Raw genomic sequence first — 60,813 nt, 5'->3', positions numbered from 1 at the left:
GCCTTCGGTTCGGTTCTCAATAAATAATAAGTGGTAAATACGTGAGTGGGAAATGGACTTTTTCAATTTTGAAACGGGTGTTTTATATACTGTAGTCTGTAAGTTTTGTGCTAGCAGCTTCAATTACTTTCCGGAACTACTTCCTGCACATTACTGCCAAGTTTCATCAAAATCCATTCAGTAGATTTTGGAGTCAAAGATGAACAAACATCCATACATACATGCACACTTTCAAATTGTGTATGTCTTTCGCACGAACCACTCTCCCTTCATAGAACGACGTTAAAATCGTTTTGATATTTTTTCAGCTTTTTAAGGTTTTTTGAACGTACATATTATAAAAATGTACTTGGAGTTCAGTATTGATTCGTTTTCAAACATTATCGTATCTAAATGGGTTCCGTGTTAACGTTATCATTACGTTGTTGATATGATTTCGAAAGCTATCTATCTCAAGTGGAAATAAAGCAAAGTTGACTGATAAATCGTACTACGACTCAATAAAAAGCTTAATATTATGTTTGTTATACCTACCTAGATTTCTATGACATATTTTTTTAATCTTAAGTATATAGGAACTTATCGCACGCCACGATAGTGGCGGTAAGTCCCCTCTTTAAGGAGTGGCTCAGGAGGAGTCACGGCACCCTCGCCTACCGCATGACGCCGGTCCTCACCGGACATGGTTGATTTGGGAGGTACCTGCATCGAATCGGTCGTGAGGTTACGCCTGGGTGTCAACACTACTGCCCACCACACCGTGCCCTGCGTGGGAAGGTCACATCCGTGTCCTCTAGGCAACAAGCAGAGGCATCCTCTCGCTTCCGGCGTTGGTTCAAGCCATGGTCCGGGGCAAGAGGGAATGGAATACCGTCGCCTACTTCAGCGAATCAGTCATGCTCGAGAACGAGACGACGGAACGACTGAGAGTTCCACCTCTCATCCACGGGTGCCGGGTATCGCGAGACGACTCCCGGCCACCGTAGGCGTGGGTGTGTGGGCTGTGAGTTAGGGGAGCTCACAGTCCTTTCGTCTGCTTTCTAGACAACAGATCCGTGTCGGCGGCGTGCGTTGTTCCATGCGCTCCTCAAGGAGACGTCAGCAAATCCTAGCAGGGCCCAGTAGGGCCAAGGGCTAATGGGGCTGCGGGGTTCTTCGAAAAAGTTACCGCGGCCCTGGTACATAAAAGGCCTACGAAGTAACAGCTTTTTTGTAAGTAAAAGTCTGACACTCCTTCACCGCTGGTAACCCACAGCAGGATTTCATTATTTACACCATCGTTAAAAAAAAGTATATAGGAACTTTGTTGAAGAAAGGCTTCCTCGTAACGCATAATTAGCCATAGCTCGCAGTTTCACCTCGTCCCGGAAGAAACATTTTCCACAACCAGATAAAAGTAGTACCTTCATTTAAATCGATTTGGTAGTAATGGCGTGAAAGCTGGACAGACAGGAAGAGTGAATGTCGCTTATAGTACCTATTGGTAAAATATTCTAATCTATACCCTGCACTTTAGAAGGGAATTGAAGGAACTTACGTATTATATTAAGTTTTGATTTCCGAAACTGGTCATAAGATTTCACAATACTTAAGTATTAATAAATCAAACAGCGAGTCCTTTAAAATTATTCATAGCAAGACGCATTAGACATATTTAGAAAGGTGCTTATAGATCACTTTGAGATAAAGCCTATATCATTCGTTTCCTAGTTTAGTTCCATGAACACCGCATCGAAATGTCATGCTGTGCGCTTTATTGGAAAGCTGTGACACGTCATACTTCTTATACTTTTGTGTGAATAGGTCATTGGTACTTAAAAGGTCAGGTTACACATCTATTAGTTATATCTAAGCAGGTTGTTGCTGCGGTTTCGGGACATTTGTAGCGGTTAAAACGTTTAAGTTTCTAAGTTCCAGTGTGTATATTCAAGTGACATTTGGCTTAGATGTTTTGTCATATAATAACCAGGCCTACATATGTAGATGAGAGAAAGTTGGGTTTATTTCCTTAATGGTAGTATATTTGGGTATTATATATTTTTAATTCAACAACACAACATCATTTCAGTGACCATTTTCGTATACTGAAATAAATTAACTGATCCCATGTACAGCCTTGATTGCATAGACAACTTATATTTATCAACACAAAGCACTCTATCTGATACTGATTATTATGAAGTCAACAAACAAATACTTGGCTCTATTCATTCAAATGCAATCATTACCTGAACAAAATATCTAGCTTCTAACTATTAATCAGGGAAAAGTCAGGCCAACTTATAATCACTATGTGCTGAAAGTGTAAGTGTTGATGAAAGTGTAACAAACACTTTCATCAACACTTACACTTTCAGCAACACTACCAATGGACTCATTAATTTATAAGTATTCAATCTTCAAGACCAGCTTCCAAGATTTTTCTTCCATATTACAAAGTTCCTAGAATTTAGGAAGGTACACATTGATTCACAAAGATATTCACCTGAACTGGATTGTTGGATGCGTTCGCACAGACGGCTGGGTCAGACCGCAACAATCGGTTCCCTTTGACTTCACGCCAAATGAATGGATTTGTAGGCATTCTCTCTTGTTCTGTATTTCTGTTAGGTAATATGCAGATACCTACGTGAACGGCCTACTAGTCATGCGAATGAGATTATGGTGTAAAGTAACTTTGCGAGACTTCGGTATCATTGGTGTACTTATTAATTATTACTTTATGAGTACTATCTCTATGTTTATTTTTCTATTTACTGCATAATACGGAGGTGCCTTTCTAATTATATGTTATAGTTATCTAATTATATAATACAAGTACCTGAAAAATTTCTCTTGATTGTGTGATGCCGATGATTTATCTTTTTTAATTTCTCCAAAGAGTCAATTTTATGTACCTACCCTACATAAGATTCTTGGTACGCCTCTTGAGTATTTCTTATTTTTATTTTATTTATTTATTTATTTAAAAACACCTTAAACTATCTTTACAGGATCTCTTATCCTAATACGACAGCTAAGAACTAAAAACTAAGTATTTAAAAACTAAATTATTTACAATCACAGTAATCCACTAAAGTTAAAATTATACAAGCTGTTGATTTGCATTTGTGCCATAGTTCAGGAGGAGGACATACAATACGTATATAATCGATTGGAATTACAGTAGACGGGAAATAACTAATATGCACTGCTTTTTTTGTCATTGTAATATCGTGGTATTTCAGAGGTAATCCAATTTTATGAATGAAATTTATGAGTGATCGTTGCGTATGCTTTGTGTTTGCGTTTGTGTGAGGGCGCAGCACGGTTTTAAGGCCATTAACACACGCGCCAAGTTTAAATAAGGCTAGATGACATTTACGGAATTCCGAAAAAAAATTAAAGAAAAAAAATTACGTACCAATTTTTTTATTGATTTGGGTCGAGAATCATTAGCATAATTACCTCCTTGAATATGGCACGGATGCAAATCAACAGCTTGTATATTAGGTATTGTGTTTATAACATAAAATAAATAATAATTCCTTTGCGTATATAATTCCTTTATCATTGTTTCTCTAAAGGAACGGCTATATATAAGTGAATTAAAACAAAATTAATATTTATTCTGGGTTTTTCCTACACGATATGGAATTTTTCGATCTAATTGTAAAGGTACCTAAGTATCTAAAAAGACAGGATCTTCCGATCAAGTTCATCACCAACATAACCTACGTGACACGACCGAGTTCTGAGAAGGTGGGATTTAACTCAATACCGCAAGCAAATTTGAAACGAACCGATTCGCTTTCAGTATTCTTACCTCCGTACCTATTGACGTAATAATAAGATGGAGAGATAGCAAATCATAATTTATTTTGTCATTCATGAACCGCGACGTCAGTGGTAAGTTTAGAAGAAAAAAAACGTATCGAGTATGACGAGAAAAATATATATGTAAAAATAAAAACAAACGTCATGTCCAATCGCTTGTCGCGTCGCGTCAGCACTATGACGTTGGCTTGAATTTTAATTTTTACTAGCTGTTGCCCGCAACTTCGTCTGCGTGGGCAATATAGAATCGTCAAAATACTACTTATCCCGTAGGTGCATTCTTTCACGTGACAGTATAATTAGGATTAGCACTTGGCAGTCGCATAGATTCATTGATCAAGGTTGTGTTGTGGATGTGACCATTTATCTAAACAAAAGAAGTAAAGTTTGTGACGTTGTGGATATCTCTGGAACTAGTCAGCCAATTTGGAAAATTATTACGTATGGTGCGTAAGTAATTTTCACAGGAAACAGCTATAATCTATGTCTACATGCTTTGAGTCTGACAAAGCTGTCATTTGTACATTTTCTGCAGCTGCTGCGAATAATCAGAAGCCAGAAAGTCTGTCAGTCTTACCATGGATATCGTCTTGTGTAGTTGACTGGATTGAAGATAGGTAGATAGGTAGTCGCTCCAAGCAAAATATTGGTACTCAAACAGATTCCTTGACTGGAAGCCAACACCAACATAATTGGGGAATTGCTGGATGGATGATAAAATGAGTCATCATCATCAGCAGGCGCATAGGGTAGGATAGTTTCACTTACTCACTATGGTAAGGCTGACCCCACATTAGGCGTGCGCGATCCTCGGGCGTGTGAGTAGCGCGGGCGTCGCGAGCGCGCTGCGTGAACGTCGCGTTTTGCTGCCCTGCGGCATGTGTGAAGAGTGCAAGCGACGCGCTCGCGGCGAGCACGCGGCGCTCGAGTTGCGTTCTTACCCCTTCGCCCGCTATCCCCGCCGCCCGCTAAACGCCTTAGCAGTTAAACGTCAAGGAGAGCGGCGCGTGCGCGCCGCGAGCGCGCTGCAAATGCCGCAGGGCAGCAAAACGCGTCGCTCACGCAACGCGCTCGCGACGCACGCGCGGCGCCCGCGCTACTCACACGCCCGAGGATCGCGCACGCCTAATGTGGGGGAGGCCTAAGCCGGGACTCCACCGAAATGTTTGCATTAGTTCATGAATAGGCAAAATGTACGTATCTGTGAGAGTCCACTTCATGTGTTCGTACTTGAAACCTGCAGTTTTGCCAAGATTTTCAGAATGTACGCTCGCAATTTGTCATTTCTTGGTGGAGCCAGCAAATCAAAAGAAACATAAGTGTTGTATACTGTGCGTCACTACCGCACACCGGGAAAATTTCGCTCTTGCGGAGGACGTTTATATACCATATTTTGTGTCACACGTAAACAGGACGATAGTAAGTATCCACCGAAACACTTTCAAAGATCTGATGAACGAACAAATCAGACCTGACTTGATCACCTGGGGCCAATCAGAGCTCTATGAAGCGATAATACGCTTTGGCTCCTACTGTTATTGTGGTTTCTGAAAATTTATTCACCTCATTCAACGATGAATGTAATTCTGATGGTACTATTAAGAACACTTGCTTAGCGCAGAAGCTGACGTTGGCAGGTCAACTCTTTTGACTTCTCGAATAGGATACGATTGGTTTTTGTGCAATGCACACCTGCAATGCATTCTGGATTAGGATAGGTTATAGGTGGATAGGATTTGCAACAGAGAACAATTCTGTCTTTGTGATTAAATGACATCAAACGTAGTTTTATATAAAAGGTGTTTTTTAGGGTTTTTAGACTTGGCTCGGGTTTTACTGAGACTGTTCGTAATCGTGAACAGTGTATTTGCGATCAGAAGTTGAAAGTAAGCATGTCTCTGGTATGCGACGCGTAATTTGTACGTTTTCAGACGTATAAAGCATTTTACGTGTGTATGGTATTAAATAGAGAAAGCTCCCATTTCTTATCTGCACTTTGTAGCTGGGCTTGTTTTTAAAGCTACAGAATCCTACATTACCTACCTCACGCTTAGCAGCGCTTGCGAGAGATAGATCCTCATTTCTTCTAGGATTAAGTTTACATATTTTGCATCAGAAAAAATAATTAAGTTCTACTTAATACTACTCACTCAAAGTAATTTGTTTTAAGGCCACCACATTAGTGGAAGATAAGGCGATTATCACACTGCCCCGCATGATGCAGCGTAGTGCGTGGATGCGTTTTTTTCCGTTGTATGGAAATATCTCCGTTTGTATGGAAAACACGCATAGTCCAACACACTGAAAATGCATCCACGCGCGTTCATGCGGATCACGCACATACATGCGGAGAAACACGCACCCCCGCGCGTAGGTGCGGGGCGAGACGCAAGGTATGGCACACTGAATCCCGCAATGCCGCGCGTGATTTTGAATGGGCGTGACGTGTATATTTGAAAATGGAACTCGCTGTGCGTGAATTTACAAAACGCACCTACGCGCGTGAGTGCGTGAAAAACCCGCACGATGATGCAGATCTGCACTCCCCCGCACACTGCCCCGCATCACAAGATCACCTTAGGTGATCTTCACACTGCCCCGCATCACGCTGCATCTTGCGTGTCGACGCACCTACGCGCGTTCCTGCGGGAGTGCAGATCTGCATCATCGTGCGGGTTTTTCACGCACTCACGCGCGTAGGTGCGTTTTGTAAATTCACGCACAGCGAGTTCCATTTTCAAATATACACGTCACGCCCATTCAAAATCACGCGCGGCAATGCGGGATTCAGTGTGCCATACCTTGCGTCTCGCCCCGCACCTACGCGCGGGGGTGCGTGTTTCTCCGCATGTATGTGCGTGATCCGCATGAACGCGCGTGGATGCATTTTCAGTGTGTTGGACTATGCGTGTTTTCCATACAAACGGAGATATTTACAAGCAACGGAAAAAAAACGCATCCACGCACTACGCTGCATCATGCGGGGCAGTGTGATAATCGCCTAAGCTAAACTATGTTTATGAAAAAATCCTGATATGAACTCCATCTGTAACTTTAAATGATAATTAATTGTTCCACTGAAGTCATCATTTTTGACATAATGTTCAAAAAATAATTTAGATGGCACCGGTACAAGGTAATTTTTTCTTTTCATTATAGTTGGATTTTGATGTGGCACGGCAAACTGACAAACACTATTGAAATGTCTATCGAAAAATTACACTACGTGTTAAAATATGGTGAATTACGGAAAATACACAACTCCATCTGTTGAAATAATAATCCTCTATGAAGAATGTATGGTAATATTGTCATTTACCACCTCGCTCCTTCCTTTGACAAATTTGATGTATTTTATTTACCACAGACAGATGGAGCTTCTTTAACCTTGGCTAAACAAAATTTTCATATTTTTTTTTTCTTCCGAAGTTACTTATAAAGATGTGATTTTCTGTGTAAAGGTTAATAATAGGCCGATCAACTAATATAAGTACAACATTCAAATGTACAGTTTTGACAAATAGATTGCGTGTCGTAATATTTTACATCTTGAATTCACAAAATTAATCATATCTTTTGATAGAGTGAATCGATTTCGATGAAACAAAAACTAAGTAATACCCCAAGTTACGTAGAATTTTTGTATATAAGCATTGTCTGCATTTAATTCGTAGATTTTACGTGAATCGCGAACAAACAAACAGATAAACAGACAAACAGACAAAAATGACAAAAATGATGGAAATGGGTTCTGTTAGTTATCCTTTAAAATGCTGGCTATTTTTTTTGTCAATTTCTTCAATGTACAAAAATTACTTTTCTACAGATTTATTATATGTACAGATTATGTAGATATTATATAGATATTATATAGATCATGTACTATTCAATGTTGATTTTTTGATCTATCTAAATGGTAACTTCACAGTGTCCCATGTTTAGACAAAAGTCTAACTACATAGTTTAAAAAAGTAGGTATATATATTTTTATACATATAACTCTATGAATTATGAAACCTTAACACGTCTGGAGAATAATATTATCTAAAGTTAATTTTATTATGCACGCTGTTGTAAACCAGAAGAATAGTATCTATTATCATCCAAGGTTATATGTATATTTCAAGATAATAAAATAAGAACAGGTAATTCTTGTGCCCTATATCGCGAATATTGTCAACATAAGTTGCCACTGATCTAATCGGAGTCTACCTACAGCCCAATTTGCATGCATAGGTAGTAATTGTCAGCTTTCTTGGCAAAATATGGTAATATATGATAAAAACCGGCCACTTTAAAATACTTTTTTTTTAAGATTAACCCACCCCACAACTATGCCGTATGAGAGACGAGAAAGGAGTATACCGTTCACAGCTATGAAAACCATCACGAAGACCTACACGTATGCACTCTCGTTCCGTAAAAACTTCTGCCAGCCAACTAGATAAAATATAGCCTCGGTCAATCGGGGATAGTGTTGCTTCGTTGGGAAGTTTGAAAGTCCAAAGGCGGGTCTACGCTAGACGAACCGAGGCGTCAAGTGTGGACGTACAACGAACCTACAAAGATCACTGTTCTCGAATGTAGTTTTCCGCAGTGAGTTCGCGGCTTTTAGCGCATATGGACGATATTAATAATATTGCAGTAGCCGCTGCTGTTGCAGCCAACCAAGCCCTTTTTATAAAGAGTTTCACAAGGGCAAAACCGACAACAGGCGGAACGCAGCCGAGCACGAACGAAATGCTCGCAGCGCGCTCGTTAGAGGCTTGTAAGTTGGTCCACACTAGACGAATTGTGTTCGGCTAGCGCTCGACTCTTCTAGTGTAGACGCAGCTAAAGATTTTTTATATCTGTCCAGTAAGTCCAATTTTCTTAGGGGCATACTTTTATTGACGACTCCACAGGAGGAATGTGTATAAAATAAAAACAACGATGCATTTTCGAATACGAAGGAACTTTATTTGACCAATAACAGACAAATATTTTCGTAATCAATCATAATTTGCTTCTCTCAACATGTCCGAACAGGTTTCATTATAAGATGAAAGTGCCTTACGATAATATTTTGCGTGATATGAATTTGATAGTAACAATGTCATTAGTCTCAAATGTGCATTCGATTAAATTTAGAAGATATGACATCAGTAATTTGTGAATATCCGGCGAAGACAGTTATTAAATATGCTATGTTAATATAGAAATATTAGGTAACATCAGAAAAGATTTTTTTATTTGTATATTAAATTCTCATAATACGAATAATAGAAAATATGAATACATTTCTTAGGACTAGTTTAAGGATCACAAATTCAACACTCACACCTAATAGTCAAATATAAAGGACATATGAATAAAATACGTTTGAATAAACATTAGTAATATAGCTGCTCATATTTTTAATAATATTATAAGTTTATATAGGTACAATTGGTATGTGTTAACATGGTCGTTTCGTAGATAATATTGATAAAATTTTTAAACAAAATAATTATACTTCAGATAAAATATTTAAAATAAAGATAAATTTTAAATCTAAAACATTCACGATTATAAAATAACTTAAAATACTTTTATTTACATTGATAGCATAAAATAATTACACCACAATCTGTACAACATTTGGCAATAAAGGCATTACAACGCAAAAAATATAATATTTGTATCAGAGATTGTCATCCAAAACATAATTTTGAAAATATTTATCGACTAACTAGACTAGTTAAAATTTTATACGATAATCTACTAACAAAATATACTTTAAAATTTTGTTAGCAATAAGTGGACAATATTTTATTTTATGACGTCAATGAAAGTCATTATAGATTTTTATTATTAATATTAAATGGAATAAAATTACATCTAAATACTGTGTAATTGGTAAATTCTTATTATTCGGAAATGTTTCGAAGTCAATCGATACAGATTATCGATTAAATGATGAAGCTTTCAAAGGAGAACATATCAGATCGTTATGCGTTTTGTGCGTTATTAAATATTAAATCACCCTGCTTGGAATTCATTTAAAATAATTGTATAAATATATTTTAATATTTCAGCAGCCTCTGAACATGAGCATCCAAAAATAATAATACTGAAATGGAATGTAACTCTGGAATAGCTAGTGAAGACTATGTACAATAAATTCAAGACCCATTACCACGCACAACCTATGTATTGGCCGGGTGGCCCAAACAATGCTTGACCAAAGCCAAAAAGTAGAGGAGTAATTGACTCATTATAATCAGCAATACAAATTGACGATGCTAAAAAATTCTTCGCGAAATTTTGAAGCTGATAAATTTGAGATTGACGATGAGATGGAAATAAGGTAAGCACTTGATTTTATTATTATTTTAATTGATAGGAATGTAGCAGTTGTAAGGATTGGGGAGCTGGTTGGGCTAGGTGAGCGAGTTAGGGTGGAAGCGGGAGGACCGGCGTCATGGCTGCGCGGCCACGCGGTTCCTGCGAGCTGACTCCCGCGATGCAGAGTGAACTTCGGCAGTGCGAAGGGTAATACCGAAGATATCCTCGTGATAACGGTTCTCCTCCTTTGTAAAAGAGAATATGATGATAAAAACCAGTATGCTGGAGTCATTTGAGAACTAGGAGAAGTTTCGAATCCAATGTCGAATCAATGAAGTCTCGAATATTATTAAAAAAAGAAAAAAAAATTACCAACCTTGAGCGTGTACATAAAGTTCTGCACTTGTTCATCAGTCATGTCACCGTGTTTCTTGATGATGCCTTTAAGCTTCTGGTGGACGTCTTCAGCCATCTTACAATCACCACACACGTAGAAGTGAGCGCCTCGGTTTACGAGCAAATCGTGAATCTCTGTTCCTTCTTGTTCTGCTACCTCTTGGACGTACATCTAAAGAAAATTACATACAGGAATAGTAAAATAATGCTGTTTCATTGAGTTTCTAACCTCATCATATAGGCACTAACAAACTTACTTTTGGAATGTTCTTCTCCCTTGACAAAGCAAGGAATACTTTAGTCAAAACGCCATCTTTCACAGCTTGCTGTTTCTCTTCACGGTACAAGTCCATACTATTTGTCCGACATCCAAAGAACAGCCAAACTGGGCCAGATGCAGGACGTTTGCGAGAACTGAGCTGAGCTCGACGGTGATGCCAGAAGCCACGGAATGGAGCAATACCAGTTCCAGGACCTATTAGAATGAGCGGCACTGACAAATCTTGAGGCAGGTGGAAGTTTGGAGCGCTGTAAAAAGAAATGGATGTCACAAACATGCCTATAAATGACAAGAATGCACCAGACCATAAAATTAAACTACATAATACCTTCGGATAAACAGATAAACCTCATCGCCTGGCTGCCGGTCCATAAGATAATTTGAGCAAACACCATAATGGAGAGGTCCTTCGCCATCTGTTCAAATATGACATCATTGTTTTACTACTACAAACCACATCATAAATAGAAAATCATAAATAAAACACTGAATAACCTTTTTGATGTCGCTACTATACCCGACTCATCTATCAGATTGTTTTGAACGGACGTCGTTTAATTTAAATTTAGATCATATTGTAAACTGTATTTCAATGGAATCAGCGATGTCAGTGTATGTGGGAACCGTCATTAATAAACTATGAGGCATACAATGCATTACATTGTTTAGAGGAAAGGTTAAATTTATGTTTTGCGTGTACTGACCTTGGGTGCGGTATGTGACTACGGCTACCGTCAGGTGTATGTGTTTCGGGTGAGCTAATGGTGATGATGAGATCGAGTAGAATCTTGGCTGCAGAGGTGAGAGAAGTGCAGCGAGTAATGATGCGCTTGGTCTAGCTGACGAAAATTGTTCCAATACTTCTGAGACTGTTGGGAAATTGAAATGGCGCCAATCTTCATACGCTCCTGGATCCTAAAGCAAATATTGCCAATTATTGCAATTGGAAATTCTTTTAAATTAATCAAAAATAGAATTATCGGTTGCTATGACACTTACTGTAGCTAGAGTGTTAAGTTGCTTGCGTTCCTCTTCATTTTCGCAGGTTGTAGCTAAGTATTGAAGTAAAATAGTGGTAGGTGGTGTTGTGATATCCAGGAAACGTGTAAATAACTCCCGAACACTCATTACTGGGAGTCTCTCGTGGGGTTCCCAAGACTTTACAGGACCTATAACAAAATATGTATTTTCGTAATTTGTCCTTTATAAATTCTTATACCAACAAGTATTTTTATTTTAATGTTCTTCCTTACCACTGGATGTATGGGTTTCCTTCATTAGTTGTAGCTGTAGAGGTTTATCATAATCATCAACATCCTTCAGTCTAATCAATACGCTATCAACCAATTCCTTGCGATTGCACGCAATGATTCCTACATGATCACCTGGATCGTATTTTATTTCTTCCTGCAAATTACATAATTAAGTAGATAAGTTTGCATTATCCATAAAAAAATATAATCATCTTCTAACGTTAGGATTATTGTTACCTTTGGCTCCAAGTCAATAAAAATGGTAGATCTTTCAGCAGATCCATGGCCTAAATCCTTATTAGCTTTTACGATGCATTTTACAAACTTTTTGTTAAGTGCTGACTGCAAAGCGACTTGCAGAGTTGGTGGACGAACTTCTGGATTAGCAAAACGCACAGTTTCTTCACTTAGAGCTACTGTACCGAGAGCTCTCTTAGCTTCTTGTAATGTTTCGTCATCATCCAAGCAGAATGTTTCGCAGGAAACCTAAGGTTGAAATATTTATTTTAGTGAACTTTATACTGCATTTACACGGCTGTTATTATGAGGGTGTTATTTAATTCAATCTTTGTCGCTCAGCAAAAAATAACTCAATTCATTATAAATAACCCTAAGAATTCTATAAATTAAAAATTGGGTCTAAAACTGAGAGAGTTATTCCCAATTTGTCATTAGTACCGATTGGTCACCAACTATTTTTTCCATACACCAAATCCCGATTGGTCATTAGAGCAAAATAAATAATTTAATATTTAAATTTTGAGTTCCGATTTGTCACCCGCATAAAATTTCACGTATCAGAGTACCATCAGAAATAAAAGTGTTAGAAGAAATTTTAAATGATAAACTTCAATGTAGGTAAAGGTTTTAATAGTTCTCATATACATATAATAAAGTTTACATTAAAACACAGGTGAAGACAACATGGGCATTTTATAAACCCGAAAATGTGACTCGATACTTTTTGTACCGGTAACAAAAGTACCAGGGGCCCATAACTAGCAAAGAGATTGTATACATAAAAATATTCATAAATATAAAATTTAATTAACAAAAATAATTTGAATGTAGTCAGCAGTTGTGTTGTACATACTGCAGTTTTTCTTTTAAATTGGTCCTTGTTCGGTTAAACAGAACGTTTCAGTTCAATTATCTTCTTAAACTTCTTGTTCTTACTATCCATACACTTCTTCCTCCGAGCCTTTTTCCCAAAATGTGTTGGGGTCGGCTTCCAGTCTAACCGGATGTAGCTGAGTACCAGTGCTTTACTATCCATACACAATTGAGAAAATATATTTATTTTATTTATGTATACCTATGTGCTTAAGTTTTGGTCACAAGTCACATACACTTCCAGGGCACTCAATAACCAACTAATAATGCATTTACACCACATGTTTTTTTGCTAATACCGATAATAGTAAATAGTTACTTACACAAAACAATAGAAACCGGACCATACTTTGCCCCTTCTATATATTGTCTCTTTCTAGAAAATAAAAGGCTTCTGTTTTATTACCTGATTTTATATATAAATAAGTTATACCGGGATTTTCAAAAAAATGGTTCACATACATAAAATACAATTCATCGACATGGTGTAAATTGGTATGTTTATCTACAATTAGGAAAAAACGTAAAATCCTGACACTCTTGACTGCTATACTCCTGTAAGTTATGCGGTCCTAGTACATGGTGGGCAGTTCCATGGACACTCGTTGATTGGTATATTACTCATCTGATTTATGCGATCCTGGTATTTTGGTTTTGGCCGTGCGTTGTGTGACGCCGTTGAAATCGCGATTTTATTAATAGCGTCTTGCCATAATCGGAAAAAACATAACCAACATAAATAAAAAAAAACGTAATACAATATCGTACAGCTTATCTTGTTGACAGTACTTTTTACAAAATAAAGTACGGATGACCAATTGGGACTAAGCAAAATAAAATATTTTATTGAATGACAAACTGGGACACGTTTTTTATGGATGCCAAATCACTAAAATGACGAATCGGGCATAACTCAACTGAGAAATACTCGAAAACACCACATTCAATAAGTAAACCTAGACGCGGCATATATTCGCAATACCATATCCAACTTACATTAAAGACGCCAGAGGCCCACTTCCGGAAGGCCTGGTCTTGTCCGCACATTTCGTCGCCGGTCGCAAGGTCGTGAATTCGTTCCCCTCCGAGGTCGCCGAGCAACTTGTCAACGTATTTGCCGAAGTTACAGAAATTCGGATACGCACTCGATCCTAGTGCGAATACCGCGAAACGAACGTTGCTTAGAGGTCCAAAGCTGTCTATGGATGTGGCATCTGTCGTGCTGCCTAGAATTCAATGATATCAGATCATTAGTAAGTCAAAGAACTTAACATTATTGTATGTTACATATATTATTGCATCTATTCATTACCTTTCAAAGATTCTAATCGGCTTAACTTCTTGGGATTACCAGCGTATCTCTGTAGTTCCATCTGGCTGTTGGCTTTAATGAATGATTTTGGGGTCAACATTTGATTTCTGGAAAGAAATATTGGATAAGATTCTGACTCGTATCTTATTCGTCATGCATACATCTGCAAATATGTGTAAGTGTCTTACCCTGAGCCTTCTTCACCAACCTGATCAGCATACAATAGCTCGCAAAGATGTTCTCCAAATGCCTAAACAAAATCTTTGTTAATATCATATCACGCAAATAATAGTTTATTCATTGAAAAAAAAAGAAAATACTTACAACGCCGTTTTCAGGAGGATCTCCATTTCCGAAAGTTGACGTCACAACTAGAAGCAGAGCTTCATGCTCTATCGATGTTATATCGTAATCAGCCATGCAGTGTACCTAAAATGCGTTCAAATTAGCAAAAGTTGTTGACCCCTGTTCTGCGACAAGTTTGATAACAACTTTAGAAATAAAAATATTTTTAATTTATTAATTAGGTACATACTTGAGCATTAAAAGCGTGTCCAAAAATAACGCCTAATTCCTTGGCAAACTGTTCTGATTTTCCAGTTTCGGTTGCATAAAGGACAGTAGCTTTGATCCTCTTGGAGAGGGCTCGCCCAAATAGTTTGGAGGTGAACTTGACAGCCCGGGCGATTTGCTTGAAATGGAATTTCCTATTGATTGGCCTCTTGCCCGTTATTGGCTTGGATTTCTGCCACTGATGAGTTTTCCATGCGGGTTCCTGCGTACATATGAAATGCTTTACACCAATTCAATTTTAATTAAAACCTGTTTCGGTATCCGTAGTTGAATTTGTGCCTACTGACCTGATATTCGTAGGAGGGTTTCAAATAGTACAGCGCCATCTCTTGGTGGAATACAGGAGTTATAGATGACGACATTGGAGGAACAATCCAGATCCAATCGGATGGGCACCCGGACCTGTTGATGACCGTAGCTATTTAATTGTATGATTTGGTTTGGTCAAAGGTACCGCGGAAACGTGATGGTAATGACAGAGTTACTGTTCAAATTAACTTAGATCGAGCGTGACAAAATAATCGTGACTTCCTTGAACAAATTGAAGTGGTTATTGTCATTTACGTATCAAAATTACCTCTTCCTTCTAAATTGTAATTTAAGGTGATTGGAAATTTAAAATGAATAATTTACAAAAACATATCAGACGTCTTTGCAAACGTCAAGATTCTTCACGTAATATTTATAATGAATATTAGTCATATTACAATTTTTTTTTTTACACAAGCTTTTTTGCTCTACATAGCTCGCTATCATGCATGGATCAAAGATCAATTATATTCACGTGGTCATGTTAGGGATAGTAAAATGAGTTGGTGACTCATGTAAAAGCCCGTAGTATTTTGATACAAGGAAAAGACAAGGATTTTGAGCACCTTCAAAATTAGAATATTAAGAGGACAATAAAATTGAGCTTTTTTATTATTATTATTGAATATGTTTCTGATGACGCACTAAGTTGACGCACAAAAAATGTAAGTGAAATTCAATTCCAGGAATATCAGACAGATATCATTGGAACGACTTATGAATTATTTATAAATTAGTGGCTATTAAAGAGCGGTCTAATGCAAGTTAGTATTGTTATTTACATAGTAGCAATCGCTTGTTTAGATTAAATAATAATGAAACACCCACTCATTAGCGATATCGGGAATTTGCATTTACATTTATGAATCTATAATTATAGAACAAAGATAACGCCTTAATTACACGTTCACGTGTTTTTCTAGCATTGTAACAATAACAATAGTTCTATTAATTAATATTTTATTCCAATTAAAACGCTACATTGTTTAATTACAGGTCCTACTTTTGAAGCTAATGTTTATTTCATTAATTGATGTATTTAAGATCTTTATAGAGTTCACAACCCGTTAAATTGTCAGACTTTTAATATTAGTTGTCTATTCGTCTTGATTTGTCGTTCGATGTTCGTGCATCACCTAAAAGTATCAGCCTTAATTTTACATATAGAATAGATAATCCCCTTCTAAAGACACTCGATCCATTCGCGAAATCGGCCTACGTTTCCCAAACAACGTCAGACAGTCAGGTTTATTGTAAACATCAATATCAAAATCTTCAATTTCGCGGTAGAACGAGAAAAACAGGGTGATGTAAATAATTTTGATGCACCGCAGACGACCCTCGAAATTGTTACCTAACCTAATGTAATCATGGGCCCGAGGACGACCAAATTGAATTAGACTCGATTAGCTCACGAAATAATTTCGGCAATTTACGCCACTTCCTTTTGTACGCGCTGTATATACGGCTCTGAATCAAAGTTACGCTGTACACGTTTATTATTACGCCGTAAAATGTGACGTTTATTGAGCGTACGCGTGTAATAAAAGTATTATGATTCATTGTTTTACTGATTTTAAATTGTTGAAAGCGCGATTGCGTTATTAAAATATTTGAGAAAGTTCGTCGGTATCATATAAAGCTAAAAACACATTTAATCATTTTTATGAACATTTAACACTATGTTAACACTACAGGACAAGAATAACACATGTTATCATAAAGTCAAATATTATTTAGCTATCTAAGTTAAACGCTGTGTAGGTTCAGATGAGAGAAAAAAGCTTAAGGTAAAAATACTTCTAAAATATCTGGAAATCTTTCACAACAGCTGATCAATGGATCGCTGAACTCATCCCAGTAACAATCCTGAAAAGGATCCAAGGCTGTTTTATCTAGTACAGCTTCAATTTTCTTGTGCCTAAAACTCATGCCCATGCCCTATAGACTCACACTCCTTGGACGCACGTACATTTTCATTTCCTCTCAGAGTTAGAGTTGGGCTTCTAGTTACTGTTGCCTATGTTATTTGATCGGATATTAGAATTTGTAACTAAACTATCCCATGCTTGAAGTTCTAAATCAATATTATTTAGAGGATATATTCTTCAACAAGTTTTTGTTATTGTAAAGAGTCACGTAGTCCCCGTCACTTCTATCTTTGTAGCTTAGCAACTTAAACTGAAGTTGAGCAAAAACTTTATCTATCGTTATCTTACTCAGTATTCAAGTACCACAAAAAACTTAACAGTAGAGCTTCATTAATAAATATTAGTGGCATACCCAAATACACCGAATACGTCCGTGCATACGTGAGGCTTGTCACTGCATTAATGATCTATCTTTTATTTATACCTAAGCAAAAACTAATAGATATTAAATATGGATAATTTTATAGATTAAACGTTAAAAACATTCTAATAGAATGCATGATTAATTAACTCATTAAATTGTGCAAATAAAACGCATGTGCATCAAGAAAAGATGATACAACAAAAATTTTAGACACAGACAAATGCCCTTATGACGTCACTGTTGTACATTGTACAGTCGCCGAGTAAAGTGAAGCTGCAAAACCAAACAATCACACGATAGTTCAAAACAATTGTGTTTACGTGTCCTTCTGAACACATGCTTACACATCAGTACATCTGCAAGGCTCTAGTGTCGACAGCTTAATGACCGAGCTGGTCTGGTTGTAATTAAGTCTAGTTTTCTCATCCGCAATCTGTTCACGGGCGCGACAATGTCGAAACGCTCATAGATTTTGTTGTACGACACGCGTCATTCACGCATTACGTCACGATTTTTTATTAGTTGATATTTAGTGGTCACAAAATATAAATATTCAAAAACTTGACCTAATTAAAAAATTGTGACGCACATATTATTCCGAGGAAAAGTATTTTTTAGAAAATAAAAACGTCACAACAGATAAAAAATCACTTTAAATGAAGAAGGTATCGTTTCACACACTCAATTTTCCCGCGTATTTATTAGGTGTTAAATTAGACCCATTTGTCCACTTTTAATGTGCCGGATCCGGATGCTTCGGTCCACAGCGACATTAATCTGATTATCTGTGTTTATTCTACGCAGTTCATGGGCGTAGGGCCGACCACGAAAGCCGGAAAAGGGGAACCAAAACGTGTCGCATAAATAGGTAAGTAAAAACATGTTTTATCACAAACAACTGTGTGATCTAACATAGATATGAAATACCCATACATTATTTTAACCAATTAATTACTGTAGGTAATCAATAGTAAGTAAATAATTAATTGGTTAAAATAATGTTGAATTTGAAATTAACGGGATTTTAATACACGATTGGGTTACATGTACACTTTGCTTTTTGTTATCGACTGTACTTATTTTGATAGCTGCCAATATGCCAGTTGAGTTTCATATATTCGTTCCTAGATAATTTAAATGATATAACAAACCGTAATTAACAGTTATATTGGTATTCCAACAAATTAATAGAATGATACCATAACTTTGAAACCTGTTTTTAACATTAAAACTGTGTAGAAAAACATCCGAATCTTACCTCAATCTGTTTTCGTTATCCAAATGCTTGATAAAGCTCTCAGAAGCTGTGTGGTGATCAACAATAGTAGCATTATGCTGTTGGAAACTATGCAATACAGCAACGTTGCACTCCACGAGAGACTTATCCTTCCAAAGATTGACCGGAGTCCTTGTATCCAAACCCATTTTCTGGGCCACTTTCTAAAGAAAGAAAAGGAAATGTAATAAATAACAAAGTTTTAATACACCCAATAAAACATTTCATAATCATACTCTTGCCAATTTAGGCTGTACCATAAATAATAGCATTAGATAAATTATATTGGTATTCGAGTGATTAGATCGGAATTGAATTTCAATTAAGTTCCGACACTAATAATTGTAGGCGTTGTAAATGATAAATGGTGTAACCGAATGGCATATTAAAGCATTTATGAGCCTTTAATTTGTGCTGGCAGCCATAATTCCTAAAGCTAAACATTACGAGATCGACTGGCCGGTAATTAGTCGTCAATCATCCGACCAACGTTTCAACCACACACGACTGGCAATGTTAGCGGTTTGAAATTCTAATACAGACGCTAAACAACGTGAAATCTCGAATACAATTATTGTTCACGGTATGATTCATTGCGATGGAGATTGTTATAAATGCGCCCAATTATAGATCGATTAACGTTTACAGTTTGGGGAATTCGTAATGGAAATTGTGATGACGTACGGAGGGAATCCCACGTGTATTTTCGTCTATTTTCTATACGGTGTCAGTGCCTATTTATGACGTAGTTATTAATATATTTTTGAGTATGTTTAAACCGGTAAAAGCATTACAACTATAAACAATCTTTAAAGCTTTCCTGCACTTAGCTTGTAGCAACATAACTTATTCAATCGAGTTTCAGCATGTTAGAATCTGAGATGAATTAAAAGTTCTAGCATTAAATAAGCCAGTGTGTAGAAAGGAATCGATGTATAAATATGGAAAACTTATAGATTCTGAATTAAAAAAAAATAGATTCCACGCACTCTCTTTCGCATTTAAGTATAATATTTGTTGGGTTGTAAAAATAACAAAATTATTTTCGAAATAAAATCAAATGTGTTGTTCTGAATCAGTTCTTACCTCCAACATATTCAGCCGGTTGGTATCACAGAAGTTTCTGCAGCCGATCTCAGTACTCATGTACCAGCCGTTGAAAGCATTCGCAGTGAATTCAATACCGCCGCAGTCAAAACGCATGTTGGCAACCGCTGGTAAGGCGTACCATCGGAGATTTAGCTCTTCAAACCATTCGTACCTGTGGAAATTCTTGGCTGATACATCGTCTTCAAGATATAAGAAAAAATGGCAGTGAATAACATCTGGTTCTTGTGGGGAAATATTTAGCAGAAAAGTATGTAGGCAGATATGGTTCTTAAGGATATGTTGTTGTTTTGTCCCTATTAAGTTCCAAAATATAAAACAGGTACCTAATAGGTGAGGTTAACTTGAGGAAAATTTTAAGATTTAGACTTGGATCCTTAAGGGTGCGTCCACATCTGGCGAATGCGCCGCGAATGCGCAGCACGCGAGCTGTCCGCGAGCTGCGCGCGTGCATTTTTGTTCGTGCGCCGCTTCTGCGCCGCACGCGCGCAGCTCGCGCGCGACCTAAGCGCCGCACGCGAGCGGCGCGCAGGCGGCGCGCGACGTCTGCCATCTTCGATAGTACTGAGCCAATATACGGAACTGTAAGGGCGAGAACTGATTGCGCGCAGATCGCGCGCAGATCGCGCGCCGCTCGCGCGCTCTATACGAGCCTTGCGTGAGTTGCGCTAAAGAGGCGCACCGAACTATTGCAGTGACTGCACGCGCGCAGCTCGCGGACAGCTCGCGATCGGCTCGCGTGCTGCGCATTCGCGGCGCATTCGCCAGATGTGGACGCACCCTAAGGAAATTGACAATAAATTTGTAAAGGTTATTGGTCCAATACCTATACAGGGTTACTGGTAAGTAGACCGCATCCTTTCATGAGGTGATAGTATAGGTCAATACGGACAAATTTAACCATGGGATACACTGGGCAAAAGTTAACCCGTTTGAAGTTAATCGAATTTCAAGATCTTTTCTTTACAAGTCAAATTTGTCCGTATTGATCTATACTATCACCTCCTGAAAGGATGAGGTCTACTTACCAGTAACCGTGTATAATCACAGTTAGGTAGGTATTTTTGCAAATTGGATCACATGATATTATGATTCATGCATATTATTGCCTATACTCCCTTAGTCACGCATATTTATCAGTGACGTAGAAAATCATTACGAACGGCTAAAAGTAAACAAAAGCCTACCAGAATCACGGTGACTTGATTTCTTGCCAAAGACAATAATGACGTGAAAGTTTTCACTACTACGTACCAAAAAATAACCTACATGACTTCTGAAAATCGAAACCAAAAATTTTCCACTCGCTTTTGTATTGGTGAAAATTAGATTCTGGTTATTTCAATTAAAACATTGTTTGTTTGTCCTGTACGCTACAAAGCTTACCGATTTCCCTAGGTCAGCATTAGAACTTTTTAACGACTGAACACGACGTGCTAAAAGGTAAATTTTAGCTATAAATGTTTGCTTTTTTCGCAAATCATTGTTCACGTAGCGATTTCTAAGAATAACTTATCTATCATTTTTCGTGATCTAATTACAGTGATTCTCAGAATTAACGTAGGTAATGTTTTCCATGAAAATATATGTGGGAAGGGATGATTTTACATATTGATTATTTGAGAAAATGATGGAATGTGAATCAATGCGTCATTCCTAGTTAAATAAAGCCACGTATTCACTGGGAAACAATGTTTCAGATACACAGTTTCTGAAACATCACGTAGATGTTTACAGCAACAATGTTTCGGAAACTGCCGTCCACACCGTCGGATGTTTACAATATGTCGCCCGAGGAAGTTGTGTTGTTGTGTGGTGCCTACATTTATTTGCATAAGTCCATTTCTAGTAAAAAGAAAAGAAAAAGAAAAGAGAAATTACTTGCTATGAAGACATTTATTTGGCGTTTATAAACAAATGAAACACGCGTCCACACTTGTATGCACATGTTGCGCAACTGATTTGTTTCTGTGCTCCCCACCCGTGGCGGAGAGCACAGAAACATTCGATAAACACGTAGTGTTTACAGAAACACGTAGATTTTGTTTCTGAAACAGTGTTTATAAACAATTGTTTCTCAGTGAATACATGGCTTAACGTATAGAAGCATCCTTTGTTTTCTAATAAATCTGTTTTCAGGAACGCTTCAAAACCAATCGTGAACTCAGTACTAATCGGGAGAATGCGTAGGATTAATTGCACTCATAACTTAATAACCCGATCGTTTATTAGTTTCATGGTTTTTCGACAGCTAAAAATCTTGTAGATGATTATTTTGTATGAAATAATATTCTACTGAAAACGAAATGTTGCGTCAACGTAACACGTCCATAAACATAACTTCTAATAGCAAATATGAAAATAAACCAAATAAAGTCAACCAAAAAATTACTGACACTCTATTACAACTTATCACCCTTTTATGACACATTAACGCCTGTTAACATTATCAACTGTGATACATTATTGAATAGGCTCGATTTATGGCCTATAAACGTAGATTGGAGATCACTGGACCGCAGGTTTACGATAGCAATCTGTGTCAAATGTCCGTGTATTTGCGGGTCCATTTCTCGCCAACATTATATGCATTCCCAGACCTTTTTATGCCGGCGTAAATTTCTGATGGAAAATAAGAACGTGCGTTGCCGTAATACATAGTTTTCGTCGTAAATCTGCGACCTTACCAAAGGAGTTTTTTTTTGCTGGTAAAGAACAATACTTAGATTTATAGTTGCGAGTTTGTTGGTTCTTCGCCGCTCTGTTTGCGGAAAACATATAGCAGACGTGTCTTCTTTATTTATTTATGAAACAATCTTTTTGCGGACATTAATGAAAATACTGTGTTGGGAATGCCCCATAAACAATATTTATATGGACTTACTTGTACGTATGACTTTTTAACTTTATGCTTCTATGTATATAGTAAGTTTGTTTTCAATTTTGCGTCGAATAATAAACACTGACTGTGTCCGCAAATTATGAACGTTATTCAAAGACTGACTGTGGGAAATGGGTCACTTAGCACTCAGAAGAGCACGTTAACAAATCTGACAAAATACATGTAAAACTGTTCATGAATAGAGGCTTTTAAAATGTTATATCATCGTTACTACTATTACTATTTGTATTCCCTTTGGATTTTTGTTCAGAACTATTCCCCAAATGGTCCATTAGGGAGAGATGTATCTTTGAAATAGTGTAGTGGCAATATAGCACAGAAAGTCTTAAGACGAAATTGTTTCGATGTATTTTCCTGATCCCATTTAAGTTTTACGAATTAGTCCTAAGGCTAAACGCTGTGTAAATTTAAATACGTCTATTGTTACTCAAAAGTATTTACATTGTTGTAAGGGACTGAGGGGACTTGTTGAACAAGTTGCTCGTGTCAAACTTTGGAATGTGGTACAAATGAACGTTTTATGCTTACGATTTCTTACTTCATAATCTTTACAAAATACGCAAGTACACATAACATAACATTGTACGCTGTGAGAATATTTTAAGTACTATAAAATAGAGACTGGTGTTTTACTGAAAATACTTTACCGTTTATTTATTTTCCTCGTGAATATTCTCATTTTCGCATCATAAGCCCGCCTTTATGGCACAGTGGCAGAATAGCAGTATTTTGTACTCAGGGTTGAGAAAATATTTCCCGTATCGTCGAGAAAATTATTTGTATGGCTCAGAAATGTGTTTCGAGTCGAGTAGAAGTTTGTGCGCGTGATTTGTTTATTTAAAACCACCCGCGGCGGGAATTGTAATGAGAGCATTTGAATAGTAAATGGTTGACTTGGCAAGTAACTGATGTGAAAATTTGTAGGCAAAATTAAATACGTCGAATTAAATAACTGCAAAAAATGACATATATTTACATTTTTTTGCAGTTAGTTAGTTAGGGCTGTCTTTTTGTAGAGAAATATGTTCTCCGTGAAAATACGCATTTCCGGATGGTCTCAGCTGCAAACAGGCCCATTTATTTCTTAGTGTGTTTTCGAAAGGGACTGAAGGTTTATAAAAAGGTAGCCGTATACAGATGCACGGGTAGCAACATAAAATATTACTCACGTAAAAGTCGGGTTCTTAGTATAAAGATATAAAAAGCTTATTTTATTTTCGCAGCACGTTTTATCCAAACTGTGAATGATGTAATTACCCGGTAAATGCACAAACGATTCCCGATTTTATTACTGAACATGACATGCATTCTCTGAATTGATACGAGCACTGAAGAAAACCCTCACTTGTTAATGGAGTTCGTTGACAGGGAAAAATTCAAACAAAAACAATGTCTTAAAAAAAAAAAGAATAGGTAATTAAAAAAGGTAAAATATATGGCTACTGCGTCAAAGGTATAGGGAAACCCGAGACAATAGAAAATCAAAGAATTATAACGATATAAGCAGGTGTTTAAAGTACGCAGTAAAACCAGTTCGTTCCTAATAAAATAGGTAGTGAGTTGCTTCAAATGTCAAGACCAATTCTAACAATAAAGTATTATTTAAATTATGACAAGTTCTAGAAACTATTTGGTGAATCTTTACATATTGAAGTTTAATTTATTATATTTAACATGGCTCTAGAAGTTGTTATATTATCTATGATTAATGATATCCGTCTGCAAGTACGTCACAATGCATGTTTGTCCAAAACATAGTCGTCACGTTTTCGCTTTATAAAACAATGTTAAAAGATTTATTAATTAACGCAATATGTTCAACGAGTGCCGAGTTCAGTGAATTTGAGTAATTCATTACGGCTCTTGCTATAAATAAAGTCACAGGTGATTCCGAATGTTTTAATTTTTTATAAACTCAAAATGAAAACGTAGTTCTCGCTGAATGAAATAAAAATATTATACATTTTTCCTTTGTGCTCTTTTAAAGGATCATTGTGGTAATACTGTTTAAAAAATAAAATGAAGCTGGAAATCACTGTTTGTACGAAAAAATATATCAAAGTCCAAATAATATACTCTATGCTCATACTATACTCCATGTACTTATTTGTAACTTCGACAAAGACAATAGCCATTAACGTTTAAGATAAAAAAAAAACAATAAAACAAAGAAGGCCCAATCAAAAAACATACACGACGCTAATCGCCAAACTTACGTGGGGTGGGTCATATTTATCTCCATGACAAGTTCCCTGGGGATGTCGAAGTAGTCCGGGTCTTTTCCATTAGCAGACAAGACTAGGGGCAGAATGTCCCACGCGGTCCGGGGGGGTTTCCACCCCAACTTGAGACAAAGCTGGAACAATATTTATCGTATCAACTTGTAGATCGCATGTGGTACAATCGGGAACATTCAATTAAGGACCGTGTTGTATTAAGTGAATGAAGATTATTAGTTTCATTGGGTCAGGAATCTTAATTGAAATATGTAGCCGTAAGTGCTATGATTGCATATTTTCACCATTGCGTGTGCAGTGCAAGGATCTTTTTAAGTAGGTAGTTTTGTTTTCTCTTCCTTTCTTTATGCAGAAAGCTGAATGATGCGCTATTTTTCTAATACTATGGTTAATCACTTGAGTAGTGGATTAATTCGATATAAAAAAGTAAATAGTACATAGCAACTCTCAATAAACTTACTCTGTTTACAAGTATCAACATAATTCGCGACAAAACATTCAACACAACACAAACAAATACAGTAGTGATATCCTAAACAATTAAACTAGTTATGTAAGACCGTTTTATTCACGTAATCAGTCATTCTAAAATACACGGTGCCTAACCAAATTCCTAGCTAAACAATAGTTTATGTACACAATGATGTGTGTTATAATTTTAGTATTGTTTACTTGTAACAGGTGCATGGAAACGAGATATGTCAGTAGACGAATGATTTATTTGTATCGGATGCAATAACAGAATATTTTTCAATGACCATCAATCGTGTGATACGATCAACTGTAAAACTTTTATTGAGGATTGCACAAAAATGTAGCGGTTTGTAGTTATTTTGAGGATTGTTATTGGATTTTGGTCGGAACAAAGCGAGCTTTCCATTAACGGTAATCTTATTATCATTCGCTTTTTTATAGTCCCTCACACACAGGCCTTTTCTCATTAGGATGAATGAGCGTTAATCACTTTAGAGACAGGTTTACTCTAGAAGCTTTCCTTAACCTTTACTCAGTCATCGGTTTCGTCGGGAACTCGCCTGATCTATAACGAACCCGCAAACTCTATCTATTTTTGAGACTGATGATTTGATACTGGGCCACTCGATTTTTTTAATTTATCTTATTTTATTTTAGAAGATTTAGGAACTATTTTACATTATTTCAGACAATTTGAATTAACAAAACTTCTCAGCTCGAGGTCTCCAGCTTCTGCGAAAAAGAAGTACAGTGATGCCTATTTTATTGCTTACCTCAGTAAATTCACAATGCATTGGATCTCCGAGCACGGTGCCATCAGGCTGTCTATACCCAGCGTAGCTGATGAGCTGGCTGTTCCATATCCTATAGTCATGCTGTCCATCTGTGCGTTGTGGGAACACCGTCATTGCTGACCTATTGTAACATTAAGTGATATTTATTAATTTTAAAGATATTGCCTATGCCTTTTGCTATTGATATCGATGTCAGTATAATGGATTCCTTTAAAAACAGGAGTAAAGCAAAACTATTTCACACCATTTTTATTCAAAGTCCGGCACCAAAAGCTGTTGTTCAATTGAATGAATAGGAGCAAACAATTCACATAAATTCCCATAGCTTTCATACAATAAATTCAGTCATAAAATCCGTGTTTTATAGAAGAATGCTTTAATAGTATTTTAGTGTTCTCACCTAATATTCCCTTTGTTGGTGCTGTATTTGATGTGGTTGCAGAGTGCTTCGAACATACCGCTCGTAGTTGTCACTTGCCGGCAATCGAATACCTGTTGCATGAATGTTCACGGTTAAAACCGGACAAAGGTAAGTTATGAGACTTCATTGAATAAGGTTTTTGTTGGTTACACAATTATACGAATAAATTAACTGTATCATTTGTTGTGGCATGTTGTGTGCATTTTGATTGATTTTATATAGATGACGATGACTTTAATCGTGTGCATTTTTTGTTCTCATATTTTAAGTCTTGTACCTACGAATATTTGTATTTGAATGTCGTATTTACTAAATAAGCGTTAGAAACTTATTAGGTATTCTAAACTTTCAGGACTAGTAAAATATTATTATGTATCTAACAATCAAATCATTCGAGAAAACTAAATGTCTCGGCTTTATTTCTACAAAGAAAGCAATTGAAACAAAATTGCTAATTCGAGACAAGATCTGGGCGAAATTTTCCTTTAAAAATTTAAATTTATTCCACAAAATCCATTTCTTAATTCGTCAAGCTTTAACGAAATTCGTTAAAATCTCATCGAGTACCGAATCAAAATAGATAAATGTTAGCAAAGTGGTAGGCAATCGTCACATCGCTCACTGTCGCATTAGCGGGTCGAGAGGTGCTAACGAGAGCTTACGATACGCCGCGGGGTCTATTCTGTAATTTGAGAAATTATTTTTTTTATAAATAGGTAAAATTATGAACGGGAAAGTTTGTGTTTATGAAGTACCTACAGGTGTTTGTTTCTCTTTCCTCTTTGGCTCAAAACATTCAGGCTACTTTTTATCATAGGGAAGATAGTTCCAAGAAGAAAATCGCTAGCGGAAGCTAGTAAGAAATTGTCGTTGCAAGGGAAAGGCCACTGTTCTGTGTATAGCAACTATATTTCGGAAACAATTCGATATAATAAGTTAAAATAGCCAACTTCATTATTCATAGATTAAATCCACAGACTCACAGTATTTTTATGTAAATAGTAAAATTAGGTTCTTTTTTATTCGGTTCATTTTAAAGCAAACTACTCCAAATCAATTAAAGATTATCATCATCTATATTTAGAACGTCAACCCGCTGAGATTAATTGTCGTTATGACTCAGCATTTCATCGTATTGATAGATTAATAATAGATTTTGCGGATCACTGAATTCTCTCAAGTTTACAAACTTAACCCATCGGTGGAAAGTGCTGATATCATTGCAATAAAAAAATATAATTCTTTTTCTTAGAATTTTTCATGTTTCTTTAAAAGAAAGTTTATAAATTATTTTTTCTACTAAGTTTGTAGTCGATTATCAGAATAGTCCCCCAAGGCGAGTCTATAATCAAATCGTTCGTTCCGATTAACCGAAGCAATCTGTTTAAGCCGTGTAATTACAAAACGTACTTGCTAACATCACAAGGATTTAGCAGTCGGGCCTGGTAATGCCGATTTAAGTCACCCTCGTCCTTCGCTAACCGACAGCGAGTGAATGGAAATGAACGAATGAATTAAAGTCGTTACGACGCGACGCCTGTTAGCGGTTCTAATTACGAAAATATTGTGTCTTGGAATTTCTTTTGGGAGTGAGTTTTTATTGTTTTTAAAAATTGTATAATTGTTATTTCTTTAAAAGATACAAAAATAGAGGTGTAGTTATCGCAAATTGGAGATGAATATCAAGCCTAAGAGCTTGTTCTTAGAAAGCATACTTTGCCACTAAAAAGCCGAGTAATAACTTTAATTTTCTAAAACAAATGAAAACGTAACATTTCTTGTGTTCTAAGTCAAGCGAAACAATAAATTATTATCTACTCCAAGTTGAGACAAACAGACAGCTAATTGTACTCATTCCCAGAGTTCTGTAAGCACAATAACTGTCTGAGACTGTAAGCCTATTCATGAATATTACGAATAGAAATGTTCAGTTTGTCGATAAAATTTTATTATAAGTAAATTTGGTTGAGTAGACTTGGAGAATATTATTAAATGAACATTCTCATTCAGAGCTCGAAATTAAAATGGCTTTTTATCAGTATGATTATTTTAGACTAATTAACGTTGAACGAATGAATGAATGAATGAGAAATTTAAAGGAACGATTGGCTCCTGTTAAGAAAACCTGTGGAAACTTGCTGGAACCTTGGCAAAACTAGCTGTTAATTGCCTCCTCCTCATTTTTTTAGTCGCACAGTGCAAAATGGGAGTTTTCTCATTAGAGTCAGCAAATTCATTTAGTTCCCGTTTTTATTGCAGTTTAGTGAATACGCTTCTAGACAAGAGCTAGTATAATTGATGCCAGTCCTCTTTGCTTTAGGTTTTAAAGTTTTCGTTTAAGTGTGTGAACAGAAAGGCAGTTTGAAGAACAATGCTCGTGTTTACATTAACGGTACGGTACGCCACATACGGGTACACCGACTGTAGATTTATTTTCTTTCATTACCGTGGTATCTTCGGTTTCTCTGTACCTACTGTGGGTGAATTTCCCGCGACCAAAAATTGCGTGGCATCGATGAAATCGGTACTAAAAATCATGGTTATGATATTCTAATATTTTTTTCTAAGTAGGTGAAATAGTAATCTATGTGTAGCACTAAATATTTTGTTAATAGGATTAATTGGTTCTCCAAAAAAAAATAATTAAACCTCAAAATCTTTCATTGCCGTGTCTGTCCACACGTCACCTTGATGTGTACTAGACCTTATTGATAAAAATGTATTAGTTATTTATATTAAAACCTAATTTTATTTGATTCGTGAATAGTTAAAGTATTGTTACGGACTACATTTGTTCAAATATTTAAACAATACAACAAATGGTAAATAAAAAATAGTTTGTCCCAGAACTACCATTCGTCGCCATGTCCTAAACATATTTGAGAATATTGCTTTTTCTAACGTTTTGCGTCCCTCCCGCTGTGCGCTAAATGTTGTAAAACACAAAAATCACGTATGCACGTGCCTGCGTTTTCGCGCCATAAATAAAAGTATTCAATTTTTTTACTGCTGGTAATTTTTTCTTTCATTGCCGTGGATAGGTCTAACTTCTGTTTGAATAAGTTTGTCCTCTTAATTGATCATTCGGTACAATGCTATTTATCTTATGTTTATTTGTGACGTGTTAATTACTGTGAATTATGAACAGATTTTTGGTTTTTTGATGTTTTAGCCTTGATATTCATTGCCGCGCTTTCATTTCCGTGGTTTCCGTGGTCAAAAGAAGACGGATCACAATCCATACAAAATTGCCCCACGTCCTATAACAATGTGACGTATCTAAAAAAAAAGATAAAAATGTTTAAAAAAAATATAGCATACTCTCTAATTCTTTTTTTTTACACCTTCATACGAAAAAAATGCTTTAAAAATTGTTCAGGCCCTGTTATGAAAACATCGTTCATGGGACTATTTATGGACTATTTTATTAAATTATTTTTTTGTTTGATAGGGTATACCTCACAAGTGGTCCCATAATCATCAGGTCAGGATCTGATGATGGAAACCCTGAGAAATCCAGGGCAACTTTTTAAAGTTGCAGCCATACGCAGGATAAAAACATGACTTTAAGGTGTATGTCTTATAACACTATGCAACAGTGAAGATTTGGAGCTGACCTGATGATGGAGACGAAAGAAGGTCCAGGGAACTCGACAACTGAATATGTAAACTACCTCGTGTTTGGGCTTATATTATTTGTATTGAATAAACCTTTGCAACAGTGAAGGTTTGGAGCTGATCCGATGATGGAGACCAGAGAAAGTCGAGGGAACTCGACAACTGAATACGTGAACTACCTCAAGAGTCGGTGTCTAATGGATGTACCTAAGCCGATGCTCCAAAGAATAGTTATTTTTTTTGCTTTTCAGTGTTTTTGGGGGTCGGTTTTATTTTATTGTAAAAAGTTTTTTTTTTTTGGTTTTTTAGTGACAAGCACATTTATCACTTTCCGCATAAGTGGAAAGTTCTCATCAATACGAATAATATAAGCCCAAACACGAGGTAGTCCACATATTCAGTTGTCGAGTTCCCTCGCCCTTCTCTAGTCTCCATCATCAAGTCAGATGTAAACCTTCACTGTTGCAAAGGTCTATTCAATACAAATAATATAAGCCCAAACAAGAGGTAGTTTACATATTCAGTTGTCGAGTTCCCTCGACCTTCTTTCGTCTCCATCATCAGGTCAGCTCCAAATCTTCACTGTTGCATATTGTTATAAGACATACACCTTATTGTCAAGTTTTTATCCTGCGCATGCCTGCAACTTTAAAAAGTTGCCCTGGATTTCTAAGGGTTTCCATCATCAGATCCTGACCTGATGATTATGGGACCACCTGTGAGGTATACCCTATCAAACAAAAAAATAATTTAATAAAATAGTCCATAAATAGTCCTATGAACGATGTTTTCATAACAGCGCCTGAACAATTTTTAAAGCATTTTTTTCGTATGAAGGTGTAAAAAAAAGAATTAGAGAGTATGCTATATTTTTTTTTAATTTTTATCTTTTTTTAAGATACGTCACATATTATATTATAGGACGTGGGGCGTCATAGTATATTTATAGGACGTGGGGCAATTTTGATCCGTCTTCTTTGCTATGGCAATGAAAAAAAATACATGGCAATGAAAAAATTTTCATTCAAAACAATTTCGTTTCATTGCCGTGGCCACATGTTTCATTACCGTGACTTATGTTTTCATTGCCACGGCATGATTAAGAAAAAAATCAATTTTTACTATGCAGTCAACTACAAAAGATATTTCCACGTTCAACTCACAAAATGATAAACTTACACACACACAACTCAACTTTCTCTGTCATTTGACACTCCATCACACGATAGACATTCAAACACACACCATCTCACACATGCACACGGACTCACACAAACACACACACGTACGCACCTCCACATACACACGCACACACACTCACTTACACACTCACTCACATATACTACAGTCTAATTATAAACATAATAATGGATTGATTCTTTCTAGAAAGCCAAGATGCCTAAACCGAAACTATCGGAAGAGGAGAGAAAGGAAAGAAAAAGATTGTCTGAAAAAATCCGACGTGAAAAGTTCTTTCATTGCCATGGACGCATGTTTCATTGCCGTGCAGGCATGTTTCATCGACGTGGCATGAAAATTTTAATCTTGTATATCTCGTTAGTTTTTTAAGCTATCTACTAGATATTAAGTAAGAATACATATCTTATCAAAAACTTGAGTAAACACTATTTTTTCTTGTTCTAAAGTTGAAGAATAAAAATCCACGGAAATGAAGATTTTATTGGACCTGTTGAAATTCACCCCTTTACTATTACTTTTGTAGAGTATACTCCTACGTACATGATATTAGAATTGAAACTTTTATAAACTTTTTATTTAAATAATCTGAATGTTACATGCATGCCCATAAAACCAAAATATTTTAAAGATTTTGAGAGCACAAAAGTTCATACTTTTGTGCTCTCAAAAATTTTTTATTTAAATAATCTGAATGTTACATGCATGCCCATAAAACCAAAAATAAAACCATAAAAGTCTTTAAAATGTTTTATTAACTTAGGTGCACTTATGACCTTCAAAAAAAGTTTTTTTCAGTATGACTCTTAACAAGTTAACATAGTCGTCAAGAAATGAAAGTAATTACTGCAGTCAGTCAAAAACTCAACATAAAAAACACTCAACTTCACTAATAAGTACTTGTACATTTTCATTATATAGTTAGCGAAAGAAATTCAGCCATGTAGAAATAGCCAGTCAGCGAGTGTCCATTACCGTTTTTTTCACTCGTTAGAAGTAACGAACTAAAATTGTTGTTAGAACACTTAATGAGAATATTAAATTGCAACTTGAGAAAACTTAAGTAACAGTGGAATGGAAAGTAAAATGAAAGCGTACTCAATTATTTTGTTAAGTTCTGTTGTCATTAATAACTTTAAAATGGAATTTTTGTCGTAGTAAACCATTTGCGGTTTATTGTAAGCAAAAGATAACTCTTAAACTATTTATTAATTGATTGATTCTTTTTGATGATGATATATTTCAAAAATACAATATTTTCCTAAATGTTACGCTGATGAAAGAGTTTTACCAATTTGACAGGTTTTTCATAGCTAAAGAAGAAAGACAAGAAAGATTTTGAAGAGACATTAAACAATACCAAGACTCATGGATGTGAATTGAAACTTATTATAATAATCTGTTTTTTATACTAGAGATAGGGATTTGATATACCTAGCTTGTATTGCGGCTAATATTTTAATTTTAAACTCTACTTATCAAATCAACAGCTAGATAGAAAACTAGCTACCATTTATACGTATGAGAATCATACCTGTAACTTAGACCACTGTATCCTCCCGATGCATCGACTGGCATTCCTCCACGCTAGTTTGGCGCCGAACACCAGCTCAGTGGTAGTCAGCTGGTAGGTGCCAGTCTTAGCCACCTCCTCTTGTACCGCCTTCCAGCGAGCCTCGTGAGCTGGGGTGTTCGCTCTGGTATAAAAAAGTAACAGTTTAGATACCGCTATTGCATTAAGTTCCTAAGTGTGTATATGAATCTATACTAATATTATGGATAAACTCAAAAACTACTGGATCGATTTTAAATATTCTTTCACCATTAGAAAGCTATATTATCTGCGAGTAACATAGGCTATATTTGATCCCTGTGCGGGCAGTAGTTCCCACGGGACGCGGGTGAAACCGCTGGAAAACTGCTAGTGTTGATATATAATTTAGAAGCCTGTTTAGAAGCCTGTATACACGTGAAACTCAATTGTTTATGTAATGTGCTTGTGTGCCTGCTACGCTGACTTGATCAAAAAATCGCTGCAATCTTTCTATGCCTACTTGAAATATTCAGTTCGACTGTAATATTCGAAGTAAATACAGTAATTTACCTAAATATTACTGAAAATTTTAAAGACAATCACAATAGAGGATAAAAATAAATAAGTTTCCTTTTAATATATTTGAAGAAATAAGCATTTTACAATTTATCTTACAATTAAAAGACAAGACATTAACTATGTTAAAAATGAATCATTCGGCCGAAGTATTTTCAGTATTTTCCTTCCGACGTTCAAAAAACTTAGTACAAAATTCAATCTGAGAATTACCCAGACTCAAAGAGTTTTTTATGTAACCACAGAGTCAACAATGTTGTTGTTTTTACTAATACACACTCACATGTAACTGGCGATGAACAAGTTCGTTACAAAAACGCGAGAAATCCTCTTACACATCGCTTTATCGAAGTAAAAGACTGGTTCACACCCGGAATACTTTTAGAATGAATGGCAATTTACATTTCTCGTAACTTAGGTAATATGAATAGTTATTACGTCAATTAGATTCAATAGACTTTACTAGAATCACCGACTTTTATATCGATACAAATAATCCGTTTCCCATACTTCAGGTACCTACGATCATTTTAAACATTCATTTCAAACGTTACGTATTCATATGAAATAACAAGATACAGCAAATTATATTTCAGTACCAAAAGTCCTAAAACAATTCTCATTGCTAAATAGTTACAAAGCAAATAATCGTATAACCCAAACAGGTAATGTAATCTCGACTTTCTGTACCCCAATTTTAAGGGACGAATAAAGCCTTAACTAATGCTGAAATCCCTTGAAGCACTTTATTGCAAATGGCGACCCAAGTTTACCAAATAACTAGTCAAGAACTAAAACAATATAAACCAACCAAATATATTATAAAGTCCGTTGCAAAGAAAATATAACTAGTCAGTCTTTTGTACTCCGTGAAAATTTGGTTTCTCTCAAGCAAAATGCAACTTAAGAATGCATTAATTAATTTTGCGCAAATTCCACGTTCCTAAGATTTCCTAAGAAGTTTTATTCGGACAAAAGGAATTTCTGAAACCAGTTTCTTTTCAGTTTTATGTCAACATTTGAGAAATGGTGCTATTTACTTCAAGTTTAATCTTATAAAAAGAAATAAAGGTAAGATGTCAAAACAAGTCTATATGAATGGCTTTGTACTCTCACCGTGCTATTAGCATAATATTCATGTGGAACAAAAGTTATTTTTTATGATTATACCGTGTTATATTTTTGTTCAGAGGGAACCAGATTTCCATTTAGAATGGATATCTAAGTATTATCTGCCTATGACATTTTTTTATATGTGCGAATGTTAGGAACTCTTTACGCTGAAACTACTCGACGAATTTTGGTGAAAATTGAGCAGCAACATAAATCATATATCAGTGAAACATTCAGATTACTTTTTATCAGGATTATATATTCTAGTAATATCTGTCTATGTAAAAGAAAATCGTGTTAACTACACTACTGAAGAATGGCTGAGCCGTTTAAGTTGAAATTTATGGGTTAGATCCAGAAAAAGGTCACAGGCGTTTTTGTCACCAACCGGCTACGGAAAGCAGTTATCTTGGAACGCGAGTGAAACCGCGGGCGAAAGCTATAGTCTTGTAACAAAATAAATATAATGCCTTACCTGCGTATAGAAGCGAAGTACTGTCCAAGAAAATCCTTGGCATCGTTGAGAACTTCCTCGGGTTCTCTTGGCACGTCGCCGCGGCCGGGGATAGCCATCAGACTGCCAAGGCACGCCTTCTCGTTGCATAGCGTCGGCTGTTGACAAGAAAACATTAAAATTAATAAATATTATTCTACAAACTTCATAGTTAATTAAGCTGACGTATTTGATATCAAGTTTAGGTTACACTAAAGAAATTCACACAAAATATAACTGTGTAGGTACATATTACGTTGTCGTGATCAGTCTACGATGGTCCTTACATATTTTTTTTACTAAAATCCACGTTTGCACACAGATCATCTTGTGATATTAAGAAAATATATTTATTACAATGACTTTCTTGGGAAATAATAATAACTTATTATAAAAGTTGGCATAGGTATAATATTTTTCCTCCGTTAACATTAACAACCACAGATTCTTATTATGAAAGATACGAGAGCGTTGGCGCCAAAACAAATGACGTTCCTTCTTAATTCAAACATGGAAGTGTTTTTTAAAACAAATTCTTCGCATATTTATATTCAGCCAGTGACTATTCAATGTAATGATGAATACTTTTTGTAAATTTTATGTCAATAAATCGAGGTTATTTATATTTGTTTTAATTTTGATTATCCAAATAAAAGTTATGGATCAATGAACATTGAAAACATTTAGTTGAATTGTTACTGATTGATTTCAATTTATAAATTAAATGGCTGCCTTATTTGCAGTATACTATTTTTCATTTCACTGCAAAATATTGGAATAGTACCTAAATAAATAGTATGACCTACATCAACACGAATTTATTTTATAAAACCGAACAGGCAGCTCGAGTTTTGTTATAATTTAAAACAGAGAAGTCACAGAGCGTAAGAAAATGAGATTTCAATCTGAGAGCAAAATAAGTGGTGCATTAGTATTCCACTGTAAATACAAGATTGTGTTGTATCTGACTGGATAGGTTCGAATCTTATTAGTAAAGGAAATAGATTCGCCATTTTCTTGAAAGAACAACAAGGCTCTTAGAGTATTTAACCAACCGGAAACGCTACGATTCGTATAATGTATGTAAATGTGATCGTGAGCAGGCGTCAAAATAAAAAATGATCTAGTGCGCTCGTACAAAATCAAACTCGCACTCAGTCGAAAAATGTATAACTTCAAAACTTAAATAGGAGAATGACCGTTGCTCTCATACTTTTGGCAGAAGGGAAAGCTTGGTCATAGCACCTCTTGTAGGTTAAATGATCTAAGATAAAGTCTACGACAACTGTTCTTTCTTCGTTGTTCCTATTAAAATGTGGATTGTTTAGTAATAAGATATTGTCCGGTTATGGCTGCTACGATGTTTTATTGTAGCTGGTAATAAAGTTTTGCTGTCGCTACAGAATTATGTAATTTAACAGAAATACGTGGAAATCTCTTTTGTTGATCTAATTTATGAACTTATGACTAACTTTGCTTTGATTTTAATTATTTGATGTTTTGAGGGAGCAAGTATACATCTTAGTACTTGTCATCTACTTAGGTATGTGTTCCTGATTCCGGTCCTACTAGATGCGGCCTGTGTGAGTGTAGGTAAGTTGTCAAAGGCTTTTGTCCATACATAAAAAAATTCTTTAATCCAGCAAGTTTAAAAGGAGACTTAAACTGCGTATTTATAAAATTAACCCATTAACGATCACGTCATAACACGTCATCCTCATACCAAGTCCCCAAGAAACCTAATAAAAATGTGTGTCAACAAAATGCCCCATAAACGGCCCATAAAATCAGTACCCTATTCTTTACCTAAAACATGTTTTTCACATAAAAATACACTTTAATAACAGCGGCCTCAATTACGTAAAGAGCAGGGATCACAAATCGTTCCGGGTACGTAGGTAAATAATTTTTCTTCGTGTGTCGAATATTGAGTGGTAGGCTTGTTACACACGAGCCACTCGTAGCGACAAGTTGTGGTCTAAATTATTCATGTTTTGCGCTCGTGGCTGTTAGACTTGAGTCTTAGTATAAAGTCGGTAACAACGATTTTTTTTTTCCTAAAAATATAAGGTGTTTTATCCTCATGGATACGTCAACCCCTTTATACTTTATCGTTATAACGGATTAAAAAAATGTTGTTCATAGATATTTTCAAGAGCCACCGTTCGTCAAACTTCATCAGTAGTAAGCTGTTTTTTATCGAGTGACATTATGACGTAGATCACGAGCTCTAGTTACTTAGTAGCCAAGTAACCCACGTACTGCGGCGAAGACGAGTGGCTAGTTTGTAGAAAGCCTTAGACTATTTGTTGGATGCCGCAAACTGCGTGGTTGATAACTCCATTACTGGAAGAACGGTTGCGTCCCGAAGCGATGCGAAGAGCTTATTTATCCTTGAACCCTTTTGAATTTTGTTTAGAATTTGTAAAATGTATTGATGTACTGTTTTATATGCTGCTTTGACTAAAGGCAGACGATGCTTCTGCTTAAGCATAAGAGCTTTAGCGAGAGTGCTATATAAGATTTGATCTAGCTTAGCTAACAATAGAGACGGCATATAACAATGATAATTAAAATATAAATTATCCATAAAAGTATCCGTCTACAACTCCCTTCTACTCAAGTTTAACACCTTCCTTTATTTTATGAAGTTCCTAACTGAATCTCGAATCTTTATGTCACACATATTTTATGTGAAACAGCAATATTTTCACGCTGTGTAACCATAAAAAGAAAATGCTCATAAACTATGATGGTGTTTTTATGGCCTTTCAATCATTTCACGATACAAATTCCTATGGTTTATCACTGAAATAAAATGGTTGAATTTATCAATTTTTCGATATTTGAAGTGATAAAATAAGGGATGTCAGCTGAAGCAACGCTTGTATCATTAGTTGTTATAAAAAAAATACACTGGATAGAACAGAACCTAAGCCAATCAAAACCATACCTAACCGTATTATGAAAAAATAATAAGGACACACTGCCAACCAATCAAAAGATTGTCGTCTATAATGATAGATCGATAACATTCGCTTGATAAGTAAATATTTGGAGTAGGTCAATCTAGCTAACCTAACATGAGAACATTTTTTCCAAATATCGTTGTCTATTTCAAAAGAAAACATATACAGTTATTAGTTTCGATATGTTCTTTATCTTGATATTGTAGATAAGAAATTATAATAAGAAGTCCTTATACATTGAGTATGAAATAATATATCGAGCTTAAATATATAGAGTAGCTGTGTGATGATAATATCTTAGGTCTTAAATATTTTTATAAGAAATCAATTTCAGTTCCTTTAAATTCAATGACTTCTTTAATCCATATACCTATAATCATGACTTCATTCAAATTACGAAAGGCCACGAAAACATACCATAACCTCGCAGCTTTTTAAAGCATTTCATTCTTTCCAAGCCAACACATTATCCAAGTCAAAGTCAGTTTGCAAACAAGTTTGTACCAATTTCGCCGATCGCTTTAAATAGTACGATGTTGGCTCTCGTCACTTTAACTGAGATCAGCTTTATCGGGGCAGCCGACGCTTGTTCTATCAACTCCGATTAGGCTTCCTTTCAAACTGTATATATAATTCCGTCTGGCAGTTTGCGGTAATAAATGGAAAGACTTAAAAATTGTACCTACCACTATAGTTACATAGATCTAGAATAAAGAGTATTTTCACCATAAAGTAAATAACCAGTCTTTGACTTTCACACGCAGAAAACCTTAAAATCGTTTGAACAAGTCAATTATTATATACCAAAGCGATCCGCGAGGAAAAACCGAGCAAAAATGTCAGCAGTGTAAAAGCGCTGTTCGAAGTTGAATTCGTGAAACTAGATCAATATGATTTTTCCGATCTATCATTCCTTCTTTATACGAGAATAGGCCCTTGCTCTGCTACGAAACGCAGTAAGTATCATAATAATTACGTGAAACTAAGATCAATATGATTTTTCCGATCTATCATTCCTTCTTTATACGAGAAGAGGCCTTTGCTCTGCTACGAAACGCAGAATCATAATAATTACTTGCATGAACGTCAGTGTAAATATCTTATTGCAATCTCAACAAAGACTAATCAGGTGAACGCACTTTGATAACGTAAGCCTAATTATATCACAATTATTTACCAGCAATTTATTAATAGAACATGCATATTTGCATTTTATACAACGGCACATAGTAACTGCATGATTATTTTAATCTAATGCTAAGATTATTATGGTATTGTTTAGTATGATAATAATGCCCTACACATATGTAGACAGGTAAGTAGATATAATTTAATTTAATTTTTGCGATGCTAGTCTTGTATAGTTGACCGATGTTCAGGCAGAAAATGATGCTGAGTTTAACATAATAATTATCTTACATTAAGTTATAAGCAGTTATAAGTGAGCCAATAACTTTAAAAGCTTTACTAAGTATTTAATAACTTTTAAACATATTTTTTCACATTTTTTTATTATAGTTAACCGTAGGTTACAACGTGATATGAGGATTATGTATAGCCAAAAAAATATATCTCCCTTATATCCTGTAACTTCCGTGAAATATTGTTATAGGTTGTAATACAATAACTTAGTAGGTAGATTTTTGCTGAAAACCTCGAATTTTATTCTCATTATGCTGTCAGCTGCCCTCGGTTCCCGTGACATAGCATAATGTAAAAAGAGATACAAAATTTTATTTTCGTACAATAATCTAAAAATATTTACCTAGCTAATTGAAAAGGTCAACAGAGGATTTTCTATAGTTTTTAAGAGAGCTTTCGATAGTAAGTTGCTATCATTGGTCGCATATTTTCATAAAAAAATGCTCGACAAGTGTTATATTAAGTAGGTACAATATTCAACAAAAATGCCTTCGAGTTAACAAAGTTTGAAATCGAGATAAGTACATCGCTATGCATCGATTCCAAACTATTCGCGAACAAATCGATTATCAAAAATGCAGATCTAAAGTGCACCAACATACTTTAAAAGCATTCTATTTTAAAACTACATACATTATGCGTTATCTTCGGTTCACACCCTACATGCGAAATAAAGTTGGGGCACAGTAACTTTGGAACGTCGGCATGCCTCGCGGCAGCACCACGGGCCAAGTTTCAACGCTCCAAGAAAGATATAACAAATAAATATTCTATCATTTTTGCGAATGGAATGAGTTGGTTAAAACTTGCGTTTCCCGAGTAGGTTTTTGAGTGTTAAATATGCATCGGTGCTAAGCTTTTTGCCTTTTAAATATGAACGCGGTATTGTTAAGAGTTCCCCTCGAAATAAAGTTTTAATACAACTGGGATATAGCGAAACTTTGTTCGTATTTCATGTTTGTTTTGCCTCTAGTGCTACTTAATAGAAATATTTATAATGAAAAGACTACTTTTTAATGAAATTCAGGATAAAACATTCAAATTCTAAAGGTGTCTTTTTTCATGAAAACGTCTTAATTACGAAATATTAATGGCAAAATGGTAATAGGCATCCGTTTCGTCTCATCTTTCAAGTCAAATGAAACCATTTTGTTATAACCGCTCGAATCTGTCGTCCATAAATTATTCAATACAGCGTATAAGATTTATGGTAGGTAAATTTATACTTTATTGGGACTAATACTCAGTACTTAAAGAATTTATGTACAAAAAATGTTTTCTATTTATAGACTTACTTTTGGTAGTAACATAGATTACGTGTTTACGTGCATCGGAGAGCACGTAAATGTCGGTCCTGCGCCTGATCTCTCTCCGGTCGTGTCGGATTGCCGTCCCATCGGGTTATGAGAGTGAAGGAATAGGGAGTGCACCTGTGTTTGCGCAAATGCTCGTGCACTATAATATGTCCTGCGCAGCTGGCTGATCTCCTTAAATGAGAACAGCCGCCGTTGCCGAAATCGGCCGTGGACGCCATTATTATTAGATTAACAAATAAGTTCAAAACGTTAACAAGTAAGTTTTAATTATGTTCTCCTGTAATATTTTCGTAAAAAGGCGCATTCTAAAAACAATACCTTCAGTAATTCTAAACAATTGACTGCTCCTAACATTACAAAGTAAGCGACAATCGTTAAATCAGTGTTGTCTACAGCTAAAACAAACAAAACTAATTCACCGTGAAAATCCACTGCTGTATATCCTATTTTGTTTTGATCTTTGATTTTCAATAGCGCGTTAGTGTGTGTTAAACGTTTTTCATTTCTTATCGAGTGGTTTTAATCACCTAGCAAGCCCTAGTCTCAGACTTTTCTCAAATCAGCCTAACGGCCTCTGACGTGGAATTGTAACAGCGACTGTTGCTGGGTAGCAATCGGGGATGCAGACTTTACGTGCCCTCCTACGCACGGAGGTGTTACTTCCGGACTCCAGGCTGCTTTGTAGAAGTTTCTGAAACTCAAAAAGCGATTTCGGCCCGTTCCGGGAATAGAACCTGAGACCTCGTGCACAGCGGTCGCGCTAAGACAACTAGACCAACGAGGCAGTCACACACAGTTAAGCTATGTTAGTGTCCACGTAGACCACTGTGTGAATGTGTGTGTAGGTACACAGTCTATGTGAGTTTACACATTACTTTATGGGCGAAACGCACCAAATTGCCGGGTAATAAAATCACAAACCTCGTCACGGTGAATGATATAAGTGTTGGTACATATTTAACAAGTAATATTCGTATTTACAACTATTGGATTGGATAGGCACCAACATAACAAAAATTCAAGTCATCACATTTTTTTAATGAAATATTTTAAGTAAGTATATATTAGGCAGGATTTTTTTTTTATTTCTAACGAGTGATATAAAATCAGTGAATTCAACATAATTTATAAAATCATATTAGGAGAGAGGATAAAAAATGTTTTGGAAAAACAAATTAAATCACTATTCTATATTGTTATGAATTCTATTCACATGACTATCCTGCGCTGCATTATCTAAGTTAACTATTGACTTTGTCGGCGCGTGCTTAGATCTTCAGTAAATATCGGAATTACCTAATCTGTGTAGACATGTTATATTAACTTATAAAACATTTACAATATTAAATGTTTTGATGATTATTTTCAACAACTCGCGATATACCAAAGCGGCCCCTTTTGTAGCTATGAATACTCAAATAATTTAGGCAATATTCTTTTTTAATATTTAAGAAGCAGTTTTAACTTGGAAACTTTTTTTTATTTTTTACAATTCAAAGGAAGCAATGTTCCACCACAAAATGTTTAATGTGCAAAAGTTAGCTTTTCCTATGAAGAACCTCATATTTTCACATTCTACTCCTATATTTTAGTAGTCTTAATAAACTTAAAACTAATTTAAAACAACCCCAAACCGTATCAGAACCTGGACAACTAAAAGACACTCACTGCTCTAGGACACGTAGTAGCATACAGCCGATCATACAAGTATTCCCGACTCTCAAGATTCTTCAGCACCTTAGGCCTGACGACCCTTCGAACAGGCTTGGTCTTCACGCACGGCAACTCTACGGGACACGACTTTAGAGGCCCGACTTGGTCTAACACACTTCCATTTCCATTCGCAATTGTCAACGTCTCATTCAATATGTTCTCAGAATTTTGCGCGACACCGGGAGCCATTGTTTTTATTCTTTCAATGAATGAGGCGCACGCGAAACGCGACGACACTAATCGATGGTAGGGACCGGTGTAGTATTTATAACTGTTTTATCTTATGCGCCTGTCACAGTATAGTTTTGACTATTTACTTATGTCGAGATCTGGCTTGCGTGTTGACGGTTGAAAGCTTATCTGGCTTACGGAAATGGAGGCTCGTGGTATTGTTTTGAAGGGGATGCATATATATATTACATTTTAACAAAATTGACAAATTGAAAACCATTTGACTAACTTAAAGTTGGTTGTAACAGCAAAAACCAACTGCTTAAAAAGTGAACTATACTGCGTACCTAATAAAAATAAGACTGTAGGGACCAATTAAAATCTAGAACGGTTCACACTCCAATAATGAGACCTGAAAGTCTAAGTAACTGTGGACTTATTTTTTTTATTTAATTACCTTGATTTTCTTATTCTTATTCTTATTCTTCATATTTTTTTTTTGTTTGGTCCTCTTTTAACCCAGTCGTTTTTTTAGGGATTGATGAAAAAAATGCGTCGCAATTCAATAGAAGTGAATTCAAGTTGTTATAGGCTCTGAAGCGTTCTCATTAAGGTTGATGAAACTTATTAATATAATCCCCTATAATAAACATAGAGTTAAGTTATTTCAGGTGTAACTATGAAAATGTTTGGCTATTCCTTTGTTATATCTGCTGTAACTTTTAATCCGTGTTTATTAATAAGGCTCAATATGTGTAACCGTTTTCCGTCCGTATAGCTTATGTTACTCGGAAAGTATGTATCTTTCCAACAGTGAATGCATTTCTAAAGCCGGTCCAGTAGGTCCATTACAAGCAAACAAAAACAAATCCTTTCTCTTTATAATATGAGTGTACATGTAGATGAACGCTGAAAACGTCAATGTGGTCAGTCTAAAGTAAATAACCATATTAGCCATACATATACAGTCGACTCTCGTTAATTCGAAACTCGAGGGACTCTTAAAATATTACGAATTATCGAGTTTTTGAAATATTAAATGGTTCGAAATTTGTGAGAGAAAATAAATAAAACTTCAAATTACTAAGTATTGATCAATTATTATTTGTTAACTGCTATTTTATAACAATGTCAAAAGTTTAAAGACACATTTGTGTGCATACATGTATTCATAATGTAATTAATCTTTCGAAACAGCTCCGTCATACTGCTTCAAGAAAAGGTTGCTGCTACTCAGACTGCTCTCTGACTCCTGACTTAGAATCTTTCCGCCTCATTCTCTCTGCAACTTTGAATTCTCGAGTGTTGGACGACTAAGAATTCGAATTAACGCGTCGTTTTGTTATAAAGCAATGCTATTTTCGTTCGAAATACTAAGTGCATAAAAATGTATTGATTTAGTTCGAAATATAAAGAGATTTTGTAGGGAACTTGTGGTAACTTTGAATTAACGAGAGGTTCGAAATATCGCAGGTTTGAATTAACAAGAGTCGACTGTATTATCGTAGGATTATGAATGACACGCTTAAACTAAAAACCCTTTGAACACAATCTAATACTTTGATAAATATTTAACGTGAATCATATGTAACACTGTAGTATTCATCACGCGGTTTCAATGATAAATATTTACTTATGTGCCACCTATGTTTGTATACATTTAAGTATCTAACCTAAATGCATGGACGTTGAACTGTTTGATTTGTGCACTGAAACCGTTTCAGTGGGTTGCTGACCTATGCGTGCTTCAAATAAATTAAAAACAACTCAAAGTTGGATATTATGAGACATCCTTGGATGAACCATCGTCTATTATGGCCTTACTACAAAAACTTTAACCACTGTTTTACACTTGTCTAAAAAAAATGTGGCTCCAAAATGAACCATATGTCAACGTCATAATTTGTCATTTTTTTAGACAAGTCTTAAACTGACGTTAAAAAGTTTTTGTGGTAAGACGGTTTGTCTTTATTTCTTATATTATTTTTTTCTTTCATTCCATATACATTAGTGTTTCTTAAATATTTTATTTTTATCTTAGATATTATCGATTTACTAGTAATTCTTGAAGCCTATGTCTAGAGGTATACAAATATGATATAGCTAAAGAGTTTGTTTTTTTGAACGTGCTTTTCTCAGTCTTAGATAGAAAGGAGTATTTGCTATTTCAGCCTTATAAAGGTCGCCGGAAGACGCTGGATGTAGGTCGCCTCCAACAGGTATCTGTGGAGATGGCCTCCCCCTTAGATCTCCACAGATACCTATGTTCAGCAGTGGACGTCCTATGGCCGAGAAGATGATGATGAGGATGATTTAGGTACTATTTCAGACTTGTTTTTTTCCGGGTGAGCGAAGTAGTTCCCACGGGATAAAGACGCTTATAAAATTCAGTCAAGAATACAAGACACCTAAAACCTTACTTTAATTCCTTCATTTTATTTTCATATTGAAATGACCAATCTCTTAAGTAATTTCAGAGGGTGAATGACTGAAGATGTCTGAGATAGGAGTTCAAGCAAACAAACATTTTTGAAAGTAGGTTGACGAAGAATAATATTATGTAAGTACATGTCTGCATTCAAAACAATGTTAACACGACATATGTATGCACCATTGACTAATACCTACATATACACAGGCTACATATTTATAATATACTTACTTCGTATACATATAGGACTGATAGGTAAATATAATACAAAGATAAAATAAATTTAACTGTCTGTAAATGAATTATTCATTTAATGCATTTTTCTTAAAACCTAACAGGCTACATTTGACCTAGGCTATGATAATTTAGACTGTGTAAAAATTTAAACAAACGATTATCATATTTTTCAATTATCTATAAATCTTCACATTTAAACTTGTACATTCCGCAAATAATATTCGAATTAATTAAAATAATCCTTTTCAAATACTTTTTCTTCTATCATTTAACGTATTTTCAGTCATACATTCACGTTGTGGTCTATGTGCCACAGTAAAAAAAAAACAATCGAAAATTCAGTAGTCAACAAACAAAAGAAGAATTTTAAAGCTTCCACCAAATATGGAGATGTTTACTTTCTACGTAATTTCCAAGTAAACAAATGCGGTGTCACCATGGAGAACAAAATGACTAGCGGAGGTGCCATAACGGAACATCGCCTGAGCGGGGGACGAGGAACGTTACTGTTATCGCCCTTAAACGCCTTATTTTGTATTATACCAAAACTCGTTGACAGATTTAAACCCTAATTTAAGTTCTATTAGTTGATAATTTTCTCTATTGTAACTCCAAGATTATGTAACTTATAATAATAAGGAAACTTCGCACTCCGAGCCACAAGGCACGAGCACAGCTTAGTTTGTGGCTCGAAGTCAACTACCAGAATGTATGTTACTTTCTTGTCAATAAACGTTTTTTTTTTTTTTATATGTCTCAAAGAACCCGAACGCCTCATTAGTTCACCCGTAACTGGTCGTCGTGGTCATGCCCATCGTACGAATTTGACCTATAATAAAGCGCCTGACCTACCTGCATCATGGTTTCTCCGCTCATCTCTTTACTCCGTGGGTGTCACAGAAGTAGATTCTCGCAGTATTATCATGTTCTGAGTATAACGGATAGCAGTGGGTGCATGACTTTAGACAAATATTGTATGTAAGGCACATGACTTGATTGTAGTGTTTGCTCACCCGATTGTGCTGTTTAAATAGATATTAAATAATTTGTTGTATATTGAAATTTGATTATTTGTGTTTTGTTTTTGTTTGGCAACTGGAGAGTAGGTTATTGATTTTCAATTTGTAAACTAGTAAATTAATTTTGTTGTTCAGTAGAATATTTTAGGAAAGGTAAGGTGACTGAAACTCAAAAAACTAACAGCTTATTGAATTATTATTCAGGTAAACTTATTAGGTCAGTGGTTTATTCAATAAAACATTTTATATAAAATTATTAAACATTCATTTATATTTATTTTGTTTTGTGACCATCAATCAATCATCCCGAGATGTTCTAATTTTTAAGGAAAAAAAGTCCCTAAATGCATTTGTTTAATGACGTCATCGTTATATCCTGGTAATAGCTCATCCTGGCATATTCTAACACAAAATGACCAAATAGTTTACATTAAAACCACAGCATATCCACGTGGCTGAATGTTTATTAACACTGCTCTCAAATAATTATACAAATGAGGCTGTTTTCATAAAATACCACTCAGTCATGCATTTATTTTAATCATTTACTTATTTGATTATTTTGCAGCTTCTAAATCATGTTTTATAATTTATCAACAAGGGTGGTACGCGCGTATGTGCGGTCATAGATGGTTATATAATTAATAAAAATATTCGATGAATCTTAGAACCAAAACCTTCCGATGGTCTTTAAAATAAATTCTTTCAGATATTTTTTACATTTTATTTATTCGCAACGAGAACCTCCAATTCCCAAATTGATATTTGCCTACTAAATAAAATGTTCTCTCAACATCTCTAATCAATTTTCTTTCAACACGAAATATGAAAAGTACAGTATCTATACATATAATAAATCTGTAGAGAAGTAATTTTTGTACATTGAAGAAATTGACAAAAAAAATAGCCAGCATGTTAAAGGATAACTAACAGAACCCATTTCCATCATTTTTGTCATTTTTGTCTGTTTGTCTGTTTGTCTGTTTGTCTGTTTGTCTGTTTATCTGTTTGTTTGTTCGGGATTCACGTAAAATCTACGAATTAAATGCAGACAATGCTTATACACAAAAATTCTACGTAACTTGGGGTATTACTTAGTTTTTGTTTCATCGAAATCGATTCACTCTATCAAAAGATATGATTAATTTTGTGAATTCAAGATGTAAAATATTACGACACGCAATCTATTTGTCAAAACTGTACATTTGAATGTTGTACTTATATTAGTTGATCGGCCTATTATTAATCTTTACACAGAAAATCACACTTTTATGAGTAACTTCGAAAGAAAAAAAAAATATGAAAATTTTGTTTAGCCAAGGTTAAAGTAGCTCCATCAGTCTGTGGTAAATAAAATACACCATCAATTTGTCAAAGGAGCGAGGTGGTAAATGACAATATTACCATACATTCTTTATAGAGAATTATTATTTCAACAGATGGAGTTGTGTATTTTCCGTAATTCACCATATTTTAACACGAAGTGTAATTTTTCGATAGACATTTCAATAGTGTTTGTCAGTTTGCCGTGCCACATCAAAATCCAACTATATTATTACCTTGATGAAAGGAAAATTAATAGTTCTCAGCCAAATTTAAAACGGTGCCATCTAAATTATTTTTTGAACATTATGTCAAAAATGATGACTTTAGTGGAACAATTAATTATAATTTAAAGTTACAGATGGAGTTCATATCAGGATTTTTTCATAATTTTGAGTGAGTAGTATTAAGTAGACCTTTTTTTTTCCGACGTCAAAAATCATCAAATGACCCCTCCGGCTGTGGGTTAGCAGCGGTGAGGGAGTGTCAGACTCTTACTGACTAAAAACCGTCGTGTTCCGTCATAGGCCTTTTGTGTACCAGGGCCGCGGTATCTCTTTCGAACAACCCGCAGCCCCGGCAGGCCTTGGCCCTGCTGGGCCCCGCTGGGGTTGTATTAAGTAGACCTTAATTATTTTTTCTGATGCAAAATATGTTAACTTAATCCTAGAAGAAATGAGGATCTATCTCTCGCAAGCGCTGCTAAGCGTGAGGTAGGTAATGTAGGATTCTGTAGCTTTAAAAACAAGCCCAGATACAAAGTGCAGATAAGAAATGGGAGCTTTCTCGATTTAATACCATACACACGTAAAATGCTTTATGCGTCTGAAAACGTACAAATTACGCGCCGCATACCAAAGACATGTTTACTTTCAACTTCTGATCGCAAATACACTGTTCACGATTACGAACAGTCTCAGTAAGACCCGAGCCAAGTCTAAAAACCCTAAAAAACACCTTTTATATAAAACTACGTTTGATGTCATTTAATCACAAAGACAGAATTGTTCTCTGTTGCAAATCCTATCCACCTATATCCTATCCTAATCCAGAATGCATTGCAGGTGTGCATTGCACAAAAACCAATGGTATCCTATTCGAGAAGTCAAAAGACTTGACCTGCTAACGTCAGCTTCTGCGCTAAGCAAGTGTTCTTAATAGTACCATCAGAATTACATTCATCGTTGAATGAGGTGATTAAATTTTCAGAAACCACAATAACAGTAGGAGCCAAAGCGTATGATCGCTTCATAGAGCTCTGATTGGCCCCAGGTGACCAAGTCAGGTCTGATTTGTTTGTTCATCAGATCTTTGAAAGTGTTTCGGTGGATACTTACTGTCGTCCTGTTTACGTGTGACACAAAATATGGTATATAAACGTCCTCCGCAAGAGCGAAATTTTCCCGGTGTGCGGTAGTGACGCACAGTATACAACACTTATGTTTCTTTTGATTTGCTGGCTCCACCAAGAAATGGCAAATTGCGAGCGTACATTTTGAAAATCTTGGCAAAACTGCAGGTTTCAAGTACGAACACATGAAGATACGATCGCACAGATACGTACATTTTGCCTATTCGTGAACTAATGCAAACATTTCGGTGGAGTCCCGGCTTAGGCCACCACACGTGTGAGTAGCGCGGGCGCCGCGCGTGCGTTGCGTGAGCGTCGCGTTTTGCTGCCCTGCGGCACTTGCAGCGCGCTCGCGGCGCGCACGCGCCGCTCTCCTTGACGTTTAACTGCTAAGGCGTTTAGCGGGCGGCGAGGCGGGGATAGCGGGCGAAGGGGTAAGAACGCAACTCGAGCGCCGCGTGCTCGCCGCGAGCGCGTCGCTTGCACTCTCCACACATGCCGCAGGGCAGCAAAACGCGACGTTCACGCAGCGTGCTCGCGACGCCCGCGCTACTCACACGCGCGAGGATCACGCACGCCTAATGTGGGGTCAGCCTTACCATAGTGAGTAAGTGCACAGAAAATCCCCGTCATACAAGTGTTTCTCCCCAGTAGTGAAACTATCCTACCCTATGCGCCTGCTGATGATGATGACTCATTTTATCATCCATCCAGCTATTCCCCAACTATGTTGGTGTTGGCTTCCAGTCACCGAATCTGTTTGAGTACCAATATTTTGCTTGGAGCGACTACCTATCTACCTATCTTCAATCCAGTCAACTACACAAGACGATATCCATGGTAAGACTGACAGACTTTCTGGCTTCTGATTAGTCGCAGCAGCTGCAGAAAATGTACAAATGACAGCTTTGTCAGACTCAAAGCATATAGACATAGATTATAGCTGTTTCCTGTGAAAATTACTTACGCACCATACGTAATAATTTTCCAAATTGGCTGACTAGATCCAGAGATATTCACAACGTCACAAACTTTACTTCTTTTGTTTAGATAAATGGTCACATCCACAACACAACCTTGATCAATGAATCTATGCGACTGCTAAGTGCTAATCATAATTATACTGTCACGTGAAAGAATGCACCTACGGGATAAGTAGTATTTTGACTATTCTATATTGCCCACGCAGACGAAGTTGCGGGCAACAGCTAGTTTACACAATAAAACAGCATGTTATCCATGGGCACAAAAACTAGTCTCGGGACAAACAATGAACTCATTTGCTAGTTCGCCACCCGCTGCACGGGCGACAGCAAAAAAGTCCGGATTAAAACTTAGCACTGCTAATTGTTCGGAAAATGGATATGGACTGTAGATTGTTTATGTTTTCGACCGCTTACTATATTAATTATTTATTTTACTAATATCTACTCTAAACTTTTTCATCTCTTAAATCTTTTACCTCCATTTCAAAACCTACCTGATAAGCCTTCAGGCAATTTAGCCTGTTTACCCTATAGGCGTAAAAAAGATGATACCCTTAATTACTTTATTCAGACAATTTAATACAGTTAGTAACGAATATAATTAAGTGGTGACATAATCATTACGCTTTATTACCATTTTACCAACAATCTTCTTAGAGGTAATAAAATACATTAATGTTAATACTATGACCAATTATATTAGCACGAATCGCAACGGGGAAATAACATAACATTTATCAGAAAAGTAGTAAAGGCTAAACTCTACCTATTGATCTCTGATAGATAGATTTATTATGAAAAAGTAGTATTAAAATAATGAGTTTTGATTAACAACTTACCAAGCTGTATACTGCATATTTGTTGGCTGAAAAAAGGTTAATTCTCAAAATATCGACTCAGATTGAAACATACATATATATCCTACATTTGCTTTCAGGTTTTCACCACCCAGCAATCGGTAGACAATAAATACAAAAATGTTCTCGAAAAATCGCAAAGAAAACTCCGAATGATGAAAGGAATTTAATATCGTATACAAGGCCAATACTTTTCCAAGTTTACGCGGATCGTGACCTACCTCACCCAACACAGTTATTATCCATCTTATTATTGGATTATTCATGTTCCCAAACCGTTTCAAACCGTAATCTTTATTTAGGAAACTTTTTCGCCTTGGAAATTATGATAATTCTTGTTATGCAAACTAATATTCTTGAAGGGGGATTTCGCACAATTTGTTCAGGATTATCTTAAGACCCACTTATTGGACTGAAGCTGGCTTACAAAACTTTTTGATTGTCTTGTTTACAGTACTCAGATATCTCGAGATCTTTAATGGCAATCTTTACAGTGGGGAAATAGGCGGAGTGTAGGCGTGTTGGCACAACTGCAAAGTTCAGGCGCTGTTGCTGGTTGTAATTCATAAAAAATGTCACATGAAAATTAAGAATTTCTTTGCCAAAAATTAAAATATTCGTCTGGCTTTATTATATCTTCATTCCAAGGTTCCGTAATAAACAGGAGTCTCAATATTTCCAGACGTGTACATAACTTCTTACTCCATTTCATCAACAAGCTAAATCCCGAGTAACTAGGAATAACCACGCTGGCCACTTTCATCTCAGTTTCTCAGCTTTCACGAACACTCTTTGAGGAAAATACCTAATATAGTAATAATATCGAGTTACGAAAGTGGATTAGCGCGTTCATCTCCCTGTTACTGATATCACGTCAAAGCGTTAGTTCCATAGCCGATGGGTATTAATAAAAAAGTTAATCGTGCGTGCAAAGGCAGCGCCCGTGTCGGCCAGCCCGTCAGCCTGTGGACACGAGAAATTCGACTTAATTTTATCACTAGACCGGTGGAGTGACGTTTAAAACGTTTTTGAAAGATTGGTTTCAATATGAGTGTCTTTTTTTGAGTTTCTTTGGCGAATGTGCAAAAAAAAAAGTTGTGGTGGACTGGAGGGTAAAGAACCAACCTCTCAAATATGAGGGCGTGGGTTTGATTACAGGACAGCCAAAAAAAATCGAAAGTCTGTGTTTCGGATGGCATGTTAAAATGTAGGTCCCGGCTGTCATGGAACGTCCTTGGCAGTCGTTACGGGTAGTCAGAGGCAAGTAAGTAAGTCTGACACCAGTCTAGCCTAGGGGTATTGGGTGGCAAGGGTAACTGGGTTGAGGAGGTGAGATAGGCAGTCGCTCCTTGGTACTCAGCTGCATCCTGTTAGACTGGAAGCCGACCCCTACATAGTTGGGGAAGGGCTCGGGAGATGATGATTGGCGATAGTGCAAGTTTGATTGGCAGGTCGGTTATTATGTGTAGGATTTAATTTTGTGTGATCAAAGTTTTACATGTAAACAGCAAGGAAATAATGAACAGCTGTCTACTGTTATAATAATGTTTTTACATTTTATTTTGTCAATAAACAAATAGGTACATAAAAATATTAACGTGAAAAGGTACCTATAAATATGTATCGTGTGCGTCAAAATTTTAACTATGCCTAAGAGTTAAGTTAATGATTTCAGTTTAACGCATATTTTTCGCCAGTTTCAGGTGATCGGATTTGTTTTCGATACTAACGCAGCTTTTAACGTTTTTGCTTGGGAATGGAAAGTTAAAAATTCTATTAAGTTTTCGATATGCTAGTCCGGCAAAACTGAAACGTTTCTGTTGATCGTTTCTGATATTTTAAATTTCGGTTGATAGCTCTACCTCTTTATAAAAAAAGGTTTTTTTGTGTTATTTTTATTTTATTTTAAATTTTTACTTATTTTATTTACACCTTTTTACCCTCGAATCGTGATATATTGTACCGACGATTACCTAATTGTAAGACACCTGTTTTTCACAATTGAGGAGCGTTAACCGGTCAATAGAAATCTCAACGATAATAGGCCAAATTTTGCCTAAGTTTAGGGCCTAAGCCAATCAGTAGAACTACATGGACTTCCACTCAAACTAGATCATAAGTTAGCACCTAAATCGGAATACCTAAATTGGCAGCATCTCGACAAGACATTAATAAACCTCAGTAGGCCACAACATAATTAATATCTGCCGAGCGATATTCCAAAGGTTAGATATAAATATTCATCGATCCTCACCCACTGGGCTGGTGAAGATATGGATCTAATTCGCCAGTAATGTATTGCGAAGCAGCCGTTTGCATAACATTGTTTAGAACTACCTTAATTGAGGATGTTCGGAAATTAATTTCGGAATTGTCGAATTAAAATTTGGAGAAACAATTGAAGATAGATACATATGCAGGTTTTTTTGTTGAAGGTAAATTTTCTTGTAATCGTAGCAGGAATAACTGTATTTGATTGAAATAATACAAACTTTAGAAAGGAAAAGGTCTATTTCATTACAAACCAATAAAATTGAGTGTATCAAACTTGGTGAAAGCGCGTCTAAGAACTACAGAAATCGCGACTTCGTCAAAAAAAACTGGATATAGGTTAACATTGCAGTTGGGGGGAGGGAAAAACCGTACGTATACTCTATCTGTTATCGATAATTCCCTTTCTAAAGCAACTTTTACAGATAGGTATGTATAAAGCAGTCTACCATAGGAAGTGCTACATCCCTTTATTGAAACAATATTAAAAATAATGAGTCACAAACTCATGCTTTGTCCACAGAGTGCCGCGAGCTCGAATCACATGACAACTGATATTTGCTCAACGTACACCTATGTTAATAATATTTGAACAGATATTATCAGCTAAAACTACGTATGTATGTATATCTTGCCTATGTTTCATTTTTCGCAGACTGCATCGTATATTGTAAAGTCTGAATTTAGATGGATACTAATCTGCAATTCTTAAAGATCGACAAAAAATATGATGTTGTTCTTAAACAATATACCTATTTATTTATTGCTTTATGTACATAGTTGCCATTACACAGTTCCTTAGAACTATATACAGGCGTTCCCTTTAAAGGCGTAGCAAATTACTTAAAACTAACTATTGTTACTTATCATTGTGGAATAACAACTTATAATAATAGCAGAAATATTCGAATATCAAAATAAATAATCTTTAGAAAACCCATTACGCACGCTTCAATGGTTATCCTGCCGCAATGTTAACAGGCGTGCATTCATCGAAGCAATTGCATCGATTTCCAAGTGAAAAACCCGTTTAAACTTCACCAGTAAAACAAAATATTGATACTGTTCCCTTAAATTGGCCGACACGGTACATTGCAGCCCAATGGCTGGATTAATTTAATTTTATACGAACAAAAAACCAACATCAATTTTTCAGTCTGATTGCTTGATTTTTATTTACACAGAAACGTTTAGTCTGCTACGAAATGAAGTGGAATAATTTTTGTAACAAGTAAATCATGGAGCTTGCTTTAACACGTCTTAAGTAGATTAAGAGAGTTTAGGCTGCCTTAACTAATACTAAAGTTGGTTCGTTTATTTTGCTAAATCTTTTCGTCTAGGACTAGCTTATTAAGTTTAACTTATTAGAAAGGTTAGGTACTTGAAAAGAGGATCAGGTGGTTATACTACTTTATCTTTAATTACCTATATTTTAGGATTACTAGAATCATCTGCTTGCTGAAACGATTAATGGATAATGAAAAAGTTCATATTCATACAAAATGGCGTAAACAAATCGCAACTTCAATACAATAAGATCCTTATTCCTACAAACAACCCGGTGTCAAAGCCCGGAAGAAAAAAAAACAGGTGAATACCTATATAGCAAAATGATGCCATCATAATCTAGGTCCCACACAACGTATTATTAAGCAATTTGGGGGAACACCGCCGATCGCAGATAGCTCACGTTCCTATCTGCATCAGATCACCGATTACTGGTGATAACAGATTAAAGAGAGCGAAAGTCCTCTCGCCAACCCTCTCGAGGTGATTTATTAGATTCTTTTCAGATAACGCACCATGTATCGCTTTGTGAGCCTAAACGGTATTTTTGTTGTAAATATTCTTTTGTTTTCAGACCTTTGTTTCGGTTGGTATTTGTCATTGATGCTATTTTTGGTGAATGAAATTAATTGATCTGTGATATTGATGGATTTGTTATTGTAAAGAATTGGTGTTAAGTAAGATTCAGATTGACCGTGGCACGGTGGGTCGGATTTATAACTGTAATGATTATTTTTTTTATCATTTATTTATTCTTAAACATATTAATTACATTTTTAATATTAAATATAAAAATAAAAAACATTTAAAAATATACAAAATCATTTAATTTATTATTATAAATCGTCGTATAAGTCGTATTTAGACACTCTAAATGCAACCACCATAACAAAGATTGTATTACTAACAATCAAACACATGACAACCTTCACGTACTGCGTCAAATAAACTCATATCCTTACTTTCTTCACCGCCATAAATAAAAACGACGTAAGCAATCGTTATCATGATAAATATACAAACTTTTTTACACAAGACACTAGTTCTCTGACACGTGCGTGTCTATAAAAGAGTGCGATAGTCGTAACTTCGTAACACAACAAACTGGGTAACATATTATTAGGGTACAATCGTTGGTAACACCTTTTGTTGTAGTAAAAAGGAAGATGTTTCTTTGTTGTACAACATTATTTGGGAACTGTTTCATTCCCGTAAAAGCGGCTCTCGGTTAATCATATAAAGAATCTGCTAATTTTATAGTTTGCGGAAAAGTTTTTGTCGTTACGGAAAATGGTGAAAAGAAACTGTTTTAAGTGTCGACGGATGATGATGGTATTGAATAATTGTGCTATCATTAGAGTCCAGAGGTCTTTTCAGTACTAGAATAAGTACCAAGAAAAGGATAAGACGTAAACTAAGTGTAGGTTCTAACTAAACATTGGTCTCGCTTTACGATTGTAGTTTTCACATCTACAGTACATACCGATTCTTCTACTTAAGAATGAAAGATGCTTTTAGCAAAATAGTTTCAGCAAATAAAAACTGGATTAAAAAAACTGCTTTGTTTTTTTTTAATAAATTGCTTTTAATATCTGAGTAGAACACTTTGTTTTTATTAAATGAAATGTTAACCTATTTTGAAATATTCAGTATGCAACAATGCACAATAGTGTGAATACACAAAAAAAAATCTCAAAAGGAACACCTTTCTAATTCATCAGACCAATATGCCTATATAAATAAAATGAAATTTATTTCAAAATACACATTCTAAAATTCCCTCGTCACTTCGCTACCACAGATAACTAATTAACGGAACCTATACTAATATAATCGTATGAACAAACAAAATTAATTTGCTTTACGGATTGCTCGCACACAAAATTGATGGATAACAAATATTTTCACTTGATAATTGAAGTATCTACACCCTAGGTAGGATAGAAAAAATAATCATCTTATAGGGTATGTTCAATCTGATACGTTCGCTCCATCTTTGATTAGACAAACATCTTGCGATAATTGAATATTCAAGATGAGAATATCTAGACTTTGTAACATCTTTGAATTCGATTGTCATACGTAAATTAAAAGCGAACAAATGGGGATGTTAGAGAAAAATTGCAGGCACACGCGGTAAAACATCGTCTCATGTGTCAAAAATATATCATTATTTCAAATAATTTTGATTATTTTTATCTGAAACAAAATTTTCTATTGCTCCTATTGAATTTTCTCTCAAGCTGACGATTATCTAAAATTATATCTACAAATCGAACAAAATGCCGCTGTAGCAACGATGCATCGTTTTTATACGATTGTTCATATAATGATTGCCTAGCATGCGGACAGAACATTCTTTCTCTATAATAATGGTGAGACAATTTAATAATTACCAACGCAAGACGGAGCTGACCTAACACAATGTACATAAATAGTATAATGTTATGCTTTGCTCACATACTAATATAGCCTAACACATAATATACTCTGTATGAACTGGGAGACATAACAATTGTTACATCGCTAGGAGCCAGGTACAAGGAGCATAGAATCTATTCTCTTTCAATAAGTTTCATAAACATATCAGAGTGTCGGTTTAAAAATGTATTCATTATGGTATTATTTAATTAGCTAACAGATAAAATGTATTAACTGTAATACACATAATCCCAAAATAAACTTATATATACAACTAAAAACAATTATTTAACTGAGATGATGATGATGATGATCAAAAAAACTCCTCATCGCTGCCCACCGGAAGTGTACCCAAGAGGCTGGCAGCATTGCCACGTTGGATGGTAATGCTTATGTAATTAGATGTTATAACCGTGATCCAACACATACAAGATCTTCACATTAAAGCTATCTCTCCTAACAACAAATCATTAATCGCAATCGCATCATAAAACATTTATCACGCGATACGTGCTGAAGCAATATTAATTAAGACTGACTGAGAGCATCAAGGTAATGTAGTTACAAACACACATACAATCGTATCGCGTCTAATGCTGAATAATGTCTCGCAGTAATTATGTGACGCTCGTTAAACGCTATGCTGACGTCGCTCTGACGCTGGGTGCCTCTGACGTGGGGTGACGTTAGGCTCGGCTGTCCTAAGTCAGCAGATGACGTGTTTACGCGGCATGTTTCCGAATAAAGCCTGTTTAGAAAAACGGCCTTAATTGGGAGCTTTGATTATGCAAATGGTAATTAGTTGCCTTGGATTGCTGTTGCTTCTGTTGTCTTCGGATTGACTTTGTATGGATGTAAAGGTCCTTGCATTTGTTGAGTAGATGGTAAGTTAATTTAGCATGAGATTGGTTGCGATGATCCAAGATACTTTATAGGAATGTACCATAGAGCGAGATATATCCAATATAGAACAACAAAAAAGATATACATATATTCTATATCTATATAAATAAAAATGAATTGTTGTTCGTTAGTCTGATTAAAACTCGAGAACGGCTGGGCCAATTGAGCTGATTTTGGTTTTAAAATGTTTGTCGTAGTCCAGGGTAGGTCTAAACGGTGAGCAAATAAGGAAAAGACGGTACGAAGTTCGCCGGGTCAGCTAGTATATTTATAAAAATTGTATATAGATAGGAATTTAACACTAAATCAAATATAAAACAATAGGGTCCCGTTTTATCCTCGGTTAGTCCCCGTTTAGTCGTTTTATTTAGCGTTATCGCTTTTTCATAAATAAACACTATTTAGAGGGGTATCGGTACTCTGAGCTGCGACAAAACCAATTTAAAGTAAGCAGTGCCGATCACAACTCGTCTCCTATCAGACTTTGACATGCTTAAAAGTCTTGAAATTGTACAAAATACAGAAAATAGCGCATGGACTGTGAGCACGAAGTCTTAAGGTCTCGTAATCACTGATTTTTAAACAACCTCGTCTCTTGGGAAACTCCGTAGACCTCTGAAGATCTATGTCTGAGCGTTCAAATAGCGTGTTTTCATCCCTGGACATTTTATTAAATAAACTTGCTTACACAGAGATTTTCTGGCATCTGCAGCTCTTTCCTGCTTAAATCATAACAATAATTGGCTATCTGCTCATTTCTTAAAAAAACATACGTTTGGCCAGTAATTTTGAATTCTTGACTCCCTCTCAGCTAAATCATCGTTTAGTAACCCGATGCCTACGGAGTTATTGAGAGCTTCAATACGGCAATAATTTGACTTTTTAGATAGCTTTAACCCTCCTCATCATTTTTCATGTGGTTAATTTTAACATTTATCACAAAATTTGGTATTTTTTAAACGTCAAAGTCCGATAGGAGACGAGTTGTCATCGCCACTGCTTACTTTAAATTGGTTTTGTCGCAGCCAAAGGTACTGATACTCCTCTAAATAGTGTTTATTTATGATAAGGGATATTTTAAAACACGTGGGTACAATATCTAAAGAATAGAACGTTTTACATTAAAATACCGAAACTCCATTGCCATCAATCATCAGTATAGCTCATTTAGAGCAGGTGAAAATTTTATCAAATACGCATAGTTTTTCAAAAATGTTTTGATCTAACAAAAAGGTACATTCATCATTAATTAAAACTGCATTATAATTTTTCTGAAAATCACTTCAAAAACTTTTCAAAACACCGACGAACCTTCTGCCAGCAATTAGTCCAAAACAAGTTTTAACCAATTTCTTAGCAATTCTACAAAATTCTAATTTAGAATACACTCTCACGCATGGCTAACCCTATTGATGCTAGTAACATGCTATAGTCATTAAAATCCTTTTAAATACACGTGAAGTCCTTAAAACTAAGATTTCGCATAGGTGCCCGCCTTTTTTGCAAAAGAGTTTATAATCACAATCACACTTCTAGATAACGTTCAATTACCTCATAATTTCATGTGCTTAAATTGTCATGTTCTCACTAAATAAATTTTTAATCCCTCCTTCTATCTTTTTTACTAGTTATCTGAATGCTCTCCGATGATTCCACTATGTTATTGCCAATAGTGAATGGTCATAAGTACCCATTTTCGCTCAAGAAGGTCCCAACATTTTTTCAGTATGCTCAAGGTATCGTTAATATGACACATTATGCTTTCTGTCGCAACCAGATCGGAAAAGGTTCTTCTAACCACATAGTAACACGAGTCTAGTAGCAATATTGTCATAGGAACTGACATAAACAACCTTTTTATGATATTGTATTGTAATCTTTTGGAAACCAGCCGGTGTGGTTGAATAAAATTATTAGTTTTGTTATTTATTTTTATTCGACTAGTCTAAGGAGGATAATGCATTCTCCAAGTATATTAGTGGAATTAGAAATGAAAAGCTTTAAAATTATTTTGATGCTGTTTATAGCACAAAATCTACATAAGTTAACTGCCTCGTTGGTCTAGTGGTTCGGATTCGATTCCCGGGTCGGGCGAAATCGCTTTGTAGGTTTTAAAAACTTTCACAAAGCAGCCCAGTGCCTGAAAATTGGTGATTGATACACTCTTGCATCGGAGGGCACGTTAATGTCGGTCTCGCGTCTGATCTCTCTTCGGTTGTGTCTTGCATTTATCGCATCGAAACGTTACTATATAATAGAAGTTTGGCACAAAATACAATCAGATATTTGCTGGGAAACTAAAAAAAATAATTGTAATTAGTTCTTAGGCATCCAGGCGTTTTTATATCTACACTAGCTGGTGCCCGCGACTTCGTCTGCGCAGGTTTAGTATTTCGAACAATATGTTTACAAATTGTAGCCTATGTGTTATTCTGATGTATAAGCTATATTATTGTAAAGTTTCATTAAAATCCATTCAGTAGTTTTTGCGTGAAAGAGTAACAAACATCCATACATCCATACATACAAACTTTCGCGTTTATAATATTAGTAGGATATTACCCAATAAGAAAGTAGTACCTACGAAAACCACTGACCTCATTAATTCACGTAACGTTACCAGTTAAGGCCACAACATGATCTAATGGTAACCCGCGCTTTCGTTTGCTCCCTTTTAAAAGCAATAACGTGAAAACCGTGATAGCCTATGAATATTGTATGTTACACCTATCTGTAGGGTA

At 35.7% G+C, this 60,813-nt stretch overlaps 1 protein-coding gene across 1 annotated transcript; it reads right to left on the bottom strand.

Moving 5' to 3' along the window:
- Window positions 1–8,753: 8,753 nt before the first annotated feature.
- LOC124631184 (nitric oxide synthase-like protein) lies at window positions 8,754–43,004 on the bottom strand. Its single transcript, XM_047165412.1, has 22 exons — window positions 42,771–43,004; window positions 35,378–35,514; window positions 33,214–33,376; window positions 26,844–26,935; window positions 26,423–26,564; window positions 25,155–25,294; window positions 20,016–20,190; window positions 18,912–19,093; window positions 15,337–15,451; window positions 15,012–15,251; window positions 14,801–14,905; window positions 14,665–14,726; window positions 14,477–14,583; window positions 14,161–14,390; window positions 12,289–12,537; window positions 12,052–12,205; window positions 11,798–11,967; window positions 11,503–11,713; window positions 11,127–11,214; window positions 10,776–11,046; window positions 10,499–10,690; window positions 8,754–10,367 (listed from the first exon to the last, which is right to left on the bottom strand). Exons 1-22 carry the CDS (start codon window positions 43,002–43,004, stop codon window positions 10,257–10,259), a joined length of 3,570 nt encoding a protein of 1,189 aa, XP_047021368.1. The 3' UTR covers window positions 8,754–10,256.
- Window positions 43,005–60,813: the final 17,809 nt, after the last annotated feature.

This window comes from Helicoverpa zea, chromosome 6 (assembly GCF_022581195.2).
Source record: "Helicoverpa zea isolate HzStark_Cry1AcR chromosome 6, ilHelZeax1.1, whole genome shotgun sequence".
NCBI lineage: Eukaryota > Metazoa > Arthropoda > Insecta > Lepidoptera > Noctuidae > Helicoverpa > Helicoverpa zea.
Note: the sequence above shows the minus strand (reverse complement) of the source record. Positions and strands in the feature narration are given on the sequence as shown.

Coding starts and splice junctions, on each gene's coding strand:
- LOC124631184 (XM_047165412.1), bottom strand. CDS start 43,004: ATGGCTCCCGGTGTCGCGCAAAATTCTGAGAACATATTGAATGAGACG. Junction 15,252..15,336: donor AACCCTCCTACGAATATCAG/GTCAGTAGGCAC, acceptor ATATGTACGCAG/GAACCCGCATGGAAAACTCA. Junction 14,727..14,800: donor ATCCTCCTGAAAACGGCGTT/GTAAGTATTTTC, acceptor GATTTTGTTTAG/GCATTTGGAGAACATCTTTG.